The sequence below is a fragment of the Gossypium hirsutum genome, chromosome D09 (assembly GCF_007990345.1).
Source record: "Gossypium hirsutum isolate 1008001.06 chromosome D09, Gossypium_hirsutum_v2.1, whole genome shotgun sequence".
NCBI lineage: Eukaryota > Viridiplantae > Streptophyta > Magnoliopsida > Malvales > Malvaceae > Gossypium > Gossypium hirsutum.
Genome location: NC_053445.1, coordinates 27,403,649 through 27,475,737, shown reverse-complemented (window position 1 = coordinate 27,475,737; position 72,089 = coordinate 27,403,649). Strand labels below are relative to the sequence as shown.

At 32.3% G+C, this 72,089-nt stretch overlaps 1 protein-coding gene and 3 long non-coding RNA genes across 6 annotated transcripts; all 4 read left to right on the top strand.

Annotated features, from left to right (window-relative positions):
* Positions 1 to 38,150: 38,150 nt before the first annotated feature.
* LOC107890441 (uncharacterized) lies at positions 38,151 to 42,466 on the top strand. 2 transcript variants are annotated; one of them, XM_016814858.2, is made up of 6 exons: positions 38,151 to 38,303; positions 38,521 to 38,626; positions 39,749 to 39,790; positions 39,901 to 40,009; positions 41,023 to 41,278; positions 41,965 to 42,466. In XM_016814858.2, the coding sequence occupies exons 1-6, from the start codon at positions 38,256 to 38,258 to the stop codon at positions 42,178 to 42,180; spliced, it is 777 nt and encodes a 258-aa protein (XP_016670347.1). In that variant the 5' UTR covers positions 38,151 to 38,255; the 3' UTR covers positions 42,181 to 42,466. The 2 variants fall into 2 exon arrangements, with proteins under 2 accessions (XP_016670347.1, XP_016670346.1); XM_016814857.2 differs by having other exon boundaries at positions 39,749 to 39,793.
* An 11,181-nt stretch (positions 42,467 to 53,647) lies between these two features.
* LOC107892809 (uncharacterized) lies at positions 53,648 to 55,753 on the top strand. The gene is made up of 4 exons (XR_001682627.2): positions 53,648 to 54,049; positions 54,164 to 54,229; positions 54,387 to 54,623; positions 55,169 to 55,753. It is a non-coding gene; the product is annotated as an uncharacterized lncRNA (long non-coding RNA).
* Positions 55,754 to 64,026: 8,273 nt separating this feature from the next.
* On the top strand, positions 64,027 to 66,589 carry LOC107890442 (uncharacterized). 2 transcript variants are annotated; one of them, XR_001681956.2, is made up of 6 exons: positions 64,027 to 64,186; positions 64,324 to 64,396; positions 64,899 to 64,955; positions 65,565 to 65,623; positions 65,800 to 65,856; positions 66,203 to 66,589. It is a non-coding gene; the product is annotated as an uncharacterized lncRNA (long non-coding RNA). The 2 variants fall into 2 exon arrangements; XR_001681957.2 differs by having other exon boundaries at positions 64,028 to 64,186; positions 64,345 to 64,396.
* Positions 66,590 to 68,907: 2,318 nt separating this feature from the next.
* On the top strand, positions 68,908 to 70,122 carry LOC107890443 (uncharacterized). The gene is made up of 2 exons (XR_001681959.2): positions 68,908 to 69,381; positions 69,648 to 70,122. It is a non-coding gene; the product is annotated as an uncharacterized lncRNA (long non-coding RNA).
* The last annotated feature ends 1,967 nt before the right edge of the window (positions 70,123 to 72,089 follow it).

Here is a 72,089-nt window from a genome sequence, read left to right as displayed (position 1 = left end):
TCACCAATATAAATGGCATAATTACCTTATAGATCTACCAACTTACATTTCCAAGGCCATTCAATCCATTTAATTAGTAGAATTTAACTTTTGCACCTTTTTTAATTTAGTCTTTTTTACCTAATTAACCATTTAAACTTTAAAATTTCTTAACGAAAATTTAATACGACTCTAATTTAACCTTATAAACAATAAATAAACATTAAAATGTTTACTCAGTTGTCAGAATTATGGTCCAAAAACCATTTTTTTACAGCACTGAAAAGTGGATGTTACAATAAACATATCGAATTATTAGTAAGTTCAAAGGAATTTAAACAACAACTTACCTCAAATTACATCTTAATTCAGTAAAATACTAGTTTTACTGGTTTGCTTAAACATGGCAATCACATATATCACATCTTATAATAAAACAAGCATACAACATTCTCAATCACTTATAACCAACATCTATTCAATTCACTATTTCATATCATTCTCTATTTGTTATCAATAATACATCCGATTTCAATATAATTTTATTCACTATTTCAATTCATTATTCGAATTCTGAATCGAATTCATTGATTTTTCACATTTCCATATTGGTCCTCTGGGCTCGTATAATCAGTTCATATAATCTTTCACATGCTATCGATATATGTATATCAAAATGTGTATATAAATCATCAACTCATTATATCAATTCAAATTGAATATCATTTATCCAATTTGCATTTTATATCCCTATTAATTGACTCCCTATAAATGTGTTATCGTTTATAGAAAAAATATCACACCAAAAATATATAAAATTAAATTGGCGGTGTCTGTGAGTATACAAGTCAAATTGTAATATATTACATGTATACAACGGAACACGAGAAGTATTACGAGGATTGTGCCCAAGGAAGGATGAAATAAATCTATAGAAAATCTTTTTACAATAATAAGTCTAAATAGTAGTAATTAAATCCTATATTACGACAGATCATAAAATAGATGAATAATGGAAATTAAATAACTAAAATAAATAAACAAGAAATTGGACAAACGACTAAATTGATAAAACCAATCAGGAAGATTAACTCATTTTAGAGTTTGTAATTAACTTAATTTGTATTAGGGTTTTAGGGTGGATTAGCTATCAATTAACCAATTATTACCTCCTAGCCTCTAATTAATTAATCGATTGGGTGATACTCATTTATCTCCCAACCTCACTTTCTCAACCAAGATAAATTACGATTTACTTAGCGAAACTTATCTCCAGATCTCATTTAACCTATGATTACTTCTTAGGGTTGTCAAGCCTATGGTTTAGGAACGCATAATCTATACCAACAATCCTCTCGGGAAACCCTAAATCCTCTATTAATCACGTCCCCATCTACTCGTTAATCTCCCCTAAGGGATTTAGCCACTCGTGCTATTCATAATCTTAATCTCAATAGAATAAGACATGTAAAGAACAAAATTGAAATGAAAGAGAAAATAGATTAGAATAATCCTGATTCGATGTCGAGTAGAGCACCAAATAACGGATCTCTTAATTGGAATAATCAAATATCTTCGCTTGCAAAAGAGAAATAATTGAAATACTTCGATATTATAAACAAAATCTTTGATTGAAACTGATTCCAAGTAAGAAGAACAAAGGTTTACGAAAAATGAATGAAAACTAAGTTTAATCTTACTCCTAAACTATGATAATTTTTGAAGGCATCTAAGATCACTTAGTTACATCAAACCCCTAAGGTCTTATTTATAAGAGTGTTGGAAGCCTGAATTAGGTCTTTGGCATGTCCTAAGTCTTCGTATAAAGTTGATTGTGCGGAAAACTAGCCTTGGCATACTTAGGCATCACATCAACCTATGTCGCATCATACAAGGTCTATGGTGTGACACGACAATGGTTTTGTAGCTTCCTTATTTCGTTTTATGCTTTAGCGGTTCGAAAAGCTTATAAGTCACTCGTCCCTTACTCCTACATCCTATAAATCATCATCTTATACACTCAATTACACCAATTAGAAATACCTAAGGCCCATGTGACCTAATAGGTCACAACACTCACAAGATGTGTTTAAAACACTTATTTTTATTAACTTTTAATACTAACTACTAAATACTGAAAATGCAATAATAAATACTAAATTGGCTAGAAAATAAGCTCTTTGAGTGCAAAAATAGACTAAAATTACAACTACATTTGATGTCAAGTCAAATACCCCCACACTTAAGTTTTTGTTTGTCCTCAAGCAAACTAAAAATAAAAAAATAAAAACCGAAAATAAACTAAAATGAAAACAGGAAATAAACATACAAGAAAATAAAATGTACTTGAGTTAGCTTGATATGAGAAATTTGATAGAAATATATTAACAAGATAACGTAAATAAACATATAATTCTAGCATGATATACTATTGACTCAATTTCTAAAGTCAGAAGAGTTAGTTCAATAAATTACAAAGCAAACAAATAAAAGAATATTAAGTCTAGATTTCCATCAAAGCAAATATAAAAATATACAATTATGTTCAAATGAATATAAGTGGTAAAAATGTCAAAATTTGGCACAATGTCACCCATATAGAGTACTACCTAAGTCATATAGGACTTTTTGGCTTGTAACATTCTCCGACTTAGGTTGGTTTGGAATTCAAAGAACCAGCTCAACAAAATGGTTAAGCACATAAGTAGTTTAGGACATTGTATTGTCCTCTATACTGCCCCGAGTATACATATAGCTCACCACCTTATATTTACTTCTCTCACCTTCCTTATTTCTCCATTTACTAAGGCATACTATAGTATTCATGAGTACAGTTATTCGAAATCGTATTTATTTATCCAAAAAAATGTGAACGTACTTTTTTCCAACTCACTTTGCTTTTATATTTTTTTCATCGAGATTTTCTCGATTAACATTTTGCCTTTTTTTTTCTCTACAAACTCAAGAATCTTGTACTCACTATACCATACAATTCCTTAGCTTACTCTTTTTTTTAAACCACTGAGATGTATCTACCTAATCCCTCAATATCAATGGTCGGACGTCTAAATCTTTGTAAGGACCAAGAAATAAAGAATAAAATAGAATATATAATAGGTTTAGGGCTTCAATTACAGTTCATCAAGAAAATGGATTAAGGCTTCAAAATAGGTACCGAAGAAAATATTTATGGGATAGCTTTTTGGCTTTGAAATTGTCTACCAAACAATTCCTTAGGTCTTCCCTAGGTAATTCTATACATGGATTAAATCTACCAAGTCTATCAATTTCTACAACCTATAATTCAATTAAACATGCATGCTATTTATGCATCTATTTATCAAGTGGTATACTTAACATCTTAAATCTATTTACAGTGTAATAGATTGAATTAAGTAGTCTAAAATTAGAAATTTAAAATCAATTATTATCAAACTAAATTTATAGTTTATTCACAAGAACCTATTAACATGCTTATAATAGCCTGATTTTTTGCGGTACCAAAAATGATAGTTTCGAAACTCTATTTTTTGATGATCGAGTCAATAAATATTATTTATTAATATTATCGAGGTTATTACAGTATTATATTGAATTTTGGTCTAATAATTTTAGTTATGTGGAAAGTTAGTCAAATTACAAGCTTATCAGTTCAAAAGTTAATGGTTTTGGAAAATAAGGTATCGGGACATTGTTTCTGTAAATTGAGCCCAATTATTAGTCGATTGAATGGTTAATTAAGATACAAAGACTAAATCATAAAAATAGAAAAATTTAATCGCTAAGAACATTTACTTGTTAAAGGGTTCATTTAGTAAATTACTAAGGTTTTAAATGAAAAATAACCATTTTTAAATATATTAGACGGTTGGTAGAATGTTTCTTTTCCATTATATTAAAAAATTATTTTAATTAAATAATTCATATATGTTTAAAATATAAAACAAAAGTCACCTTTATCATTTTTCTTTCTTCTCCAACCTTCCACCCGTTCAACATAGAAGAAAAACAAGCTTTGAGGGTTTCAAGTTTCGGCAATTATTTGATAAGCCAAATTTAACCTGTTTCTTGTAATTTTTGTGTTTTTGAGACCATTGTAACTTGTTTTAGCTAGCCCAAGGATTAAATTGTAAAAGTGTTAAAGTTTTAAAATGTTTTTATTGATGGTTTTTTATGTTTTTTTTGTTAATTGGTTGGATTTGAAGCTTAGAAATGAAATAGAACTAATTTGTAAAGTGAAATTTGCTAATTTTAAGTTTAGGGATTAAAATATGAATATGCCAAAATTGATATGAAATTTCTGTAATTATTGATGGTAGAGCACTGTAGAATGATGAATTTGAAATGGGTTTAAAAATTGAAGCTCAAATATGAAATTTATGTTAGTGTCGATTTTAGGGGGCTAAATTGGCAAAATTTTAAGGCACATTTGAAAATTAAATTGAATTAATTTACAATCACAATAGGCTATTTTGAGATATTTGAAATTGATTAATTGAATTAAATCATACTATAGATCGAGATTTGAAACAATCGAAAGATAAACGTGGAAATAAGCAAAAATTGCCTAAAAGTTCTTGGTGTTGTATTCGTTACCGATTTTGATTAGGTAAATTTCGTACGAGACTTAATTTGTTAATAAGTTATTATTATGTTATTTAATCACTTGATAGTTTAATTGTTGTAATATAATAATTATTGGCATTAAAAGAACTATAGTGCAAACTACGATATATGTGGATAATATGAATGGTTATATGATATGGAACATTTATGAAATATTAATTAGTTTAAATTACAAGTATATGGTTATTTGATATGTGAATGAAAATGATTAAGTATATGGTTATTTGATATGTGTATGAAAATGTTCAAAATGATTGAATACATAATACAGGGCCCATGTGAACTCAGTGAATAGCTAGGATACCAATGACATGTCATTAGGGTGTTTTATAGCAGGTACTTTGTACCAGTGTTGAATTTATGCCTTACATATACAACATGTACTATGTACCGGTGGTGGATACCTTACCGATGACTAAGATTTTGCATATATTACAGATTTTTCACAGCTTGTGTGAGCAACACCGTATAATGTTTAATGTCTTGATTTACCGGATACCTTACCAATGGCTAAGATTCTGCATGTGTTGCAGATACCTTACTAATGGCTAAGATTTAGTCACAACTCGTGTGAGCATTATTATCCTATGTATCTGAGGTATATTCGCTATAGCTCTCCGGGTGATGAAAATAAATGTGATGTGAAATGAAATTGTTTAAATAATGTGAATATTGAATCTGAAATGGATACATGAAAATGGAATGACATAAATGTTGCACTTGCTGAATGTTTTTTTATATAGATTAAATGGTATCTTTGGAAATGTCATTTGATTCATATTTAATAATCTCACATGTTGTTGTTAATTGTGATAATAGGGAACTGTATAGTAGCTAGTCCATTTAATTAAATGTGAACTAAGGTGAGTTATATCATTTTAAGTTGTGAATGATAAATAATCAAAATTATTTGAGTTATAATTGGTTAAATATGTTTTAGATAGTATCAAAGATAAACAGTTATATTATAAGCATGTGTAATATAATCTATTAACCTCTGGAAGTGTTAAGTGATGTACTTGTAGATGTAACAAGATGCTAAATGATATTCATACTTGTTACATTAGGTTTTATAATTTAATTGTAAATTTATTGAGGTAGGTTAAATGAATTTCATACGAGCTTACTAAGTATTCGTAATGCTTATCTTGTTTGATTTTTTGTCTCTGAATAGGTTATTTTGCAAAATGCGTCAGTCGGATCAACTCGGAGCTCACACTATCCAATCATTGATTCAGTAAATTTTTATTTATTCCAGATTCGATTATGTGGCATGTATATAGGGTTGTATTTGAGTTTAAGTTATCTTGGATATTCATGATCTTGGTCTAATGATGTTGTGGTATATTTGGATGTTTGGTGTGGTAACTTGCCTTGTAGGGTACCATTTAGGTACATATTGTCTGACACTTGGTTGTGTGCCATACACTTGAATATGGCATGACCGTGTGGTCTGTATGTTTTGGGTAACAAATGATGCACATAGTCACAGTCTCTCACACGGCCCAACGACACGAACGTGTGAATATTCAAAAAATTTTACAATTAGGTCCAACACGACCAAAGTTAGTTACACGGCCTCTCGACACAACTGTGTGACTCTGCATACATGGTCTTGGTTCCCATACACTATTGGGCTACACAGCTATATGTTTTAACCTCACACGACCTCAGCCTGTCACATGGCCTGGGCACGCAGCCATGTGATCTTTGTTTTTTCTTTTTACCTATGTTTTCATAAAAGTTTCAAATTAGTCCTAACTTGTTTCCGAGTTGGTTTAAGAGCTTCGTAAGCTCATTTGGGACTTGAATATGTTTATAAATCATATTTTTCTTGGATTATATCATGTTTATTATTTAATGGAATGTTTAAAGCCGAATTTATTTATGATATGCTTGGTTAATTGTGGTAGCATCCTATAGCTCGGGTTCGGCGATAATACCAGGTGAGGGGTGTTACATTTAGTGGTATTAAAGCTATAGTTTAGTCAATTTTAGGACTGAATGTAGCGTGTGTTCAGATTACTGTCTACCTAGAAAATTTAAGTAATAGAGGAAATTTTGAGGACTAAATTTTTTTTAAAGGTGGGGCAATTGTAACACCTAGTTATCCTTATTGGCCTGAAATTAAGGAAAGCTATGATTAAATTGAAATGATTACTGAATTGTCATGCCGAAAAATTGGGTTAGTAAAATCGAGTCTTTAAACCGGGGGTTGTGTCAAGTATCAAAAATTAGGGTCGTAAGTGAGTAATTAAAGATTTAAAATTACATATTTGGGTTTTTATTTTATTAACTAGCTTAAAATGAAATTCAATTTTGGAGTCTAATTTGTAAAAACTGGGTTTTAATTTATCTAGGACCTTATTAGGAAAGGGATGAATTAGGAGTGACCTAAAGGGCAAAATGCCCAAAATTTGAAATTAGCCCCTATAGGAGAACACCCACCTTCTTCTCCTTTCTCTCTTAAACCCAAACTATTCAAAAGTTTTCCAAAACCTAAAATTAGAGAGTTCTTTCAAAATCAATTCATTCTTTTAGATGTAATAACCTTTCAAACACCAAAACAACCCCCAATTTCTAACGAAAAACGTGTTTTCTTCCCCAAATCCGTCATTGTTCTTCTTGAGTTCAAATCCCAAATTAGAGTTTTAAAATTTTGTTTTCATTCTATCAAGATAATATTTTGACTTTCTATGATTAGATAGGTAGTGTTGTTAACTCAAATCAAGTTTTAAACGAGTATATTTGGATTTGATGTTTTTAAAGTATGTTTGGATTAAAAAATGGTATATCTCAAAATAGAGAAAACTTGTGTTTTCAAAGTTATTTTTGATTCATTTTAACTTAATTAGAAGGTATTTCACTTCAATTTGATAGTTCATAACCGAATTTTTAAGAATAAAGAGTTTTCCCCTTTTTCATATTCTTGAAAGCTTTAATTTTTTTTAAAAAATTTAGGACCATAGATTTAGGTGTAATTAATGGTTTAGTTATGAAATTAAATGTTATTTAGGATGTTTGAACTCGAAATGGATGATTAGAAACAAAGTTAGAGTGTCAAAAATTCAATTTCGGCAAAACTAGCTAGTTTTTGGTAGTGAAAAAAGGAGAGGCTTGAATTGTGTATTTTTTGATGTTTGGTTGTGTTCAAGGTTGTTTTTGATGAGTTTGAAATGTTTTTTTTATGTGTGTAAAGGGTCGGATCAATCGAGAGCCACCACGAGCAAGTCTAAAGGCAAGGAAAAGCTTGTTTGAGCTTTTGGCTTGTAAGCGGAAGCGTGATTGGTGAGTGTTCGGAGTCGTTGCTGGTATGCTCAATTCATAATGTTAAGCAGGAGCTTAGGAATAGTCTAAACCCCTACCCTATGTTTCGAGTGTAAGCATTCTTTATACTTTTTTGTCTGGTTGAGAAATTATGTTTAATGTATGTTGAGTTGTGGAAGGAGAGGCTGATATAACAGGTAATATGTGTGAATACTTGTTTGTGATAAACTAACTTTAATGCACACGTATGTGGTCTGATATATGATGGCTCGATTAGTATCATTGTGGCATTTATAGTACAATTAAATGTGAAACCGATAAGCAAGCTTGTGTATGAGGTTGTGTTATGTATTGATGTGTATAAACATAGGATATGTGTAATTAAATATGTGTAATTATGGATATTTTGTCCTTGTGATCTCTTGAAACCATTGCATATAGTTGGCATGCCATAAGATTGCGAGTACTCACCTTTTTGTTATGTGATTTGGGCGTTGAGGCCCTAGGACAAGTTGGGGAGTTAAGGGAATGTTGAGCTAAGCTCCATTCATTGGGACATGTTGGTCTGTTGGAGAGTGTTTATATTTATGCTACACTTATGGGATATGCTGGACTCTTTGAGTCATTGGTGTGATTGAGATCCGTGTATCCATTGTGTGGTGATAAACCCCACTTTTATGGTTCATATTGTGTGTAATTGTATGTGAGAGTATATGCTATTTTTATGAATTAATAGAGCATAAATACGTTATTTTGACTTGATGAAAGTATGATTGTGAATGTGTCTTAGTATGCTCTTGCTTAACTTATGATGTTGTGTATGTTTTGTGGTAATTCCAAGCATTCACTGAGCTTATTTAAGCTCACACTCCACAATAATATCTTATAGATAAGTAGCTTTTTCAGTGTGAGTGGAGCTGCCAAGGAAGTGATCTTAGCAAGACAATAGTTTAAGAGTAGATGGTTTTTATTCTTTGAACATTATGAGTAAAGGCAATGTAGGTTATAGTTACATTATTATTATTTTGGGATTAGGATTTTGAATTATTCAACTTGTTTTTGGATTTTGGATGAGGTTAATTTTTATACTTGATATTGACATTGGTATTGCATTCTTTAGTTTCTTGAAAAATGCATGTTAATATGGCATATGGAATGGTTTGATAATGATAGTACGCTTGGTTGAAGTGGACATTGTTTGCATGTTGAGTAAGAATGTTGTTTGAGCATGAAAAACATTTTAACTTGTGAAATTTCAGCATTCTGGAGTAAATTATCTATACTCAAGACATGAATATCAATACCTCGAATTTGGGACATTTTTAAATTTGATAGAATCCAACTTTGGTATAGATACCCTTACACGAGTACCGATACCCGTGACAAAAATATCAATACCTCTGCTAAGGTATCGATAAAACATTTAAAATTCAAAAATTGACAGAAAGCTAAAATTTATCATTTTTTACATTGGTATCGATACCTAACTCATTAAATATCGATACATTCTATTTAGTATCAGATTAATCCATTTTTATTTTTGTTTGAATGTTTAATTTAGTCACGAACCTTTCTCTAAATGTTAATTTTAGTAACAGTAGTTCTCATTTGAAGCTATGTATGCATATGTATAAGTTTCGTTTGTTGTTGTAGCATCTTGTCACTTGGGTCTAGTAACCAGACTAGATGAGAGGTATTACATGAATTGTCGGGCTCTACTAGGAAATTCAAACAAAATTTTTAATGGCTGAATTGTGATTTGTTAGATCTCAATTCTCGTATGGTTAGGATGGAACAGACTAGTTCCATTGTGGGGGACAAAATGATTAGGAATGAATGGTCGTTTCAGTCTATTGAGACAGTGCTTTGAGAGTATATATAGGTGTATAAGGAAACAAAATTCTTTTCAATTCTGTTTACCAAAATTTTCTCCCTATATAGCATCGTCTTCTTCAACCACTTCGAAGAAGAAGAGGATGTAGTTGAGGGAAGCTCTGCATGTTACGACCGACATGTGATTTGAAGTCTGGAAGTAGAGCAATTTGGGAATTGGTTAGTTTCCTTACCTCTCTATTCTTGTGGATTGAAGAAAGAAGTAAAGTATTAACACTTTTAGTTTAACCGATAAATGGTTGTCATGCTTAGTTGCTAGGACAAAGGAGGCTCTGGCGTTTGGACAAGCTAAACTGTCAAGGTTAAGGAAGTAATGTAAGTTTCTGTACTCTACCCTTTGGGTGGTTTATGGTTTTGTGTTTCTAGACCGAAATACCTTCTTGTCTGTTACACATTGTGCTTAAAAAATTTATTATGAATGGAAAGTAATGAATGAGTATGCTATAAGTGCATCAACTAGTAAAAGCATGAAAATGTTGTAATATTGATTAATGTCTGTTTGGTATTTACGTCTTGATGTTCGTATAATTGGCGTATTGTGTGTGTGGGTATATAGTGCCCTGGTCTGTGTATGGAATGCATGTATTTCATGTTTTTAAAGCTGGAGTATGGAAAGGAAATTATTGACATGAGATGTTAGATGAAGTTAGGAATTTGGGAAGTAGAATTTTGGTATATTGCCATTCAGTGTTGCTGGCCACAAACTGTGACATATGAAGCTACGAGCCTTGTAGAAGGGACACTACAATGTTCGAGCATCAAGGCTAGAAATGGTGAAATGGAGGAATGAGTGAATGGATAGGGAAATAAGATTTCCATTAGATAACGCCACCCGGTGTTGTTGGGTGCAAGTCATGATGTGCGAAGCTCTGGGCCTTGCAGAGGGGACACTGCAGTGTTCAAGCATCAAGGTAAGAACTGGAATGAAATGTTATCGATTGGCTTGCTAGAGTGACTTTATTATGATGATTTTTAGGTTCCATAGAGCAACACCACAATGGTGATCAGCAGGCTTTATGGGGCGACACCGCGATGACGATCAGGTCTTTCGGGGCGACATCTTATAAAGGTTTAAGGTGTAAGACCATAGTTAAAGTATGGAAACAATAGAGTGCACCAAGACAGTAACATGGGAAATAATGTGTAAGACCATATCTTGACCATAGCAACATAAAAAGTCTATCAAGACATTAAACACGGGGTAGTCTGTCGGGACAATAAACGCGGGAAAGTTTGTCAGGACGTAAAACATGGGGTTACACTTGGGAAGTTTGTAGATCAGTATACCAGGAGACACACCAATGTATAAAGTAGAGTCATGATGTGGCTAATGCTATAAGTCACAAGACCGAATGAACTTGGAGTGATTGGGGAACACAGACTATCGGGATAATGAAGAATTCGCCAAAGTCCATGATGATTGGAACCAAAGAAATGTCTCAATCCAACCAAATTTAATTCAACCTAGGTACATGCCATACTTGAAACCAAAACAAAACTTATACTAACTTTCTTGAGTCGGGGATTGCTTCTGGGATGCTGGATCAACTACTCAAACTACCGAGAATCCACTATACTTGCACATGGAGAAAACAAACTACATACTGAGCTAATACGCTCAAAGGTATTTCTATGATTCAAACCAAAACAATACAAATTTAAAGCATATGAATGCTTTCAATGCAATTGAAATTCATAGAACATTATTTTATAAGTTCATATCAACAACTTATAATACATTATAGGCATGCAAGTCATCATTTCAACATATCAACTTACAAAATACCATTCCTTTCACATGATACCTAATTAATTCATAATTTCATTTTTTGTACTATACTTATTCATTCTCTAGCATCAAAATTTGATATATATATATATATTCAATTTTCATATAATCATTTCAACTATTTCCAAGCCTATTGGCTTTTTCTTATCCATTCATCCCTTAGGGCTCGTTTTCAATTTATTTCGCATATTGTCACATATTAAATTTCAATATCATTTATAAATTTAGATATAATTTATCAATTCTCATGTTTATAACCCTATTAACCAAACATGGACTTGAAATAGATACATGAATCTGTCACCCCAGGTTGTCTGGCAACGATGATGCTATATATGAACATTTTACCACTCCAGATTGGCCAGCAACGATGGTTTTCTCAATCTGATTATTCTATCACCCCAAGTTGCCCAGAAATGATGACTCACTGTACACAATCTACCACCCCAGGTTTCTCGGCAACGATGGCTCTTAATCGATATCCTAACCCTATGGCATGCTAACTATATCCAACTCAGTCCGAATAGCTAATAGGGTAACCAAATTTCTGATTCATTGTATAAAGTTCAAATCATATTTAATCATAGCCAAACAAACTATCATTTCATTAAATCATCATATAAACAACATATTTCAACTCAATTTCATACCAATTATCACATATCAATCAATTCATATAACTCTCTATTCTATTCAATTTAGTCCTTGTCTCGATATTCAATCTAAACCATAGCAATTCAATTAAATAATCCAATAAAAACTCACCTTAACACAATATAATGCAAAATGACATGCACATGTAGAAAATAAGTGGTTCAAGAATCATAGAAATACAAACTGAATTTCTGAACTACTTGTCGACGACTTTCAATTTTCCTTTCCCTCTCGACAATTCCATGTCAACATTAGCTATGTAAAATCATAAAAAATATAATATTATCAAATTTCATTCAAATCGGAACCAAGCACAATATCAAACATATTTTACAATTTATTTAATTGATTTAATTTATTTAATTTAGTCCCTAAACCCAAGACAAACATAAATTTCAATCTAGGCCTTTAGATTAGAATTCGATTTCATATATATTCATTAGGGACCTTCTACTTTCTATTCCCATTGAAATTTCATAAAAAAAAATTTCATTTTATTCAATTTGTTCCTTAATGTACAAATCTATCAATTAAACTTTACAAGTTAGTTCTTTTATTAAACTAAGCTTAATTCCTACCAATTTAACACCTAAATCATTTGATTCTCAACAATGGAATCTAATCAAAACTTCACTAATTGATCAAATTGATCCTCGAGTTAGCTTAATGAAGCTTACATCATAAAAAATCTATAAAAATCAAAGAAAAATGGCTAGAGACTTACTTCAATTAAGGATCGAAAGCTTTCAAACCCTAAAAATGGTGTCAAGCTCTTCTTCTTTTCTTATAAGGTTAAACATAAAATTAGTACCTAAACTTGTCCACTTCTCCTAGATTGGTACTTATTGTTTTTTGTCCCAGATTGGTACTCAAACTTTTTTTCCGCCCACTCGTTTGGTACCTGAGCCTAATGCGGTTTAAATTTTGCTGATGTGGCAGCACTAGCCACTCGCGCTGGCCACGTGTCAAAATCCTAGGATGCCCTTTGACCCATGTTTTTTTATTGATCTGACCCCTTGGAATTAAAAAAATTAAACCCAACATTAATTAAAATAAGAAAGAATTAAATGTTTAGCATCGGTTAGTGAATTGTTTAAGGAAAACTTTTTCTATTAAGAAAATTATTGGGTTTTTTTGTTGAAGATCAAAAGCCAAATAAAACATTTTAACAATCTTCTATTTAACATTGATTTAAGTCATCTAAGAAACCTTTTCGATTCAATTTAACCCTGAATTCATTTGAAACCTTGCACCATCTAAGAAACCTTTCGATTACCCACCCATCTAAGAAATTCTTCACCATCTCTTGGGAAAAAAACCTTGTTTCATCACCAATTATTCATCTTTTTTTGATTACCCGGCTATTTTTTTGTAGTATTCGAATCAATTTTTTTTATATTTTCATCATTGATTACAAGTATTTCACTCTATTTTTGTGGGTTTTTTCATCACTGAATTAAGATTGTCATATTTTTATCATACAATCCTTTTTCATCTTCGATGGGCGTTTTGTTGTTTGTTTTTTTTTTAAATAAAACCTTTTTGTTTTGACTCATTCTCACAAATTGATAATTTCTTTGGGAACATTCAATTTGTCTAGTTTAGAGTTTGGGGATTTTTTTTTATTTTGATGTTGACAAACTTTTTTTTGTTCATATTATATTTGACTTTAAATTTTTTATTCGTATTATATCTGACTTCTAATTTTTGTTTTTGTTGCCATTCGTGAGTGACGGAGATTTTTTTCGAGGGTTGAAGAGATTGAGGGTGAAAGGTATGTCTGTTATGTATGTTTCTTTAGAAAAGTATGTTATGTGTATTACTGTTATGTATGTTATTATTATGTCTGCTATGTATGTCTGTTACGTATGTTATGAATATGTATGCCTGTTATGTATGTCTATTATGTATGTATGTTGTGAATATGTATGTTTGTGATGTATCTCTATTATGTATATATGTTGTGAATATTACTACATGTATGTCTAAAAAAAGGTATATTACTGTGAAGTATATTACTGTTTATGTATACTATTGTTATGTATGTATGTTATGTGGTATATTATTGTTTATTATTGTATATCATGTATGTTATGTATATTACTATTATATATGTTTGTTATATGGAATATTACTATTTATTATTTTATATTATGTATGCTATGTATATTACTATTATGTATGTTTGTTATGTGTATATTATTGTTATTTATGTATGCTATGTTGAACACTATTTAAGATATGTATGTATATCATGTATGTATATTACAATTTATATTAAGGAGTGCAGTGTGCTATAATGTCTTGGGATAAATGTGTGGTACATATGAATTTGGGTGGAACTTTTGTTACAAACCCATGTACATCCTATGTTGGAGGGGAAATGCTGCAATGGGGTTTCAACCTAAATTTTTTGTGTTATTACACTTTGTGTGAGATGGTAGTGGAAGTTGGGTATAGAGTTGTGAGACACTTTGCATACTGTAACGGTGAGGTAGATTTTAGTAAGGGACTGAGTGTTTTTTATGATAATTCATCATTGATAGCAATGATTAACCATATTAGAAAAAGACGGTTCATACATGTATATGTTGAACACGAGATAGACACACTTGATGTTGTTAATGATACCATGTTGTTGCCTGTCAGTAGGGAAAAGGATGTAAATATTGGTGTTAGGGAACCAAATTGTAATGAAGAATTAAATTGTAATGAAAGAGTTAATGGTGGGGCTGGGGAAACATTTATAGAGTTAGGTGGGGAATCTAATGTGGGACCAGACTTCAGTAGGAGTAGTGATGCATGTGTTAAGAGTGGGGAAAAATCTGAAAGTAGTAGAGCCAGTGATATAGACAACTCATTGGGTAGTGATGGGACTAAAGGGGCAGAATCTGAGGATGAAGAGGTGAGAAATATCAAGGCTTGGTTTAAACAATATAAAGGAAAAAAATAGGGGGAATGAGCAAAGGTAGGTGAAAGTAGTGAAAGGGGAAAGAAAAATGGTGAAGTTTTAGATCCATTGGGTGGGGAACTGATTACGTTGATTCATCAAATCTAGGGTCTTATGGAAGTGATTCAGATGGTGAGGTAGTTTGTAGACTAGTAGACATATATCTTCTGATCCTAATAACCCAATCCAACATTTGGAGCTTGGTATGGTGTTTAAGGGACCAGATGAATTTAAGACTGCATTAGCAAAATATGTAGTAAAAAAAAGGTTTGATATTGTCTATATTAGAAATGAAAAGAGAAGGACTAGGGCCAAGTGTAGGGAAAATCGGTGTCCATTTAGAATAAATGTTGTTGTAGATAATAGTGATGGGTTTTACAAGATAAAAACCTCATAGAAATCCACAAGTATTCTATAACTTTTAACAACAAAAGGGCATCTTTCAAGTTTGTTAGGGAGTACTTCTTAAGTAAAATCAGAGTGGTTCCAAAGTTGAAGTTAATTGAGATGCTGAAACTCACCAAGGAAGAGTTGAAAGTTGATCTGAGTAGGGGTACATGCAGTAGGGCTAGGAAATGGGTACTGGAGGAAATAAATGGAATGGTAAGTTTTAAGTTTAACAGACTATGAGACTATGCAAATGCACTTAGAAAGGCATATTTGTATGGCAATACAGAGGTGATGGTAAAAAGACCAACCCTTACCGAAGTTCCCAAGTTTAGGAGATTTTATGTTGGGTTTAGTGCTTTGAGAAAAGGGTTTCTAGAGTGTTGTAGACCTTTTATTTGTCTGGATGGATGCTTTCTAAAGGGAAGATTCAAGGGTGAACTTCTGTGTGTTGTGGGGAGAGATGGTAATGACTAAATATACCCTATTTCATGGGCAGTTGTGAAGAATGAAAGTAAAGAAACATGGAGATGGTGTCTTAATAATTTTATTTCAGATTTAGTAATTGGTGATGGTTTTGGATTCACTTTTATGACTGACAAATAGAAGGTATGTTAGAGATATTATACTTACTTTATTAAACCATCCATCTAATATTATTGTTTTTGTTTGCATTTAGAGATAGATGGAGGAGATTTCTGAGTTGTTGCCAAGGGTTGAGCACAAAGTCCATGCAATGCATCTATATGCAAACTGGAGGAAAGAAAATCCTAGAGGAGAGCTGCAACAAGCATTTTGGGGAGCCTGCAAATCACACAAAAATTTTGACTTTGAAGAGAACATAAAAAAGATTGATCGTATCAAACATAGTGCCAAGTTAAGTCTACTTAGGACTAATCCTAAGCATTTGTCAAAGGCTTTTTTTTCTAGTAGGTCCATATGTGATGCAACTGACAACAATTTTTTCGAGTCCTTTAATGTAACAATTTTAGGAGCTAGGTCAATTTTTATAAGTTTCATGTTAGAAGAAATTGGACAGTATGTTATAGGGGAGATTGTAAACAATTAGGCCAAATGTAAAAATTGGAATAATCAATTCTATCCTTAGTCATGTGAGAAGTTACACAAGAGTGTCCAAATGAGTTCATACTGTCATGATAAATGAAATGGAGCAGAAGGGTTTGAAGTGGCAAATTGTGGTGATGTTGTAGTTTTTGACTTATTTCAGTGGTCATGTACTTGTAGGAGATGGGATCTCACTAGCATCCCATGTCCACATGTTGTTGCATCCATTCTATAGAAAAAAGCTGATATTTTTTATTTTGTATATAAGGGGTTTAAAAAATATGTGTTTGAAAAATTGTATGGCTTTGTATTGCCTACTGTCCCAAGTGAGAAATTTTGGTTGAAAACTGATATGGGACCAGCTGACCCTGTCATTCCAAGGAAAATGACCGGGAGATAAAAAAAACAGAGTCAAAGAAGAGGGAGAGAGAAGTGGGAGTATGTAACAACTTGTTTTTCAGTGGTATTGGAGAAAAAAATCTGCACATTAAATTTAATTATGGCACCTAATTAAGTTGTCTTAGACTGAGACATATTGAATGGCCTTACACTCATTAATACAAAAATTATTCAGACACACTAAATAGCTTTAAAACACATTTAGCACTTAACTAAATTAATTAAATACTTTAAACTAATTTATTCCAGCAAATAAAATTAATGAGCTAAAAAGAAATTAAACTGAGCTCAAACGAGCTGAATTAAGCTCATGTGAACTGAATTAAACTCATGTGAGTTGAACCGAGCTAAATGGAGTTTGAGGAGCTAAATTCAAGCTGGGAAAACTAAGATTGAGCTTGTTGAGCTGATGTTCAACTTCATCTTGCACTTGGGGCCCTCGTGTTTAGGCCAATCTCGATAACAATGAGTGGTGCCATAACATGATGCGATTGGGATCACATCATACCCTCCCTCTTGAAGAAGATTTGTCCTCAAATCGGGCCACTTGCTCAAGAAAAATTTTACAGCTTCACCAGCACCTTGGTTAGTGACTTTGACAAAATTGCTCCCACGAATCTGACAATTAAACATGACTCAAAAAGAAAGTAATTGATTTGTATGCCCTCCCTCTTTACGAGGCAACCATTTCAAGGCGTCATCTACAAAAGAATAAAACCAATTAGTAACACGATGAAGGTCAAACACAAAGGAACCTTTTGAGAGTTTATTCACAACTTGAACAAGTAAACCAATGCCAGGATCAAAAATAGCAATCGACCGTACCTTAACATAATGAATCAAAGACTTCACCAATAGTAACAAGCCAAAATCAGAAAGCATTCGAAGGTTATAATATAGGAAAATGAAATTCTCGCAAACAACGAATTGATTTTGACTATGTACACCAGCTAAGTTCACATGTGTTGTTTTCAAAACAAATGATAAAAAATGGAACAAATAGAAGGGGTCAGAATGTTTAGACAAAAGAAGACTACGATGCTCACCTTCTCTTACCAACAACTTAGATAAATATGCTCCAGGGTTAAACACATGATTTGGGTCATTTAAGTTCAAAAACAATGCAAAGTCATAGTCCATAAACAATACAGTCATGCTTAACAAATGAAATTGAGACTTTGCTATGTGTGAGTAGTTGAGACTTTCAAAACTCCATTTTACAAAAAGCAGTGTTTGTAAAGCTTTTTGACATAAAATTAAAGAAATCTCACGGCATGCGAAACCGAATAAATTGAAGTTTTCTTGTGTCAATTGTAAATCACATACGGCAGTCATATTTGAAACAAATTCACCAACAAGGTTCACGTTACCTTGCACTTTAACACATATCGAAACATGAAGGAAATTCTCCAAATCATTGTCCAAATCAAATTTGACAACTTCAATCAATGTATAACAACTAAACAAGTCTTTGTAGAGAATTTTTTTAAAGTCAACAATACGAACAGGTTTGTTAATGAAATTCAAAGGATCCCAATGTGGTTGAATCACAAAAGATGCCTTACCTTGCTTACCTTGAAAGATTGGAAGAATGATATCTTGCAATTGAATGTGATGTGAATCAATAGGAAACAAATGACGATTAGAGCATTGCAAGACTCTTTTCAAAGGAAAATCAACATTTTGATTCAAGGTTAAACAACAAAACAAACGTTTGAATGGACTTTCTCTAAGACCAACAAAATGGCTGAATTGGTCAATAGAAATCAAACCACAATCAGATTGAAGACCAAAAGGATTCTTACCTGACTTACCTTCGAAAGTTTGAAAATTATTCACAACATCCAACTGAACTTTTTCAATCAATTAAAATCCTCGTTCATGGGGGCCGGTAATGAAGTTAGAACTTGTCTTGGGTTGGAAATTTACAAACCTGTAACAAAGTAGAATCAGAAAGCAAACTCAAACGGTGGTTAGCAAAAATATTCCTCACTTTTCCTGGATTGCTTTCTTTACACGTTTCTTTTGTAAATTTCTTTCTTTTTCACTCGATTTCTTTTCAGGCTCTCTTTCTTTTCCCACTCTTTCTTTTTCTTCTCTTTCAATTTCTTTTTCAATCTCTTTCTCCTTTTCACTCACTTTTTCAATTTCCTTTTCTTTTGCAATTTCTTTTTCTTTTTCAATGTCTTTTTCTTTCATTTCTCCAAACTCACCTTCTTTTTCAATTTTCTTTTCGTTTTCACACTCATCTTCTTTTTCTTTCATTTTTTTTTCGTCCCTTGATTTCATTCCATATTCGCTCATTTTCTCGCATCAAAATTTCTTGTCTTCCTTTTCTTCTATTTTCTTTTTGGCTTGTTCTTTCATTACAAGTCACGATCATCTCTTTGTGAATAACCCTCCGTGGGCAAATATCTTGATGCATAAGAAACTCGTTCATCTCTTCGTATTTCATCCTTCGTGGACGAGTACCTTGGTGCATACAAAGACTGACTTGTGATTTCTTGTTCGTCGCATTGAAAAACTTCATTCTCAAAACTTGCTTTGTGTTGTCTTGAATTTTTCATTGAATAGGAATCATGATATAAATCTCTTCTTGAGTAATCATTAGATGCATGCTTTCGTGATGATCTTGTCTTCGTCTCTTGGCTCGGTGAAATTTGCTTTCATTGGGCTCTTTTCTCTACTCAGTCCAATCGTCTTTGTAATGGACTTAGTTTTTCCTTCAACATTCGACCCATCTCGTTCACCAAGTATTGAAATTCGTCGGTAGAGAATTCTTCTCGAGACATAATTTTTTTTTGAAATGAATAAATGTTAAAATAAAATAATAATAATAATAACAGAAAATTAGTTATCACACCACAAAATCTCGCAAGTCACTCAGAAGGAAAATTTCACTCCACTCGTGTTTTCACTTGTTTTGGCTTTTCCTACACTCTAATGCTCTCTCAACATTCGTGCCTTTTACCACTCAATTCACCCCTCGAACTTCGTAGAAAACTCGTTTTGACTTGTAATCAAGCTTAGGGATCGGCTTCAAAAGGCTTGTAAGTGTATTGATGATTAAAGGGTATAAGGTGGGCTAAAAAGAAAATATGTGGTGCTAAGTGTGGCGATGGGTTTGTTTTTGGTCAAAAGTACTTTGAAGATCAGGAAAACTATGAACACTTTCAAATAACTTCCTTTTTTTAAAAAAAAATTTCGTAACTTCTTTTTTTTTTCAATACAAAATGTTGATTACAATAGAGAAATTTGAATACAAAATAAACTTTTTTTTTGAATTTTTTTACAATGACTTGCTCTGACAACTTCACAAACGTCCGTACTCCTCGATTTTGACTAGCTCTGATACCAAATGATGCGATTTGGCTCGGTGATGAGTCGAGTCATTGATGTGCCCGACCGTTAAAATGTAGAAGTATCGCTCGATCTTGAAATATGATGGAAATTAGGCTAAGTTTAGATGATGGTAACAAGGATAGACTCGAAATAGTGAATATTCAGGAATTATATGTTCGGCTAATCAAGAAGATAAATAAAGAAAATGGTTGGTGAAAGATAGAAGTGAATGGGCTTAAAGATCAAGAGTGAAACAACACTATAGTTTAGTGTCGACCCGAAACTTATAAGACTTTAAGGTGGTTTACGGAATGGATAGGATAGAACCTTGACCCGTTACTTAGTAAAGTAAGAACCAAAGGTATAATTGGGGTGAACGCCACACTCGAGGTTGAGTGATAAGTTCAAGGAAACAAGGTAGACGCCACTAGTTATGCTAGATAAGTCAGCTTGAGTCTAAAACGAAATAAGAGAGTTGAAAACTCACAAAATGTTATAAACATTAATCAAAGGTTCAAAAGCCCTTTTACAATGAAAATAAACAACTATTTATAGCCTAGGCACTAGCTAGCCGAATGGTCACAAATAAGTCTTAAGAACTAATTAAAATTAAGATAGAATAAGCTGAAAAATTTCAAAATAAAAACCATTAAAAATCCTTAGCAAGATTCGGCTGAATGGAGTCCAAAAAACAGCTTCTAGAATAGGCAAATAAACCTAGAAATGTCAATGGTGCATGGCAGCAGCTAGGTTTAGCCAATTGAGCTTAAATGAGCTCATTAAAATGCAATTCTTGGCTGAAAAGATACCAGCATTAAAGGAGAACGTGAACAGCCTTGAAGGTATGAAAAGTCAGCTTCTAGATTGAGCAACAAACTGGGAAAGATGAATACTTGAAGGAGGCTAATGGCCATGTCCATATTCAGCCACTTGGGACAACAATGGGCAGCTTAATGATGAAGAAAAATTCAGCTGGATGAATTTGGCTGTAGGGAGGTGAATGGCTTTGTCTAAATTCGGCCAAGGCTTGAAGGGCACCTCCAATAGATGCCTCTTGGTCGAATGGTCACCTAGGAGATTCAAAGGATCAGCAAAATTCATGTATCTAGACATGCATGCATTCTTGCATTCATTGTAACTTGTTGTTCATGCATCTAGCTCCTTCATGAATGTGTTTTAATTTGGTAGCCATTCCTTTTTTTAATGTCGTCCATGCATGTGCTGCACAAATCAAATGAACAAAATTAATTACCTTAAGACACATTAAATTCGGCAGCAAACAAAAAAAAACCTGCACATTAAATTTAATTATGGCACCTAATTAAGTTGTCTTAGACTGAGACATATTGAATGGCTTTAGGAATTAAGACAAATTAAATGGCCTTAAACTCATTAATACCAAAATTATTCAGACACACTAAATAGCTTAAAAACACATTTAACACTTAACTAAATTAATTAAATAATTTAAACTAATTTATTCCAACAAATAAAATTAATGAGCTGAAAAGAAATTAAACTAAGCTCAAACAAGCTGAATTAAGCTCATGCGAGCTAAATTAAACTCATGTGAGCTGAACCGAGCTAAATGGAGCTTGAGGAGCTAAATTCAAGCTGGGAAAACTAAGATTGAGCTCGTTGAGTTGATGTTGAGCTTCATCTTGCACTTGGGGCCCTCGTGTTTAGGCCAATCTTGATGGCAACGAGTGGTGCCATAACATGATGCGATTGGGATCGCATCATAAAGGTTCGGTTCATAAATTTTAATGTTTGGTTAGTTAATTAAGGAAAAATGAGTAAATTATAAAAGATGTAAAACTTAATCGCTATTAAATTTTATTGACTAAATGGCTTAATTAATGGAAGTGGGAGGTTTTATGTTGCAAATAGACCATGATAATGTTAATGGACGGTAAACCATAATTTATAGCACATTTTATATGTTTTTATATTTTAATTTAATTATTAATGTAATAATATTAATAAAACAAAAGTAAAAGAAAGTATCATCTTCTTCATTTTTCATTTTCCACAACCGAACCTCCATTTTTACACCTTGGGAAGATTTGGCCAAGCTCAGATAATTGCATGTAAGTGATTTTCTCATTTGTTTCTTGAAATTTTTATATTTTTGAGATCGTTACAACTGGGTCCAACTAACACGTACCTCCGTTTTTGAAACTGTTAAAGATTTTATATTTTTCCATTAATCAATCTTGGTTATTCTTGATGTTAAATGATGAATTTGAAATATTAGTTGTTGATTAAGACTATTTTGTAAGGTGATTTTTGATAATTTTAGTTAAAGGACTAAATTAATGAAATATTAAAATTGGCATGAAGTTTTTGTGAATTTTTAAGAAATATGGATTGTTCTAGTATAGTAAGATATTCAGCTAGCATAAGTGTTTAATAAATTTTGTTAAATTTGGAATTTTGAGTTTAGGGACTAAATTGTAAGAAATGTAAAAGTTTAAGGAAATGTATAAATAATGAAAAATTAAGGGTTGTATGCATAAAATTGAGTTAGCATGTGTAATTGAAGTTGATGAGATTGAATTTAATTATTATAGATCAAGATTTGCTTCGTACGGAGGATAATAGAGAAAAAAGAAAAATTACGAAATAGTCCCTATGAGTCAACCGTTGGTATGTAATAGGTAAGTTCATAGTGTAAGTATGTGTATATGAATATTTCTTTATATTTGTGTTAATGTTTGTTCGATAATTTTATTTAATGTGAAATTTCATTATTTACTTATAAATTATTAAATGTTGCAATTAAGTACAAATAGAATATCTACTAATGGGAAATCTTGTGATTTCACAATGTTGAAAGGAATGTATCAGATTTATAATATTTGTTCAAAAATTACGAAGTGCTTCTGGATGTAAATACATGAATTAAGTTATAATGCGCGATTAAACATAATAAACAGTTAGGATACGATTGGCATATCAATAGGGTTAGTACATGCGCTTGTATGGGATTGCACTTCGATGCCTCTGTTTGCACTTCGGTGCCTCTGATTGCACATTTGTGCCTCTGCCTGCACTTCGATGCCTCTGTTATGCAACTTTGATGCCTTTGGTGTGGTGTAGTTACCCGAGTATCCGAGTCATGTTGCTATAGTTCACCAGGCTATGAAAATATGTGTTTGATGTTGAAATATTGATGTATACCATTGGAATATTGTATCAAGTATGATTTTGTAATATGTTTCCTATTGATGATTATTTGATTAAAGGTAGATACTTATACACATATATGAATTAGTTTGGATTGAATTATTATAGAACATGAAGCATATGATGAATAATTTTCAGTACTAATCCCATACGTGTCTCGTAAACGATTGACAGGTATGATTATCTAATTATTTATTTTTCACATTGTTTAATTGAAATAAGTGATTTGGGAATGATATGTTTATATGCACTATTGAAACGAAATTTGATATATGAAATTATTATGAGTTAAATGTGTAAATGAAATGGTAAGATGAAATATTTAGATGAAATGGTTATATGAAATGCTTATATGGAAACATATATATGAAAAGGTTTTATGATGTGTTTATATAAAATATTTATAAGATTATAAATATGGGAAAAGAGATATTTGAAATGATTACTTGAAATAAAGATGTTAAATGTTATATGAATATGTGATGGTTGGTTATGTATCAAATGTATTTTTCAAGTATATGTTTGATAATATGATAAAATTATATGTTTCAAATATGAACTCAATAACTTTATGATACTTGTGTTGTGTTTGGGTAATTAAAGAACTCATGAGTATGATATTGGGTTATCTTGAAAAAATTGTTTTAAAAAATAGCATTATAGTAAGTTTAAGTTTATTTCAAACTTGCTAAGCTTTACGTTAACTCGTTTTGGTTTTTCTTCCTCGTAGATTGTCGGATGTAAGTTGTTGATTGGATTGGCTTTTGAGATCAGACTATCCGTCAACTTGATCAGTAACTACTTGTTCACTTTGTTCCGGTTATAAGTGGCATGTAAAAAGGATTTTATATATATAGGTCATAAACATCATGGTTATGTTTTGTGTCAATTAAAGTATGAGATGAGTCATATATGTAAAGCTTAATTAGTATTTTGGTAAAATTTTAGGTATGTTTATGTTTGGCCAATTTGATTGATGTTTTGAGCATGAGTAGATTATTAATTCCATGTTTTTTCTTAACTAGAATAGTTGAATGAATGATCTTTTAATGTGATGCCTTTGAATGGCATATTGATTAAACATGAAATGAATGAAATTTGACATGTATTTGGTGGTTAGAATGTGTTTTTGAACCATAGAAATGATCTAGGTATGGCATGTCTTATTGTGCAAGGAATGATGCATGAATTTGCTTGTTTTAGGGGTTAAAAATGATGCACATGGCCTGGGACAAGGGCTGTCATATAGCCGTATGCCACATACGGTCACCCCACACGGTCGTGTGACCTTATGTTACATGGGCACAGTTAGTTACATGGTTTGGCCACAAGGCCATGTTTTTGAGCCACACGACCACGTTTCTGAGCCACACGGCCATGTTTCTGAGCCACACGATCTAGGCTCTGTCACCCAGCCTAGTCACACGACCGTGTAACCCCTGTTTTGCAAATTTTTAAGTTTTTATAAAACTTTCTGATTTGTTTCGATTTAACCCAGGATTTTCCTCAAACTATTTTTAGCGCCTCAGAATCTAGATTTTAGTTCCATAAGTGTAACTATGATATGAATTGGTTTGTTTGTAATTTTATTGGTTTAATTATTTTAGAATGAAGTCAAGTGTCAGGTTTTGCTCAGTAACACTTTGTGACCCTAATTCACTAACCAAGACAGGTTATGGGTGTTGCAGAGTAAACTGTCTAGAAGAGGGAGGGAGATAAAATGCCACAAGTGTTTTATGATGATGCACAACTCCAGAAACTGTCAAAATTCTTCTATTGTAAGTGTAACTCTATCATAAGAATTTTAATGCAAAACATGTTAAATTTGAGAACTACTAACATGTTTAATTTGTAGAGTACACCTCCACTAGCTAGAGTAGCTCTAGTAGCTCCTGCTCCACCAGCCCTAGCAACTCCTGGTTCACCAGCTCCTTCTCAAACTATTGCATTTGAAGTATTTTCATCATCACCACCAGTTCCTTCAACACAACCAACTCCTCTCACCAGGCCACCCTCTTCAACACTGCAAATACTTACAAGAATTCGTAGCAGGGGAAAAGAAGCTGAGCAAGGGATTGGGTTATGCACCAATGAGAGTATAAGGATGCAAATTTTGAATGTAAGCTGCCAATTGTTAAACTGTTTATTGTATTTTGATGACATGTTTTTTAATTATGTATTTTATGCATTGTAGCCTGCTATAAAAGGGGAAACCATGGTGACTATCCCAACCAAGTGCACCAATAAAAGGAAGGGAAATAACAACAAGGAAACTATTGGTGGGACTCAGGAAAGTAGGAACACAAAAAAGGCTAAGTTCAAAGACCCACCCAAGCACAATCGTAAGCCATGGAGATAGTTGATGTCAATCCATGTTTAATTTGATGGTTTTATTTTATTAACATACGATTGATGGTTTTATTTTTTTGGATCATTTTGATGGATGATTTAATTTTTTCGAATCATTATGATGGTTGTATTTTGATGGAAAATTTATTGATAGTTGTATTTTGATAGACAATTTATTAATGGTTGTAATGGATGGTTCAATTTTATTGATGTCGATTTCGGTATCTGCATATACTTTTACAACAACATTATACAAAAAAAAATATTTTCTATTCTATTCAATTCATTCATTTTTAAAAACTAATGCAAATACATTGACAAAATTTCACCATCCACAAGCAAGATAACCAAAAAACATTATCCATGATACAATTAACAACAACTTATAAGCCACTACTAATTTGTTGTTCCTAGACATTTTATCCTTGTACAATTTTATCTTCTCTTCCAAACAAGTTACCCTCAATCGCATTCTTTGCATTTCGTCAATATTGAGCTCATCGTTCTCAAGTCTTAATATCCTATTCTTTGTCAACAACATCTTATTTTCTAGCATTATTTCATCGATTTTGCATGCTTCTTCTTTTACAGTTGAGTCTGTACCCACGCTGTTACCTTCAGCCCACCAAAAAAATCACATCTCTCGATCTTCATTTATCACATTCAACAAAAAAAATAGAATATTAACAAACTTAGATTACATATTAAACCCAAATTGCAACAAAATGTTAGATCAAAAACATAAACCCTAATTTACCTCTTTGAAGTTCAAACACCCAAAGAATTTTCTCCTTTTGTTCTTTGAGGTATTCATGTAGCAAACAGGTGACCTTAACCTACATTGGCAATACATAACACTTCTTCGCGCACTTGATTTTATGTTCATAGATGAAGACATGGTGGAGACATGAAGGAGATAGAAAATGAAGAAAACGAAAGAAAACACAACAATGAAAGAGGGAAAATTTTAAGAGAAAACGAAATATGGAAAACTGAAAGAGATGTAGACAAAACGGAAGAAAAATGGATGATGCAAGATTTTGAAAAATGAAAGAAAAAGAAATGGCAAAGAAGACGATGCAGAGAAAACGAAAGAGAAATATGTAGAAAAATGTTGAAGATGATCGTCAAAAAATAACTTTAAAGGCAAAAAAAATTAAAATAAAAAATATCCAAAAGGGTCAGGTCAATCCAAAAAAACATGAGTCAATGGGGTCTTGAGATTGCGACATGTGGCAACGCGCGAGTGGCCAACGCTGCCACATCAGCAAAATTTAAACGACGTCAGGCTCAGGTACCAAATCAATTGACGGAGAAAAAGTTCGGGTACCAATTTGGGACAAAAAAACCATAGGTACCAATCTAGGAGAAATGGACAAATTTAGGTACTAATTTTATATTTAACCCTTTCTCATAATAGATTGGAAAAGATGAGTTTATCTCTCCTTCCACTGAAACTTCACTTATATATGAAGATTAATTGGCTAATTAACTTAATTAACTATGTTTTAATTAAATAAACCCAATTTAATTAAGTTAATGGCCATATAATCATACCATCCCATAACACTCACTTTAGCATGGTCTAATTTTTGTTTTGGACCCTTGGTTAATTTTAATTTAAGTCTCCAAGTTATTTACTAATTAAAAATTTATAGCGATTGAACTTTACAATTTAATCTTTGAGTCCTAATTAACCACAATTTTGGCTAAATTGATTATCCAAGTTTTAATTCATCTATATAATAACCCCTTAAATATCTTTATTTTATATTTAAAGATTCGTTTTATGGAAATGAGGTCCAAAAATTGTATTTTCTAATACTACTAGAAACCGAGTCGTTGTCGCTAGAGCCATTTGTGGAGCTTCTTGAACATCATTCTTCAAAGGGTTTCATAGGACATCGACTTTTCATCACCATTGATTATATTTATTGAAGATTTGTTCTTCAAGAGGGACAACTTTTCAACATCCATATTATTTTCGTTTTCTTCCATTCAATTTTTTTTTCCATCTCACCCTAATTTTCTTTTTAGTTTATGCTTTGTTTTTCTCTTTATTTCCATTATTTCTAATCCATTTTGTTTCTTCTCTAAGGTCAGATTCGAATATTTTTTGAGTCAAACAAATTGAATATGATCTTGGCCCGCTGCCTCTATCATTTGGTAATAGATTTTGGTTTTTTTTGAGTTGTTTCCTTGAGCTAAAAGAACTGTTTTTAGCGCTTTTTCTTAAACAACCTCTAAAAAAACCTTTTTTTACCTTGAAAATTTTTGGGAAAACATTGATTTTAGTAGGCAAACGAATTCAAATCAATCTGAAAATTTTTTATATTATTTTTTTGAACTTTGGTACATTGAAAAAAAATATTTTCCACAAAAAAAAGCCAAAATTGAAAAATCAAGAAACAACGAAAAAGAGAAAATATTAAAAAATTATATTTTGTGGGTTGAATTTCGTGCCCAAAATTTCATGCACATTAGGAACACCTTGAATGAAAATTTTAAGTTGTTTTTCATTGTTTTAGGTTTTTTATTGGGTAGTTTATTTTCTTTGATTCTAGCCTTAGGTTTTCTTTTGTTTTTAGTTTTTCTTATTCTATTACGCATTCTAACACATTTTTGCTTCTTGTGTTAATAGGTACGAAAAGAGTTGTCTCTCCTTTCTCCGCGCAACTTACTTCCTTTGGAGTTTAGTTTTTCTTTGGCTTCTTAGAGCCATTGGTCAGCTTTACTAGAGAGTGATCCCACAACTTTTTCAAATATTATTAAGCTTGATTACTCTTTAAAAGTTACTAGTGGGAAACTCTTAACTTCTTTTCTTTATCTATTAGAGCTGTCTATTTTTATTGTGAATGCATAGCAGTGAGGCTTTATTTTACTTATTCAATTTTCTATTTGAGTGTTTTTTACTTTCAAATTCGTAAAATGGTGTGCAGACATAATATGGAAAAGGAGAATGATAAACCTCGGGCAAAACATAGATGCCATATTTGTAAAAAGCCCACACGGACATGTTGTTTCCAATGTCGTTCAACCTTCTATTGTTCATGGATTTGTTAGGAAAAATATTGGTACAAACATAACAAGTTTTACGAGCTTAAATAACTTATGGTAGAGCAAAGAGAATGAGCTAGCAAGTGCATGTGGTGTGTTGCGAAGGATCACAAGGACTCTGAATGTCCAACAAATTCATTGTTCTCTATATTTGATTCGATGATTCGAGTCATACAATCCTTGCAAGTCGAGGTACGTAAGCATGACACAGAGCTTATTGAGGAGTCTTTTTCTACTACTATCATTGAAGATGATGATATGTGGCAACAAGAAACTTCTTTCGATGCCATTTGTGAAGAAATTATATGTGGTAATATGCCTATTGATGAGATTTCCACTAATGACAAAGAAAGTTAAATTCAATGTTCAAAATTTTTGTGAGGGTTTAAAGGGAAGTGGGTATGATTCATGTAAAAAGACTAAGAGAAAAAAGACCTTGAGTAATAAAACTCAATTTGATGGTCCAAATTTGGTGAGTGAAAATTCCTACGAGGAAAAATTAGAGAGTTAAATTCAAATTGAAAAAAAAAAGAATGCAAAGAAAGAGAGAACATATCTGAAAGAGAGGAATGATTATGTTTTCACTAACCTTAACTTGAATTTGTCTAGTGGACTTGTTTCATTCCTTTAGGAATTTGTTGATCCATTGAGAGGAGCTCAATTAAAACACTCCACCTATGATAAAGATTCTTTCTTGTTTGATCAAATACAAGATATGAGGATGAATCTTTTTGAGGAAAGGGAGAATGATACATGCACGGATGGGTGAAGTTTATTAAATTCAATTCAACCAAGCTGTCAATTTTCAAGTTTGGAAGATCAATCGACTTTCGATGAATTTTTAGATGGGATCTAGGCATTTTTGGGATAAGATGTTTGCATAGCATTTGAAGATTTATCTCTTAGCTTTGAAAAACACTTTGAATCACTCAATTTTGAGCCTAGAAGCTCAAGTTATGATTATTTTATTGAAGGTTGGGCGAACATAATTTATGGACGGGATTATGACGGGAAATTACGAGTTTCAGAATTTAATTTGAGTTTAAATAATTTTGGGTTCGATTTTTAGGCTTAATTTTGATTATATATGAGCCAAATATTGTAGCTATTAGGTTTTATATTATTATAATTTATTCTTAATTTTAGGATATTTTTAAATATTTTAAGTTGTTTAGGAGTTTTTGTTTCTTAGTCAACAAGAAAGTTTAGTTCCACTAGAACTACTTTTTGTTTAGATTAATTAGTATTTCATTAAACTTAAGGGTTTTATTTTGATGCAATTAGCTAGCCTATATAATGGCCTCTTCATTATTCATTACTGACATACATTGGTTCATAAATTTTAACTTTTTAAATTATTTCTCTTTGTGAGAGTTCCCTTTTGTTTATTTTAGAAGTAGATTTTCTTCTTGGTTTTCTCTTGAAGCCGTGGGACAACTCTTCACCCTCTAATTTACTAGGGTTTGACCTTAGGGAGTTGGTTAGACTCATTTGTGGAGCTTTTTGAAAGTCATTCTTCAAAGGGTTTCATAGGACATCGACTTTTCATCACCATTGATTGTTTTTATTGAAGCTTTGTTCTTTAAGGGGGACAATCTTTCCAACATCCATCTTATTTTCGTTTTCTTCCATTCAATTTTTTCCATCTCACCCCATTACTTATTTTTTTATGATTTGTTTTTCTCTTTATTTCTATTATTTCTAATCCATTTTGTTTCTTCTTTCAAGTCAGATCCGAATCTTTTTTTTAGTCAAACAACTTGAATACGATCTTGCTCCACTGCCCCCTATCAAGAGGTATCAATAAAAGACCTAGATAGCTTTCACCCCTTGGCCACAAGTTCATCATCTTCTTGATTGCCTAATGGTGACCTTTTGCCCCTTGTCCTCCTCCCTCAATAGAGCATAACTAGATTTGACATCGCTTCTAGCCATGATATACAAAGAAAACAGTGAAAATTGTGGGCCTTAAACCAAGCCTATAGGGACTTAAAAATAGTTTGGGAACAATTAGGGACTAATTTGAAATGAAACAAAAAATTTTAGAAAAATTTGAAAATTTTGAAAACAAGGGTCACACGGTTGTGTGACTCAGAAACATGGTTGTGTGGCCAACCATGTACAATTTGAAATATGGGACATATGGCCATGTCCCAGCTTATGTGAGTATTCAAAATAACATCACACGGTCGTGTCGCAGACCGTGTTTATATTCCAAATAAGGTCACACGGCTATGTTGCCAGGCCGTATAACTCTCTGTCTTAAAAACAATAAGATACATGGACGTATGGTGTGACAGTGTATGGCACGTGTCCGTTTGACATCTCGTGTCCTAGGCCATGTACTTCCAAAATGACCCTAATGCAAGCCAATTCAACAACCCTTTCTCACACACCAAGACAAACCATTTCCAAACAGTTTTACACATTAAAACACAATCAAACACACCTAAAACATGTCAAAATCAATCAACATATGTGCCTAACCAATATGCCATCACTTGGCACCACAATTCATACACCAAATCACTTCAATTACAATACTTCAAGTTCACATCTTCAACATATAATAACCCTCCAAATAACCATTCATACACATTCCATTATACCATAAACCATCTACTTTCAAGAGGCACAATTAAATGGTCAACACCACATATTTCATAAATATTTACAAGCCAAAAGTCAATGGCATATATATACAAGTAAGCTGGACATAAACTCAAACCATACCATGTTGACAAAATAGCATAAAACTTCTATTACATGTCATTTATAACCATAAAAAAAATAATAAAACATCTACCAAAGTGATGGATGAATAGTGCGATTATGCTTCGACTAGATTCCAACTGATCAAACCTTCCGATGATCTACAAGAAAGGAAAAACAACCACGTAAGGAAATAATGCTTGGTAAGCTCATATAATCTTAAACGTAACTTACCTACTAGGCTCAATTTATATAATTCATGTATACTACCATTAGCATGCTCAGTAGTTAACCATTTCCTATATACATCACCAAGCTCACAAGTTGGTGAATTCATACATGAAACATCAAATTTATCCATATTGTGCACATAAACTAAAAACATAGTAATAAACATTACATTTATCGCCTTTCCATCTTGTATCATTCATTCCTTTTCAATCAATTGCACAAATACTTTCCATTTCATAATTTAACATGTGACACACCATATATTTATGTTCTCTTGAGTTAAGCCTTTAATACCTGTTGAACTAAATGAAATCACGTTGGATACACAGAAACCATGCTCACACAAAGTGTGCCAGTATCTGAAATGTAACCATATATGAAATGCTCAGACGAGCTATGAAGTGGGCCTGCTCACACGAGCTATGGGTCAAGATGTAAGCTACACGATGCTGCCTAAACAAGTTGTGGCGGATCTGCAATCGTCTGAGCATTTCATATATGGTTACATTTCAAAAACCATGCTTACACAAAGTGTGCCAGTATCTGAAATGTAACCATATATGAAATGCTCAGACGAGCTGTGACGTGGGCCTACTTACACGAGCTATGGGTCAAGATGTAAGCTACACGATGCTGCTTAAACAAGCTGTGGCGGATCCACAACAAATACAGGACCTCAACCATCGGTAGGACATCCAAGACCAACACTCAAAATCGTATAACCACTAATGACATGTTATTTGTATCCTAGGTATTCACAAGGTTCAAACAGGACACTTTTTATACCTTTATTCTTGAACTTCATTTCCATTATAGTATTTCATACTTACATTCATGTAATCCACATTATCAACAATTTCATCAATTGACTATTATGAAAATGTAATTCAATTTAGCATATAGTGCACATTAAACATTTAAGTTACCTAAATTAATTATTCATTAACATTTAACAATTCCACAAGAATTAAATTAACTATTATACGAACTTACCTCAACGAAAACAGTTGTAAAAACAAAGCCAATGACCAATCTGATACTTTAGTTTTTTCACGATTTAAATCTGATTGGCTCATTTCTTGATCTAAATAATAATTTTCATTCAATTAAATAATTCAAATAGCTTACATAATTAATTCAAGCCTATAACCCTTATCAATGTGAATTTACAAACTTACCCCTGACATTTTAACCTTTATGCAAATTAGTCCTAAATCCTGAAATTTACGAATTATCCAAATTTAATCAAAATACCAACTAGCCAAATTTCATAGGGTTCATAAACAACCCATTTTTATCATCATTTCACAATATTTACATGAAGTTTTACTATTTAAATAATTTAATCACTAAACATTAAAATTACTAACAATTACTTAACAAAATACTTCTATTTAGCTATTATACTCAAGAATCTAATCAATTAAGTTCACAAACACACCTAAATAATTTATGGTAGGTCCCTAAACTTTTAACAGCTTTATAAATTGACCCCCGGGTTAGCTAGATTAAGCTAAAACGATCACAAAAACATAAAAAAATTATTAGAAAATGAACCTCAAATACATACACATGCAAAGGAGAGAGCTTGACCGAACCTCCTTGGCCTAAAAAATGATGGTATTCGGTTATGGGGAAGAAGAACATAAAAATATTTGACATGCATGCTTTTATTTATTATATTTTAACTTAACCATGTTTAATTTATTAATTATAACATATAAATTAGCTAAATTAAAGCACTAACCATGTATACCATTTGATTATGGTATAATTTCCACATAAAACCTTATGACTTTATTAATTTAACAATTTAGCACCTTTATCTAATAGAATTTAAATTTTGTAGCTTTTACGATTTAGTCCTTTTTTATTTAATTAACTATTTAAACGTTAAAATTACTTAACCACAATTTAGTATGACTTTAATAAATACTTGAAAATATTAAATTAATAATATTTACTTACTCGCTTGTTAGAATTCTGGTCTCGAAACCACTATTTCTGACACCACTAAAAATAGGTTATTACATACCTTCTCTAACTTAGGGCACATGGAAGCATAACAAGTTGCCTAAGAGGCACCCTTCCATTCTTTATCGACCGTTAGTCCTTAAAATACCAGTAACTTGGAAGGTTTGGTTCTACTTAACCTCTCATTTTCCTTGGGGGGATCGACTATTCTTGCAAGCTAGCCACTCGTTTCTATCAGAATGTTCTCATCCACTAGCTAGCCACCCATTTTTTTCAAAAGGTTATCGTCCACCCATTCTTCAAGACACCTATTCTTCTATTAAGAACGTGATTCTTTAGGCCACCAACTCTGCACCACAACTTAAAAGGAATGACAAAATGTAATGACCCAATTTCTAATGGTGTCAAAAATTGCGGTTTCGAAACTTTGTTTCTGTAAACCAAGTTCGTAAATAGTAAATAGGGATATTTACAGAATTTAGTTAATTAATTTAAGAAAAAATGTGGTTAATTAAGTCCCAAAGACTAGATTATAAAACTCCAATCTTTATAGATTTTTAATTAGAAAAAGGCTTGAGAACTTAGATAGCAATTGTCCAAAGGACTAAAATGGTTGATAAACCAATAGTAAATAGTGGATAGTGGAAGATGATGATGGCTAATTAATTTGTATAATTATGATTAAAGAAAATAATATAGATTAATTAGTGTAATTAGCCTTAATTAGCAAAATTAATTAAGATTAAACATTAGTATGTATGTAGCCAATTTATTGGAAAGAAAGATGAAAATGAATTCATCTTTTTCCACCATTGAGAAAAAAGAAAAGAAAAAACCTCCATTGTTGAAAGCTCCCTTCGGCCAAAAATTCAAGTAAGTCCCTAAGCCATTTTTCTTTGATTTTTATGGAAACTGAATCATGAGAGCTTGGTTTAGCTAGCTAGCTCATGTATCAATTTGATTAATTGTTGAAACTTTGACAAGTTCCCATTTTTGAGAAATTGAATAATTATGATTGAAATTGATAGAAATTAAGCATAGATTATGAAAAGGACTGAATTGTAAAGCTTAATTGTTAACTTTGTACATTAGGGGCCAAATTGAATAAAATGCAAATCTGTTATAAAGTTGTGGTAGGAATAGAAAGTATAAGGTCCCTAATGAATAAATGTGAAATTAGATTTTAATATGAAGTTTTAAATTGAAAGTTATGCTTGTCTTAGGTTTAGGGACTAAACTGAATAAATTAAAAAATATGCATGATTTTTTTATTTGGTTTTGAATTGGTTAAAAATTGATAGTTTTATATGTTTTGTGATTGTACATAACTAATGTTGACGTGGAATCATTAAGTGGGAAAGGAAAAGCGAAAGTTATCGATGAGTGACTCAGGAATCTTGGTTTGTGCTTTTATGATTCAAGATAGATTTAATTGCTTGCATATACATGTTGATTGCTTGATTGATCATTGAGGTAAGTATATAGCGATAATATAAATTGTTTTAATTGAGTTTGATGTGGGGTATTGAAATAAAAGACTAAAATGAATAAAATGAAAAATGGCAAGAAATATTTGAATTATGTTATGTGATATGGTAAATGGATAGAAAAATGTTGTATAACATGTAATACATGTTTCTTGATGATGGATTGAAATATGATTCTGAAATTGGATGTGAAATTATATATATTTATATATGATTGGGATTGAATTGAAATGATATGTGATAAATGATTACTATGCAATAGAATAGTGTACAGGGTACGAAAAGGCATATGTGACCGAACACAGGGTATGAATATACAAATAAGAATGATTACAGGTATGGTAATGCATATATGTAAAATTGATGCCTATGTAAACTTAGTAAAAGGTTAGGATATAATTGGCATGCCAAAAGGGTCATATGTGCGCTTGTATGGGATATGTGATTGTACAGAGATCATTACAGATTATATCAAGATCCAGCATTTGATGACTATAGGCTATGCACTCTGGTTCCCTGGTGTGGTGTAGTTTACCCATGTATCCAAGTCCATTTTGCTAGGGTTCCATCGTGTGTAACATTATAATTGGAATTGAAAAACTTGAAAATGTAATGAAATAGATCGATAATAGAATGGTATTGAAATAAATTATGTGAACTTCTATGTGAATTAATTTAAACAAGCCATGGGGGTTGAAACAATTTCGAATGAGTTGGTAGACTCTAGAAAGAGAATTGAATTATCCATAAATGGTTTATTAATGTGAGGTGGATATGGGATTATATGCCATAATGTTAAGAATATAAATATTTGATTTATGATTAGTATTGAATATTAAAAAGGCTTTAAGATAGGTGTTTTGCATGTAATTAGAATTGATCATTTCTATTGCAATGTTAAATGTATTGGTTTGCCAATTGGTATATGTATACTCTCATATGTTTATAATTATGAGTTGGCTGGCATTATAGGATATGTATTAGTTAGACATTGAGTTTGTTTGCATCATGTCAACATGTTAATGTTATATCATATTGTCTTGAATCATGAAAGGACCATTAAGCTTTATTGCTCAAGGTACGGTTTGTTTATTCCGTGCACAGGTATAAGTATTTCTCAAAACCCCGAGAGGTAACCTCGGCATCCAGATCGCAGTTTTTGACTTAAATAAGTTTGTATAGCTTTTTCCATTTTGTTAATGACATGTACCTAAGTTACCTTGTTTCAAATTGTAAATGGTCAAAAATGATTGTATATAAGTTGTGGATATGTGGAATTGGTTTTGGTCACGCTTAGAAATGGTTTTAATAGTTTGACAATTGTGTTTTGAACATGTTTTAATTGTGTTGAATTGTTGATTGAGGCCTTAGGGCCAAATATGATTGAATTGAGTTAGGTTGAAGCATATGAAACGTAGTAGTTAGTGGATTATCATGAAAGTCGCACGACTTCACACCCTGAATATCGCGACATTATGTTATCTCGTTGTAATGTCCCTTGTTTGAGGTCACGATGTTGACTCTATTTTATTTTGAAATCTTTACAAATTGGTCCTCAGGTTGGGAAGCTTGGCTACTGTATTCAAAGTCACCACACCAAGCCTTGGAAGTCGCGACATCCACCTGAAATGTTTTGAAAACTTTTCATTTTAGTCCTCATTTGGCCTCAAGATGGTATGAGCTTTCGTAAGCTCATATATGGCCCAAGAATGACTATATATCGTGTTTTATGTATATAAACCATGTAGCTTATTGATTAATGGTGAAAATTGTATATAATCTATCGTAGTTGCTCCAGCAACGAATGTGACTTTCCGTAGCTCAGACCCGACAATCAAGTCATGTATGTAGTGTTACACAAAATGTGTCCCATCACAGACATCCTTCCCATACATCCCACAATGATGGTCTGATAGCAAGATCACTACGTTACCACTACCAAACATGGGACCTCCCCTATAAATACTCTACAACACAATGAAGAAAGGGTCGATCCTTAAGTGTTCTAGCCACCTTATTGTCCTCAGTATACTCTTTTGTACTCCCAAGCTATTTGCTCACTTTACTCCTCTAGCTCTCCATCCTACCAGGGTGAACCGACCTTCATCATCACCACCACATCCTCTTCCATGTCTCCTTCGTTGTTGATAAACCACATAAAAAGAATAAATCTTTCATGAAAAACATAGATATATGATTTTGAAGCAATTGATGTTTAAGGGAGAGACGAAGAGGTGAAAAAGATAATGGATGAGAAAGTTGTTCAAACATCTCTTACATGTAAAATTAAATAATTTCAGCTAAATTCAATTCCAAATGGCTTTCTAATTAGTAAATTTACCATGGAGGCTCGTATATTAGGAGTTAGATTGCATTATACTCTCTCTACTCAAAAATGGGTAAATTAGTCACCATACATTAGATCAAAGAAAAAATTGGTCATTTTGTTAAAAATTTCATCCATTTTGTACTGTTAAAAATTGGCCCCTTTATGTCAATGAGGTATAAATGGCACGTTGCATGTCATTGTCTGATTAGTTGAAATTTTTAACCAAAAAAAAATCAATTTTCTCTTTAATCCAATGTACAATGATTAGTTGATATCTTTTGAGTAAAAATAAAAAAATATAATTTGACTCCTAGTTTAGAAGCTTACATGATACTTTAATCTAATTTAAAATGGAATTAAATTTTCACAAAAAAAATGGAATTAACAAAATTGATGGATCACTCCTCGAAGATTCCAAGACCAAACCAATAAACAAAACTGGGCCACAGCCCAAGAACATGAACAAGCTCCCTTTTCGTACAGTTTCAGGACAAATCTGTCGGCCCTCATCGGTCATCATCATTATCATCACCCAACTCAAAAGAAAAAAAAAACAGCAGCTGAATTTGGAGGAAAATGGGTGACGCTTTGTTTGAGCTTGAGCAGAATCTACGATCCCGAAAGGTACTCTTCATTTCGTTTTAATTTCATTTCCCCTCATTCTTTTTCCCTCCATATTTGGGTCCCTAAATCGTCGATTATAACCTATAAAGTTGTTTCAGAACTGTTAATTTGTGTATAAGTTGTCTTGTGATACTAACAATTGCTTGTCGCAAAGATATCGATGTTTGCATGATGTAAGTCCTTAAAATTGCTTAAAAGTGTGGGTTCTTTTTCTTAGGAACAATTGACCCGACAAGAAGAAAACATTTTTCAAAGGTGTAAGTCCTCGGCGCTTAATCATTTCACGGCTGGTGTAATTGCTGGTGGTGGTCTTGTTTGGGCAGGTATCTATGTTTTGCGCATTGTTTTTGGTTCTTTGTTTTGAAATCACATCATATGGGTTTTAATATACCAAGCATAAGCCCAAGCATGATTGTGTTTAATTATGTTTCTTGGACTTGAGTGGGAGTATTGAATATAGGTTTGTGACTGACATGGATATAATCAATTGTTTCTGTCTTTCCGTTTTTGGAGATCCTTGTAGGGTCACACCAACAAACCCATGTTTGAAAATGTGCTGGATACATGTATCAGATGTTTTTTTGATACAATGCTTAGAAGCACCCATATCCCCTCCCAACCCTTAAATAGGAGGATCAACGCGCTTCAGCAAGCTTGAATCCATGTCCTCTTGTGTTGACAAAAATGCCGATGCCAACCGAGCTAGGACTTAGTCGGCTGATACACGTATCATATATGAGTACTTAAAAGTATATTAAGAGTAGGAGCAACATAGATTAAAAGACCATGTCTTTTGCAATGAATGATGTTTTGTTTAGTATTATTGTTATTGATCTTTGTTTTTTTGAACTTCAATTTTAGATAAAACTCGAAATGTTGTTGCATGTATGAACTAGGTTCATAACATTGGGGTCTTTGAATCCTGAAGTTTCTCTTACTGTGGTTCAACCTTCGAGACTATGAATAACTGAACATTATTAAAAAAGATATGTCAGGCACAATCGACATTCGTAAAATTCCTTCTTCTTTTAAAAAAAAAAATTCAAACTAATTTTTCTTTGTAAGCACTATTAGGGGAAATATGCATTTGTCATCGTCCTTTATGGTTAGCTACAACTTTAAATAGATAGCTTGTTTGGCTAAGGATTTTAATTTGATAATAGTTCTATTTTGACAATACAATTGCTTTCTCAAGAATGATTTCATGTCCAAGCTTTAAAGAGAAGTTTGGTCAGTAAGTAATTGTCTACAAGTTGGTCTTTTCCAGAATGTTGTCTAGTGATCCTTTGTATTCTTTAATGGATCTTCAATTGGATAGTAAGTTACTTATGAAGGTAACTTCTTTGTTGACTCCATACACTCGCAGTGTCTTTTCCCTTTCTATTCTACTTTGAATATTCTATTTTCACGATTTTCTGATAATTTTTTTTTATTCTTTCTGGCAGCAACATGGAAGCTGAATAGGCTACTTCGGGTAAACCTCTCTGGTGGTAATTCTCTCTCTGGCTGATCATGCTCACCACTGACATGTATGAACATGCCAATGCACTCATTACAACTATTATTTTAATGACAATAGATTCTTTACTTTGTGCAGGAGCTGCCGTAATACTTGGATTTTGGAAATTTGGGAATTCACTAGATTCGAGTGTTGACCATATTCTTGCGTTAGACGGAACTCGGATGCAAAGTGAATTAGCAAATATGTATGTAATTATGAATTATTTGCTCTTTCGTTTTGAAATTTTCTAGTTAAAGTAATATGAAAAATAATCATCTTTTAATGGATTCATAGACATATCAGAAATATGGTGACTAGAAATACATGCTCTCTTGGATGCTCTACTAAGTTAACAGGCTCAACTTTCCTCAGATTTATTGATCATATGTTGCATTTACAGTTGAATATGTCTGTAATTTGCATTCTGAAATGCTGGAGACTTATAAGGTTTGGATTAAAGTATAAATTCTACAAGCATTAAATCAACAAGTAAACTAAATGTCATTTTCTTGGACTAATCATTTTAATGCTTCATAGATTTGGGTGTATATTTCTTTAGGTGAACAAAGAGTTGATTTGAGTAGTTCATTTTCATTGGGTGAAGATGATTTTCTCTTTTGTACTTCTTTTTCGTTTTGAATATGTAATATGGGTGCTGATGTTCTGGGAGTATCTGCTTATGGTTAATTCACATTTAGTCATTTTAAAAATTTTCTTTTCTTTAGGGGATGAAGGTTTTAAACAAAAATTTTGATACTATCATGTTACTTGGACTAGGGTGTTAGTTTTGGGTACAGGTATGTATTTGGCACGGTTATATTCATTTTTAAAAAAAATGTTTTTCATGTATTTGGAGGGGTCTTGGATGGTCTAATCTCTACATCTATGTCTGGATATGCTTCAGACACGGGTGTTAGATATGGGTACTTCAAGACAATTGAAGAGTTGGAACAATATAGGCTACGAAATTGCATCAGATGGTGACTCAAGTCTTTGCTCTTCATGTTGTTTCATACTTTCTTCAAGTTGCACACACACTGTCGGATTAAACAAATGCTGATTCAAGTTATGCATCTTTTACTGTACTTTAAAACAGTCAATGATTCCTTCTCTATGTTCTTGACACTCACTTATATGTCCTATTTGCGCATGTTAATATATTTGTTTACAGTTACTTTTACTAAAGTTTTTTATTCATAAGCTGGATGCCGAATACAGAATAGTGAAGAAATATCGGCATGATACTTGGAAGATGAGACTTATCTCTAAACATTTCTATTTAGAGGAAGTATTTGATGATTCAACGTCAGGGCCAAATTTAAGGTGGCGTTATCGAAATTTCTTTGGTGATAATGTTGATCAGGATCAAGGCACTCATGGCGATTTTCAGGATGTCTCCCATAAGGGCAGCCCCAGTGATATCCACAATAACTTTGACAGAAAAAAGACAGATTTGAAGTCTGAGCAAGTTCCTGTTAGTGCTCTAAACTTCCTTGGCATTGTGGCATCATTATAACCTTATAATGAAGTTGTACAAGAAGGTGCATTTAGATACATAGAACAGAGACTTTTAAATAGGGTTGTGATCGAACCGAGCAAAGCTCTAGCTGTTAGAACAGCGGGAGCTTGATTTGAGATAAAAGGTTGAACCGTTAGAGCTCGGTTGATTAGGCTTGTTTACCAAGTAAATAACATGAGCTTGATTCTCATGCTTGACTTCAAATTTGATTATTTATGTTTGAGCTCGAGTTTAAATTAAAATTTTCAGTTTAATTAAAACTAAAATTATATATATTAAAAATAAAAGTTCAATTAGGCTCATAAGCTACACAAGTCAAGCGTTTAGATGCTCGAATTCAGCTCTCTTGATAGCTTGACTTGACAATGATCTAGCCGAATTTGAGTTTTCTTCAAGTCGTACTTGAGTAGCTGGCTAGCACAAATGTGTCATTTAAGCCCTTAACCTATTTTTATTGTTATTGAGCATGTATAATGAACTCGGTTCTTTTCATTTGTTTTGCTTGCTTGTTATGACGTTCAGAACCCAATGTTTGGTGATTATGCTGTATGTATATGCTGTTAATGTAATGTAGCAATTTTGTCAGATTAACATTTATTATTTTGACTCAACAAATTTCTCTAACTGCCCTGTTATTCCAGGTGAAGTCTGGTTTTGATCTAATGGCAGACCCACTAGATTGTGTTTTTGGTTATACGGCTACATCGGAGGAGATTCATCACTCTACTCCCTCAAGTATGTCAAGCAGAGCACAGAGTCGTGCACACAGGAGAGCTAATCGAAGGCGTCGATTGCATCATCAGGAGGCGTCATCGAGCTCGCATGATAATAAGTATTCTAAGTTTGATGTAATGTGACATTTAAGTTAATTTTTAGTACACACACAAGAAAAAAAAAAGAGTTAAGGAGGAGTTAACCTGAAGGGTGGATTTGGTGCTAAACATTTGAGGCACCGAGTGAATTAGGATTAAATCTTTCAAATTGGTCGGTTGAAGATTAAATAGTTTCTGAGACTACTCAAATAAGGACTTTGATGGGCAATTGCACCAAACGTGCCGACCTTATTTGTGGGTTACAAAAAATATGTAGGTTAACTCTTTCACTTTTCTGAAATAAGTCCCCTAATTTTGTTTTTGTTTCTCAGTAATTCTTTTTAATAGCACCCAAATAATCCCTTATTTCAAATAAGATGTTGGTTTTTATTTAATAAACTATAATTAATAGGTTTTCTTTTATATGAAATAATTATAATTTTACTTTAAATTTTAGAGAATATGTTGGTATAGAGAACTAATTTAATAAAGAATATAATTTAAAACTATGAATGTTGTATAAGTGAAAAACTATATTAGAGAGTCAAAATAAAACATAAATAAAACTATTATAGACGTTGTAAAGAGGGTTGGCCCTCCTAAACTTCATCAAATATAAATTTGAATGCAATTTCCTATTTTTGTCATTGAGTTGATAATTACTTAACCTAAACTTCATTTTGTCATTGAGTTGAAAATTACTTAAAAATTATGTTTGTATAAATTCTTAATTTATATTATAAATTTTATCACACACGTTACGTACTTAAAATACAAGTGCTAGTTTAAAAATAACATATACTAAATAATGAAACATTTGATTTAAAACTAATTAATAATAACATATGAAATATAAACAATATTAAAATAAAAAAAAATAAAAATGTGAGAAATGAAATTTAATCACGTAAATACATCACGTTAAGAATATTAAATGTACTATAATCGTTTACCATAATGTTATTATGAATCTTGAGTTAGTGTCGAGTTAGCTTATGGCACCAACTCAATCAACAATATTATCAATATATTCAATTTATAGAGTTATGTATAATACAATTAAAATGTAAATATTATAACAAAATAAAGTTTTGGTTTAATGGTAAAATTAATATATTATTGATCTTGATCACACGAGATCAAATCTAATCACATGCAACTTTTTTATTGATTTTTTTAAAAAAACTAAAATATCATTGAATAATATAACTTATTTTAATTACAGAAAGACATCAAAGTAATTTCCTAACCGAGTTGGTGTTCAATTGACTCGTGACATCAACTTAACTAAGGGCTTAAATAATAGTAAAGATAATAAATATATTTGTGTAATATCTAAAACTAACTTAACTACTTTGAAGAAAAGGGTTACTATAACTTTTAATCCCTAAACTTGACAATTAGGTTCACTTTGGCATTTATTTTTTTTTTTGTCCACTTTGATACATGAACTTGACAATTAGGTTCATTTTAAAATTTGAACTTATATACTATTAAAATTTGATGATGTGACACTCTGAGATAATGCCACATTATCAAACATTTACATTTACCAAGTTTAGAGAAAAAAATAAATTTAATTATTAAATTCAAATATCAAAATAAATTAAAAACTACAAATACAAAATTAAACCTAGTTGTAAAATTTTAAAACTAAAAGTTATATTAAGGTGCCTTTATTTTGTTTTCCTTTTCATCCCTATAATAAATGTGACGGAAATTTTTTTTTTCTTTTTCTTTATAATAACGGAAGAACAGCAAAAAACTACAATGCAACCGGTCTTGGTAATGCTAAGCGAACAGCATCCTCATTTAGCACATTCATAACAGCATCCAAAGGTTGAGCTCAACAATAAAAAACCCAAAGGAAAGTCTGCAACATGTTGGTTAAACAATCACCAAGTCGTTTCATGTTGGCGATCAACCCGATTAAGTAACGAACAAATAAGAAATAGCGGAAGAATTTGAGAAATTGAACACACAAATTTAACATGAAAAAACCTCTCCAAAGAGGATAAAAAATCACGGGCAAATATAATTTTACTATGATGGCAAAAGAACGAAGAGTGCAAAGATGGAGATAAAAACTAAACCCCGAAACCCGAAAAAACAAAGAACCCTCAAAACGTAAACACAAAATTCTCCAAAAGTGTTATGAGTTCTAATATCTAATGGGTGTCTTTTCTAAGGTTGTAAAAGAGCATATTTATAGACTAAATTTATAAGTCAAATAATAATAAAATAATCTAAACTAATCAGAGTTTGATTGAAATAAATAAACATAGTTTAACTAGAAGATTATTTCTCAAATTTGTCTGAAATAGGAGTTATACTCAACAAATCTCCACCTTGACTCGTATTTCCACAACGCATCTTTGCCAAAGCCCGCCACGGGCCTATCTTGAATTATGCAGGGAATTAATTGAGTCGAACCTATACTTAGAAACTGGAAGACTTCTAACTTTCGACTTGTACACTACTAAATCAAAACTAACCCGGGTCTAATTTTCATGAACATAATGCCCTAACTTTTCAAAACCTACATCCAAAGGAGAAATTCTCTTCAATGAAATGATCATACATTTTTTCCCTCCGCTCCAAACGATTTGACTTTGACTTCGTAACGGACGAAGGACGTCCGATTTCACCGGTCACTGTAGAACCTTACAAAATATAAATATTGTCGGATCTTTTACCTTTTAACAAAATGAGAGCCCTACGAGACAAATGCCGCTCAACTCGATGTTGATTCTACAACCTTTCGAGTCTAAAATACTTAAGGAGACAAGATTCTTTCGTACATCAGGTACATACCTGACATTTGAGAGTGTCTTAATCGTCCTATCATGCATCCTAATTTTAACAGTACCGATACCAATTACTTTACTAGATGAATTGTTTCTCATGTGCACAACTCCACCTTCAATAGAATTATATGTGGAGAACCATTTTCTATTGGGACACATGTGGAAAGAACATCCCGAATCTAGGATCCATTCGGACGTAAGCTCGGAGCTTTTGCTCGTTGACATTAACAAGAAGTCATCACTACTTTCGTCGGTCAAATTAGCACCAGTTACATTCGTCGGTCAAATTAGCACCAGTTATATTTTCCTCGTTACTCTCAGCAGCCCTTTTATTTCACAGCTTATAACAATCTGCTTTGACGTGACCTAACTTCTTACAATAGTGACACATTTTTATCTCGCTTCTTTAATGCTACCAAAATGGAAATTTGCCTATCTTACTTGCTATCCGAACCAAACTCATTGTCGAGTTTGTCTTTACTCAACAAATGACTCTACACATCCTCGAAAGAGAGTTTGTCTCTACCATAAATCAGGGTCTCCTTGAAAGACTTGTATGAATGGGGTAAACAACACAATAATAGCGTAGTCTGATCTTCATCGTCAATCTAAACCTCAACGTTATTTAAATCATTTAAAAGGGTAATGAATTGACTGATGTGATATCTAATAAACTCACATTCGTTCATGCGAAACATAAATAGGCGTTCTTTCAACACTAAACGGTTAGCTAGAAACTTAGTCGCATAAAGAGTTTCTAACATTTTCCACAAGGCGAATGGGGTCTTCTCTATCAATACCTCCTGCAATACCTTATTCGCAAGGCACAACTAGGTTGCAGACAAGGCCTTTTCATCAAGCTATTCCCATTCTGACTGGTCTAGATTCTCGAGATTTTTCCCGGTAATGACCTTTGTTAGGCCGGTCTAAACTAAAATTGCCATCATCCGAACTTGTCACAGATTGAAATTTGTGACACCATCAAACTTCTCAATGTCAAACCTTCTTGTTGCCATCTTTGAACGGGTTGATCTATGAAAATTGAACTAGATATGATACCTGATTAAACAACGAACAAGTAAAAAATAGCGGAAGAAATTGAGAAATTGAAAGCACAAATTAAACGTAGAAAAAACTCTCCAAAGAAGATAAAAAAAACCACGGGCAAATGTAATTTTACTATAATATCAAAAGAACGAAGAGTACAAAGATCAAGATAAAAACTAAACCCCGAAACCCAAAAAAACAAAGAACCCTCAAAACGTAAACACAAAATTCTCCAAAAGTGTTATGAGTTCTAATCTCTAATGGGTCTCTTTTCTAAGGTTGTAAAAGAGCCTATTTATAGGCTAAATTCATAGGTCAAATAATAATAAAATAATCTAGACTAATCAGAGTTTGATTGAAAAAAATAAACAAAGTTTAACTAGAAAATTATTTCTCAAATTTGACTAAAATATGAGTCATACTCAACAATTCCCTTCTCGATACACAATATTAACCTGTAACATCCCGTTTTTCAGTAGTGTCGGAAACATTAATTTGATAATTTATGTTATTTGAACGAATAATTAGGTTCAAGTGGTAAATCTTTAAAGTCAAGTGATTTTAGAAAATGAGGTAACGAGACCTCGTTTCTGTAAACCGAGTCTGTAAATATTTTATTAAATATTTACGGTGTATTATTAGGGTCATACTAAAAATTGGTTAAAAAATTTTAATGTTTAGATAGTTAATTAATTGAAAAGGACTAAATTATAAAAATTACAAAAGTAAGTTATTATTGTTAAAAGTTAAAATTGTTAAGTAGGATGACTTTAATGGCAAATCTACCATAAAATTTCCATAGTGGACGGCATTAGGTAGATTGGAAATGAAATTGTTTTATTTATTTACAATAATGATTAAATAAAAGGAAATAAAATGTAAAAACATAAAATAAAATAAAAAGTAAACGTAGCATCTTCTTCTTTTTTACCCTATTTCCACCGAACCATCATTCACAAGCTTGGGATTTTGTTTGCATGTAGGTCCATTTCTCAATTATTTTTCATGATTTTTATGTTCTTGAGACAGTTGGTAGCTTTATTTAGTAAGCCCTTGAGATTTGTATTTTCTACCTAATATCTTGTTGATTGTGAGTTAAGATGAATATTCAGTTGAAGATATACCTTGAATATTCGAAATATTGAAAGTGAAAAGCTAGAAAATTTTCATGTTGAAATGTTGTCCAAATGCTGAAAACTCAGCATGCATATTCTCTTATTTTAAATGTTTTGAGCTGATGTTGTAAATGAAGGAAAGTGTGATTGTGGATTATTAAATTTGATTGTTGATTGGAAGTGTTTAATGTTGTCCAAATGCTGAAAATTCAGCATATAAATTCCTTGATTTAAATGTCATAAACTGCTGTTTTAAATGAAGGGAAGTTTGGTTGACTTTTTTTTCTTCTCTCTTTTTTTTTTTTTTACAATTTGGCTGCTGTTTATAAGGGTTATATGTTGACCAGATGCTGGGAAATTAGCATACAGACTCCCTTGTTTAAAAAGCCTTGAGCTGCTGTTTATTGATTTTAATGCTATGTATTGTTACTGTTTGTTGTTGTCTAAATTGAAGAGAAATTTATGTTTTAAATGCTATAAGCCGCTGCTGTTTCTGCTGTTGAATGTGGGATTTCAGTGTCGTAAGAATGCTAGATTTTCAGCATTTTATCCTCAGGATTAATGTTTAATGTGCCTTAATCTCTTACATTATTAATGCATTTAAGTTGTTCAAAGTTGGACTGATTAATAATGGCTCTTGCCGGATTAACTACCAGCTTTATGGATACATTTAAGTTTTTCAAAGACACATATTAATTTGCTCTCCTAGGCAAAACTCATTGCTTCCTTTCATGAAAAAAAAAGCTTGTCTAAACAACAGTCACCGACGACATTTCTTTTTTTCCCGAAAACTGAATTAATTTATGCACTAACGGAGCGGTGAAAGTCGTGATTGGAACTGCAGTAACCGGGGGAGTCCTAAGATCAAGAAACGAATCAACTAGACTAAAATCGAGGAAAAGCTAAAATTTTGAATTAGTCGTCGGCTTCGTTTTTACAATTATATTTGTCAAGATAAGTTCGTAACTTGGTTAATTCAATTAATTGATGTTTCAATAAATTTATTATCTATTTGTGTATATATGTGAATTAAAAGTATTTGCTTGAATGAAACGAATAAGATCATAGTTGAAAGACACTATAGCTCTATACCGAAATTGAATAATACCATAGTTGAAAGAAACTATGGCATCATACCGGAAATGAGTAAGACCATAGCTAAAAGACGTTATGGCATCACGATTCTAACAAGTAAGGCTATAGCTGAAAGACGATATGACATCATGAATCAGACGAATAAGACCATGGTTGAAAGACACTATGGCATCCTTCAACCATTTGTTACTCAGCTAACATGTTTTGGGTGAGGTATCTATCATAAAATTGAATGTGAGATGAATGTTTTGTCTAGTATAGTTGTAATGAATATTTATGCCTTGTGAGATTACATCCTACATATGTATATAAATATGTTAACTAATGATGTTTGTGATGTTTAGGGAATTAAATGGATATACAAAAAAAATTTCGAGTAGTCAATGTTATTCTATTTGGTTGAACGAGAAAATAAAGTTTTAATAAATATATGAATATATGAAACGAACCATGGTTTGGATTAATGATATGGACTACAAAGGTATGCGAAATTCTAAGGAAAAGATGATTCATTATATATATATATGAGCAATGAATCATGTAATATAAATAATTGATATGATAAATGTCATGTTTTGATTTGAATTACATGTGAATTGTACACTTATTAACCTTGTAAGGTTATGTGTATAAGGAAGGAAATCCGGTGTTTGTTATATTAAAAGTATGTTTGGTTGTTTAACTTAAAATGTTTGGTAAGTTTAAGTTCCTTTATATGAGCTTACTAAACACTAGTTGCTTATATAGTTTTTTTTTTGTGTTTTGTAGATAATCGGAAAGCTCAAACGGTTGGAATCAATGTCAGAGCACGATCACACTATCTCTATCCATCGATCCATTTTGGTAGTTTTTAAATATATGGAAATGGTTATAAATGGCATGTATAGGGTTGTATGTTATTTTGGTAACTTGGGATATTTTGAAATTGTGCTAAGCTTTTATTGTGTTTTAATATCCTATGATGATAATTGGTACATGATTATATAAATATGTGTTTTGGTTTTTAGTGAATGTCTTGTGATTTGGTAACTTTTTGGTATATTGAAGTGTTAGGGATCGACCCGATTAAGCAACAACTAAGAAAAATAGCGGAATAAATTGAGAAATTGAACACACAAATTTAACGTGGAAAAACCCCTCCAAAGAGGATAAAAAACCACGAGCAAAGATAATTTTACTATAATGGCAAAAGAACGAATAGTACAAAAGATGGAGATAAAACTAAACCCCAAACCCCCAAAAAAAAAGAACCCTCAAAACGTAAACACAAAATTCTCTAGATGTGTTATGAGTTCTAATCTCTAAATGGGGTGTATTTACTAAGGTTGTAAAAGAGCCTATTTATAGGCTAAATTCAAATGTCAAATAATAATAAAATAATCTAAACTAATCAGTGTTTGATTGAAACAAATAAACAGAGTTTAACTAAAAGATTATTTCTCAAATTTGACTGAAAATAGGAGTCATACTTAACATGAAGTGTGAATGAAATGGTTGAATGGTAGGTACGTGATGTATGTTTGGAATATGAAACCATGACGTTGAGGTTGAATTGTTTAGATGTTTAATTGTGGTACCAATAAGGGTACATTGTATAAGTTTTTGAATTGTATGATTTATGTGTGATTTTGGCATGTTTTGGTCTTATTTAGGTGTGTTTTGAGTAAGTAAATTGGTTGGTAAATGGTAGGTTTGCGTCTCAAGTAAGGATATTTGGTAAACTTGGTTTTCAAGGTACGTTTTTGTGCATACGACTTGAGACACGAGCTGCCACATGGCCTGGCACACGGTTTGCGACACGGCCGTGTGTATCAAGTCAGAGAGTTACACGGCCTACGACATGGCCGTGTGATCTAAGTCAGTGAGTTACACGATTTAAGACACGGGCTGGGACATGGCCGTAAGTCTTATTGTTCAAACATTACACGGTCTGGGCTATGTCACATGGCCGTGCACCCCTGTTTTCTAAATTTTTAACTTTTCCTCAGGTTTTTTGAATTATTTCAAATTAGTCTCATTTAGGGCTTCGAAAGTTTAATTTAAGGCCCAAATGTGTATGTTTGTTGGATTTGTATGAGATTTGAATAATTAATATTAAATTACATTATTAATCTAATTTGAAGTTATTTGTTTCGGTTTATATGGTAACGCTCCATAACTTTAGTCCGGTGATCAAAAAGGGTTAAGGGTATTACATGACCTCTACTAATCATTCCCTCTGAAGCAACTTTTTGATAGCTTTAAGCAATGGGGTGCCATTCATAAAACTGGCACCATGCAAATCAATCTAATTCAAGGATTTTGTGTCGGCCTCCACGCTTCCAAGCCTGATCAAAGATCCCAACAACTCCGCCTCATATGCATTACTGACCCCAATGTTACGACCAAAGCCCCATAGCCACTTACCATTCAAATCTCTTACCATTCAAATCTCTTATAACACCAGCAGATGCCAGAAACCGACCAGGTTTATAGATGCCATCAACATGCACTTTCCAGACAGATAAAGGAGGTGGGGACCACGAAATATACTTCACCCTTGCACAACACTGCTGTTCAAAGCTAGACGATTAAGCTCAAGGTTATGAACCACTTCATTCTTATAACAAATGCAATAATCCAAGAGAGTATCATTAGAAGCAGCATCGATCAGGATTAAAAATTCTAGTATTCCGTCTTTTCCACAGGCTCCAACAACCAACAGAAAAGAGAACATCCCAATCACCCAAGGAACGAGTGAAGTAGTCAGGCTTGGAAAGATTCACAAGTAACCAATCTTTAATGTTTAGGCCAAAAACTTCTGCTCGTTTTTCATCTTTTAAAGGTTCCACCACAATGAAATAGCTGGAAAACATTTCCTAAAAACATGATCAAACTAGTCGTATTTTTTCTTGGTCAAAGAGAATAACGACGTAATTTAGACAAATACAAAGATTGTCCAAAAGAAATACTACATTGTTTTTATAGATAACATTTTTACAAAAATTAAAGACTATTCAGACCAAATTAAAACAAATTTAGATAACAAATAAACCCTAAGTTCAAGGATTTAGGTCGATATCAGCTTGCAATATCCAAAACCTTTGGTTTATTCTTCCATCTCAACATCTTAATGGATAACTTGGGTATAAGGTTATGTACTCTCCTAGACTACTATAATACTTCTAAGTAATTACTTTCCTGGTTTTGGGATTCTTCATGTATTCCAAACGGGTCTTGTAATAGTTGAGCGCGTTCATGTATAAAGCGAACGCTTTGCTGTAATCTTCTTGTATCTCTTGCATCACATACTCTATAGCTTGTTCTTGGAATTTGCTATACAAATTTTTATCCTTTTCCTGGATTTTTTTAATAGAATTGCATGGGATCCATGGACGATTTATTTTTTCCCCTTTACCAAACTGGTTTTGAAGCTTTTGAGATTTTGAAAAACATATGTCAAATAATGAGGAGAATCAATTTTTAATAATCAAAACAGACCTCGAAGAGGCATGTTGGATATTAATTAGTTTACAAATACTTTAATTTTTATAATTTTTAAATCTTCTTAGAATTAGGACCAAATTGAGATAATGTCTAAATAGTGAGAGCTAAAATTTTTAAAATCGAGATCAAATTGACATGATATATAAATGTTGAAGGGATAAATTTGTTATTATGACAATTTATAAAAAGCTACATCACCTTCATGGTACGGACTTAACAGAAATAGATTAAAAAGACAAAATCGAAAACATGAGTGACTATTTTATCACTTTTTATAATTGGGTGACCCTAAAAGAATTAGCATAGTTAGTAACTTGCAATGTAATTTATCTTTTTTTATTAATTATTACAATATTAGGGAGGGGAATGATAGGGTCTAAACCCATGTCATGAAGATAATGAAAGCTTTAATCACTGCTCCAAGTAAGTCTTGATGACTTGAGAGTTATTACTATTATTTAAAGTATTCATGTTCAACATTCATATTTGACATATATTCAACTATTTTAGCCACTAATGTTTTCAACATTTGGTATTTTTGTCACTTTCTATTAAATCATTAATGAAATACTGATTTGGCCCTTTTTTTTATTAGCATAATAACAAATTTAGTCCTCCAACATTCATAAATTCTATCAATTTAATTCTAATTTTTTTTTAAAATCAACAAATTTTGGTCTACGTTTTGTTACTTTTGTTATCAATAAAATATCTACTTTAGTGATTGGAGAGTTTTAGTTCTATGGTTGAGGTCTAGTGTTTGAATCTCTACGTCAACGAAAAAAAAGAAGAAAACAGGGGGTTTGTTTAATTTCAAATAGTTAGTCTCACCAATAAGATACGAAGACTTACTTCACATTTGGAATTGCACAAAAAAAAAGACTATTTATCTCAGAGAGGTCTACGTAAAATTTTAGGAAAACGTCAACGACTGCTATCTTATTTATCAAAAACAAATAAAATACGTTATAAAGAATTAATTGGTGAGTTGGATATTCGGGAATCAAAAAATCGTTAATTTGCAAATTTTGAATTAGTTGATTTATTAGATTTTCATTTTGATGTGCTTGTTTTCATTTTCAACAATTCTATCTATTTTTTCTTATTATTCTTTAGCTATTTTTAGCTATTCTTCTCGCCTCATTATGTGAGTTAGAAGAACCTTTTATTATGTTATTTGATCAGGGTAATGATCCATCAATCTGCTAGTTCTTTTTATGAGGCACAAACAGGAGAATTTATCTTGGAAGCGGAAGAACTACTGAAACTTCGCGAAAGCCTCACAAGGGTTTATGTACAAGGAACGGGCAAGCCCTTATGGGTTGTATCCGAAGACATGGAAAGAGATGTTTTTATGTCAGCAACAAAAGCCCAAGCTCCCGGAATTGTGGATCTTGTAGCGGTTAAATAAGTTAAATAACAAATAGCAATAGCCACGACTTAACACCAATCCACAATTTAATTAAGATTGATTTAATCCCTCTTCTTCCTTTCCTTCTTAACTTAAGCCTAAGGGGTTAATATTTTATTAATCTATTAAATAGAAAAAGAAGTAATTCAGAATCATCTGGTTAGGATCGATCTAAACTAGTCTATTATGTATATGATTCAGTATGTAAACTATTAAACAACTTATTAGAAATGCAAGATAGCCAATTAGAAATGTCATGAAATCCCCTGCTCTTGGGGGATGTCCTCAGTGCCGAGGAACATGTATGTGCGGCTTGTTCAGATCATGGGCTGAGAGAAAAGAAACGACTTTTTTAGTATCAACGATATGTACCAGTGAATAGAATGGGGTTCGTCCATTCACTATCTAAAAAAGATAGATCTACCATATCCTTTTATTGTGTATGAAATCTATGGTTTCCATTGGCGCAAATCCAATCTTTGAATTTAAGATGAGAAAAAATTCTCCATTGGTAGCAAATGCTTATCTATTAAGCGGGAAAAATCCTATTTAAAAAGCAAAAAGATTATGCTTTGACTCTTGCAAAGAACGGACTAACAGGGTCAGCTGCCCAATTAATCCTCATCCTTACATACCGTTACTGTATAAGATAGATATTGAGATATGTTTGAATATCTTAGGATAATAATAGAAAAAAAAGACCATTATCTTATTTGGTTTTATTTAATTTTTTCATTGATTCTCTCAAAGTCTGCTCCCACGTTTTGTTTCAAGTTGGTTACCCTTCATTCCCTATTTGTTTTACACACCGCTTGTTCTTTTCTTTTTTGTCGAAATCTGCCTTCTTCTTGATTTGATTTTTCCCTTCTATTTTGTCTTTCTTTTATTCTTCAATTTTTGCTACTGCTAATTCTTGAAGCGTTAATCCTTGTTTTGTGAGCTACGCACTAAAGGTAAGCCATGATCATTCCTTAATTTTTGTTCGTTATTCGTTTCTCTTGTTAGTGATGGTTATGTTTAGGTGTGTTTGGGTGTTTTGTCATTGTTAATCGATGGGTTTGTTTTAGGTAAAGTTCAAGAGACGTTTAATCCACCGGCGAATTAGGATTTGGAGAAGTGTTGTTCGTCCAAGGGTAAGTGGTTATGTTAATTTGGAACTGTTATGGATGTTTGAGGGTTTGTCTTATTTTTATCTTTGAATTTTTTTGTATTTAGAATGGAATTGAGGGCTTTAGCCTCTTAATGGTTGCATTATTGGTGACTGATTCTCTAAGTGTTTGGTATTTTTAGGTGATGGAATACTCAATTTTTGGGTTTACGTCGGAATTTGATCATGCGTGTAACGAGAAACCTAGAAAATAGCAAACAGCGAAAGCCAAAATTGGATTTTGGGCATTGTCGATGCCACATGGGTGTGTGGGCAATTTGGGCCATATGGGACACACAGGTGTGTGGGCCCAAAATTCAGAACTTTTTCCTAGGGTTGTACATGTCTCCCCGATCAGCTATAGGCCTTCCGTGGGGTCGGTATGTAGTTATATAAGCTATAAAACATGAATTTTATTTATATGTTAGTATGAAACTTGTCGTAAATAACGTTTAATATGTATAATATTCATGTATTGTGATGCGATATGTATGATATGTTATGTATAAAGCATGTTCTACATCTGTTATGCGAGCATGTATGATATGCAAATTCGAGCATATGTTATTTCTGTTTATATCTAATTATGGGGTGGGACATATATCATGTGAAGGAAGTGTTCTATTTGAGGCGATATCTCGCCATTATACTGGCAGCACTGCTGCGATTATTCTGGAAAGTGCCGTATGACACTAAGTGATGTGTAGGGCTGGATGGGTCTCTAAGACCCTACATGGTGTGCGAGGATGGTCGGAGATGGTGTGTAGCGGATACGAGTAGGATTGTAAATTTGCATATGATTCTAATTCTGTATAAGATATATGTCTGTATTTGTTTTGCCATGTAACTAAATCTGAAATTTTGTTTTCTTATGAGTTACACACAAGTTATGAAGACTCACTTTCTGTTTGTCTGTCACTTTCAGGTAACTCTCTGACTTAAGCGGGTCGGTGCGACAGGAGCTCGGTTATGTCCACATTTTCGTAAACTCTATTTACTTAAATTTGATTTATTTAAAATTCTGATTTGAGAGTTTTGTAAATTTCGGTATCTCTGGACATTTGGGATTGTTTTTTTTTTTTGGATTTTTGGCATGACACTTGATAGAACGGCTTTATGAAAACGACTATTTTTCTGCAATTAACTATTTTCAAGAAAATAAACTCGACTTTCCAAAATATAATGTTCTAAGAATTTCCGCTACAAAATATTCGATTTATTTAGAAAATGTAAACAAACAACGGTTTTAATTAAATAAGTATGGCAAACATGTTTTCAAATAAAGCGGGTTTTTTTTTGGTGAAATGAAAAACATCAATTACATATAGCAACCATTCGTTTTATCAACTTGTAATAAATCCAAAATATCCTTAGGAGCCTCATCCATAACTTGTAAACTTGATTTCCAACTTAAACTGAGTTTAGCAAGACGATCTGAATAAAGCGGGTTTTTTAAGTAACAAATGTTCACTCTTTTTTTATAAATGGAAGCTAGATTTCAATCCATTTTACATAATCACTTTAGATACAACTATAATGTTTAGGCTAGATTTGGAGCGTTACAGTGTATCAATCTAATCTTAATTCTTAAAAATTTAAAAACTTTGAAAAAATAAAAAAAATTATTCAAAATTTTAGTTTTCAATAAAAATAAATAAAAAATATAAAAATGATAAAATACATATAAAAAGATATAAAAGTATTTATAAATAAATGAATACCTATTTTGTGATTACAAAAAAATAAATCAACCATAGCAGCAGCAGCAGCCAGAGTGGGCGCAGCTCCACCGTCGCTGCCTTCCTGCTTGCTTCTCAATGCTCTCTTTGCTATTTCTAACCTCCAGGTTCAAATCAAACATGAAGGTGAACCCGAAACCCTCGACTACAGAGGCTTCTTCGTAGATACAACGGTATCCCCTTTTCTCTAAATCTGTGAAATTGAATTTGTGGAGCATTTTGATGTAATTGAGATTAAATGTTGGCTTAGATTCCTCCTTGGCATGATGTACCCTTGCTCTTGAGAGACGGTGTTTCTAACTTTACGGTTGAGATACTCAAAGAGTCAAGTGCGAAAATGGAGGTTGCTACTGATGAGCCACACTCCCATTAAGCAGGATAAAAAGAAGGGCAAGCTTCGAAATTATCATAAAAATATTTGTAATTTTTTGTAATTTTCTATAACTATAAAATAAATATTCATTTATTTATAAATATTTTTATAAAAATCATATGTATTTTTATCGAAAACCAAACTTTTAAATATATATATTTTATTTTTTAAAAAGTTTTTAAATTTTTAATAAGGTTAAAATATGCCTATAGTCCATGTACTTTTCAAAAATTAAGAGTTTAGTCTTTATACTTGTATTTTCAAGAATTTAGTTCATCTACTTTTATAAGTACAAAATTCAGATCCAATTGTTAATATTGTTATTTTTTTTTCAAATTCAGGGTAATTACAACATCTTTGTTTTAATTACATGACTACCAAGCAAGTAATTTTTTTATTATTTTAAAATATCACGGCAACAAATTTAACAAAAAAACAGTGTTAACAGTTGGACTTGAATTTTAAAATGTAAAACTTAGATAGATTAAATTAATAATTTTTGAAAAGTACAAGGACTATAGGCATATTTTAACCTTTTAATGATTAAGGCTAAATTGACAAAATGTGTAAAGTTTAGGGCTAAATTTGTTGAACTTTTTAAAATTAAAACCAAATTGATAAAATCTGTAAATATTGGAAGGTTAAAATTTTTATTACGCTTATAAAAAAGGGTCATGTCAGCATTTCGTTAATATCAAATGTCGATAATGTTAGTGACTAAAATAAAATTTTTGATCTTAAGTGACCAAAAAAAAGCAATAATTGAGTAACTGCTAGTGTAGTTATCCAAAAGGAACCATACTATTACATTCCTAATAACCTGACATTATCCTCGATTGACACCTTCTTTGTAAATATATTTGGTTAAATTTTGCCATTAAGTCTCTATACTTTAAAAAAATTATGGATTTAATCTCTGTACTTTAATTTGGTCATTTTAGTCATTGTATTTTTCAAATTTTAAAATTTCAATCCTCACGAAACAATAACTGTTAAATTAATTATGTTAAGCTATGCTATTTCCAAAATCTGATGTGACAAACATAATATCATATGTGTAATGCCATGTCAGCTTGTTATTTCCACTTATTACTCACTAAAAATCCAATTAATGAGTTAATGACTACAATCTTCAACCTACTCCACTGCTGCTCAGGGAGATAGGATTGGTGGTTTAAATTTGCTTCCCTACTACCTTGGGAAGATAAGATTCACTGTATTTGATCTGCTTCACTACTGCTTAGGGAGACGAAATCTACAATCTTCAACCTACTCCACTGCTGCTCAGGGAGACAGGACTGGTGGCTTAAACCTGCTTCCCTACTACCTTGGGAAGATAAGATTCACCGTCTTTGATCTGCTCCACTACTGCTTAGGGAGACAGGATCCACAATCTTCAACCTACTCCACTGCTGCTCAGGGAGGCAGGACTAGTGGCTTAAATCTGTTTCCCTACTACCTTGGGAAGATAAGATTCGCCGTCTTCGATTTGCTCCACTACTACTTAGGGAGACAGGATCTACAATCTTCAACCTACTCCACTACTGCTCAGGAAGATAGGACTGGTGGATTAAATCTGCCCCCTACTACCTTGGGAAGATAAGATTTGCCATCTTCGATTTGCTTCACTGTCAGTACAGGAAGGCAAGATCTACTATCTTCAGTCTGCTCCACCGCAAACCTAGGGAGACAAGACTAGTGTCTTCGATCTAATTCGCTGTCAGTACAGGAAGGCAAGATTTACTATCTCCAGTCTGCTCCGCTGCAAACCTAGGGAGGCAAGGCCGGTGTCTTCAATCTGCTTCGCTGTCAGTACAGGAAGGCAAGATTTGCTATCTTTAGTCTGCTCCGATGTAAACTCAAGGAGGCAAGGCTAATGTCTTCGATCTGCTTCGCTGCCAATACTGGAAGGCAAGATCTGCTATCTTAATTCTGCTTCGCTGTAAAATTAGAGAGGCAAGGCTAATGTCTTCGATCTGCTTCGCTGCCAGTATAGGAAGGCAAGATCTGCTATTTTTGATCTACTTCGATGCCAATACAGGAAGACAAGATCTGCTATCTTCGATCTACTTTGCTGCCAGTACAGGAAGACAAGATCTGCCATCTTCGATCTACTTTGCTACCAGTACAGGAAGACAAGATCTACTATCTTCGATCTACTTCGCTGTCAATACAGGAAGACAAGATCTGCTATCTTCGATCTACTTCATTGCCAGTACTAGAAGACAATATCTGTTATCTTCGATCTACTTCGCTGCCAATACAGGAAGACAAGATCTGCTATCTTCGATCTACTTCGCTGCCAGTACAAGAAGATAAGATCTACTATTATCGATCTACTTTGCTGCCAGTACAGGAAGACAAGATCTACTATATTCAATCTACTTCACTGCCACTACAGGAAGACAAGATCTGCTATCTTCGATCTATTTTGCTGCCAGTACAGAAAGATAAGATTTGCTATTTTCAACTTACTCTACTGCTGCTCAAGGAGATAAGGCTGGTATCTTCGATTTACTTCGCTGCCAATACAGGAAGACAAGATCTGCTATTTTCAACCAACTCCACTGCTGCTTAAGGAGATAAGGCTTTGTGGTTTCACCGATCTGTTCTCTGGGGAACATGACCTATATAATTTATTTTATGAACCGAATTATGCCTAGTGATTAGAATGTAATGATCAGAATAAATCAAATGCTACTAACTAAACGTGTATGAATGAATGCAAAATTTTATTTTTCAAGAATGATGCCGCTTAGATTGCCATTACTCAAAGTTTATTAAGGTTTTATCACTGACGTGCTATAACGCCTTCTTGCTCGGCTGGCTTTTCTAAAGAAACACTTGGTCAGATTGCCCCCACTGTAAACCTCCAAGTTCAATCCACTGGGATGTAAAGTTTGTACAATCTTTCTCTCGCTGTAACCCAAGAGTAGAAAAATCTGGCCTTTTCTCAATCCTCTCCTATCGCAATTTAAGAATACAGAATGCAAAGCTCTTTAGTCCTTTCCACCAATCCAGGGAGTCCTACCAAGTGCTCAAATGAAGAATTCTCTTCTCCAAGAATAGATTCTTCTTATTATTTGGTGATCATTATTTGTTTTTCCATTAAAGCTTTGTCACCAACACAACATCTTGTCATTCAATCAATACTTTGACAACAAAATCTGAAGGGATAGTCTCAATTTAGACTTTTTCTTCTTAGATATTTCAACCTTTAAACTTGATGCGTTCTAAACAATAGTCATGTTTCAAGTTCTCGTATTATTTAGAAACTTCTAAAGTAATATGCAAAACTACCCTTGTGAAAGTTTTATTAGTCCATTAATCGTTATTCTAATGCAACATGCTTGCAAAAAGAACAAAACGATGAATAAAATAGAATTGATTTGAGAGCATAGCTTGAAATGTATAAATTATCAAGAATATTAAGAGTAAAAGATGAATTGACTTATATCTTGAAAAAGAATGTAGTATTCCAAGAATAAGTAAATATAAATTGTATAAAGACTAGGTGCTCCAGATATCGCAGCTTGAACTTCTCTGTACAAACTTTGTAAAGACCATTCTGAGTTTGACATGTGTTTAGGAGATCTACATTACTCTGTCGATGCCTCAAGATGTCGAGTACCCTTTTCTACTGATTTAGGCATAGCAAGATCACCGCATGCCCATTTTGATCAACATTTGAATAACTCTAATCACCCCATGCCCTATTCTGATCAAAATTTGAGTCGCCCTTTTTGGGTTTTCAACTCAAACCCCCTTTGGTCTAAGGCGCCCTTTGCGGGTTTTTACCTTAGCCTCTCCATTTTTACTTTTTCTTTTTTCTTTTTATTTTCTTGGACTCAAAGTGCCCTTTGCGGGTTTTCACCTTGGTCCTTTTTTTTAGGACTCAAAGCGCCCTTTGCAGGTTTTCACCTTGGTCCCTTCTTCTTCTGCACGTGCAGAATTTTTTGACTGAATCTGAGTTTACAAGATTTAGTAGATTTTTGCCATTCATTTCACTTAAAAGCAATGCTCCTCCGGAAAAGGCATTCTTTACGACATAAGGACCTTCCCAATTTGGCATCCATTTTCCTCTAAAAACCTTTTATATTGGAAGAATCAATTTCAACACTAGGTCTCCCTCGTGGAATTCTCTTGGACGAACCTTTTTGTTGTAGGCCCGTATCATTTGCTTTTGATACATCTGAACATGCTGAATAACTTTTAACATTTTCACTTCTATTAAGTTCAATTGATCATATCGAGATTGAACCCATTTTACTTCGTCTAACTTTAGCTCAACTAATACCCAGATAGAAGAAATTTCTACTTCAATGGGTAAAACTACCTTTATTTCGTAAACCAAAGAGAAATGTGTTGCCCTGGTGAACGTCTTGATGGATGTTCGACAAGCAAGGAGGGTAAATGGTAATTTCTCATGTCGGCCCTTGTAAGTCTCAATCATTTTCTCGCGATCTTTTAAATATTCATTCCTGGGTGATACAGTGATGAATCGTGGTGTCTGATTTTAAATTGATTACAAACCTCAGCTATCGTGCTATCCTTCAAGTTCAACATATTTTCCAATACCATCTTCTTTGGAATTCTATATCAGCATATGATGATATTGTAGTGTGAAGCAGCCTCTATCCGTTTGATGAAGTAATTAATGATCTCAAAAAATGAAGCAATGCCCATTAGAAGCCTTCGATGATGATGACGTCCAGACCCTATTTTGCTCAAAATTTGAGTCGCCCTTTTCGGGTTTTCAACTCAAATCCACCTTTGGTCACAAAGCGCCCTTTACGGGTTTTCGCCTTGGCTTCTCCTTTTTCTTTTCTTTTTCTTTTTCCTTTCCTTTTCTTTTTCCATCATTTCCATTTTCATTTTCATTTTTTTTAAATTTTTTTGAAACTCATAGGATTAGGCAAGTCCTTGTTATCCCTTTCGATCAGAACCAATGCTTTTCCAAATAAAATCTTTCATACAAGATCCTTCCTATCCACTTTCATTTTGTATGCGAATGATCTTATTCAGTATCAGGCTTCTTTCATAGAGCTTTCTAGGCGAGATTTGTTTTTGGTGCATTTGACTATGACGGAAAACTTTGGATCTTCCTCTTCAATTAGGGTAAAATCCAACAAAGAATGCGGAGAGATGGCAACTCGACTTCAATGGGCAAAGTTATGATAAGTCAAAGAGAAAGGCATTGCCTCGGCAAAGAATTTTCACTGCATTGTTCATGATGTTAATCTTGAACATACTGCAAACTTTTGATATCGTGCTGTTGTTCAGATTACAATATCAGTGTTTAACTCGGGCATATCCTATTATGACCATGCAAAGATATCCTTGAACTCTTGAAGTAACTTAACAAGGTCTTGCTTTGCTTCTTCGGTTATGCACGTTCCCTTAACGTCACAATCTTCATTGTCTCCTCAAAAGGTAAAATTTCCTTCCTGCTCTACCATCCTCAACAAGTCCGAAGATAGGCTACAATCTATGTCATTTTCAAAGTCATAAGATCTCTCAAACACATGCCTCGCTCAAAAGGAAATTCTGAGTCTGTAGTAGCGTCACTCATGTCATTGATATTTGGGGACCTATAGTAAGTACCAAAAAATATACAAAAGAATGTATGAATTTATGAATAATTATTTGTACAATATGATTATGAATGAATAAAAGAATGATGTGGAAGAAAATCCAAAAGAATGAAAGAATAATTATTCGAAAAGAATGAAAGAATATTGACTCAAAAATAAATGCAAAGATGTATTTTATTAGAATAACTAGGTTAACTGGTTTATCATATTTCTTTGAAACTCTATCATCTAGTCTTTCATATCCTGTTGAAATTTGGTCAATTGCTTTAGCATTTGTATTTGCATCTGCTCTAATATCTCCAACCTTTGGTCCATTCTGTTAGTCTTTACTTGGGTACCGTAAGGGTGTTGGCTTTCTAGATTAACTGAAATAACTTTAATCAATTAGACTCTTTTAGTGGATTTTAATGCATATGATGTAATGCAAATGGATGAAATGAATGCCTAAAGAGATGTTGATTCTAATTCAATTCCATTTAAAAAAATTCACTAGAAAACAAACTTATTTACATAAAACGGTTGTATGTACGGCCTCGCCCTTATCCTCCAAGAAACATCGATCTCTTTCTTTTTTCGTATGTTTAAGATAAATCTTGTAAATTTTCAATAGATGCCACTGCTAGCTCCTTTTTCTTGATCCTAGTCACGATCCAGCATTTGCCCATCCACGTAATACTCATCAGCTTCTTTAAAGAAGCTGGAATGCCAGCGGTTCTTGAATAATCCGCTTGAATCCTCGGGCCACGAAGTAATGTTATGTACTCCTTCATCACCCTTCTTTTGTTGTGTTTCTTGAAATATATTCGGGCAGCCATATTATTTTCCACTTTATCAAGAAATTTATTTTCTATGACAAGCTCTCTAATTTAGTAATCAAACTTGAATCAACACCCTTTTTCTATGATGAAAATGCAATGCAATCAAAATGCCATGCAAACACAACAAAACACAACAAGTCAGTATCAGGTAAAAAACAAACAGAACATAATCAAGTACCTACTCGGGTAGCTACTAAGGGTTTAGTGTAGTTCTACCTAAGGCAAGTTCCTAAGGTTCACTATATGAGGTTCGGCTTCTAGGGCAAAGGTACCCGAACTAGCAGATTCCTCGATCCTTATCCATTATAGGCTTATATAGACCAAGTTCAATTTAGGGGAATACATTTCCCTATGGCTGTACGGAGATAAAAATCTCACGAAGGCATAGATACGAATGCATTCCGAAAGCGATCTACTATCCTGCACGGAGGTGAAAACCTCACGAAGGACTAGTTTCTCACTCCCACTTAGAGGGGTAAAATTGACCAACCAATGCAATGCAAAATGCAGATACACATTGACAGATTTGGACGACACTATGATTAAAACAATGAAAATAACAAATAAAATGCAAAAGAAGAAACCGTGAATTTAAAACAAATTTTGATTTTTGACAAAAAGATAAAAATTAATCAATTTGCAGCTTGAATCTCAACCAGTCCCCAGTGGAGTCGCCAAGTTGTCAAAACCACTTTTTGAAAACAAAAGATTTAGTTATCCACCAAAAAACAAAAATTAGAGTTGCCATCGATCTTTTATTGAGGTGTGATCGGATCACCTTGAAAACGATTTTGGTCTACGAGTTTCAGAAAAAATGAGTTCGAGATTCAGTTACGTACGAGGAAGGGTTAGCACCCTCGTAACGGCCAAAATTGGTACCTAATTGATTATTTAATGTCTTAAGGTCGAATAAAAAAGATTAAAAACAAAACAATTCTCCCCTTTTTTTAAAAAAAAATCTTTATTGAAATTTATTATTTCGAAAAACTAAAAAAATTGGTCATCTTGCTTCAATGAGAAAATCAGAACCCCGTAAGTTAGGGTACGATTCTTTGAAGTTTTGATGACACCAAGTGAGTTTGCCTTTATTAAAAAAAACCTCGTCTCAAGGCAACAAGTTGTCATATCCAATAAGTTAGGACACGATGTTTTGAATCCTCGAGATAAGTTTTGATTCAGAACTTTTATGTTTTAATCGAAAAAGAGATACCCAGTTGCCTCAATCCAATGAGAAAAATTGAAGCCCAGTGAGTTAGGCCCAATCTTTTCAAGAATCTTGGATACCAACAACACGTTTGGTTGGGGGAATAAGCATTCCCCACACTGAGCGCCGATTAGGGATTCCTTACCGTTTCTTATTTTCTATTCCATTTTCTGCCCTCATCGATTTCTACTTCTTCTTCCATCGATATTGCACAGGTAATTTCTGCTTCTTCTTCCATCGATTTCTGCTTCTTCTTCTTCTAACAACGAAAAATGCTTGCACTCTTTCCCTGTTTTTCTTTTCTTTTCTTTTCTGTAAAATCGATTTCGTTTTTCTTTTCTCCATTTTCTAGCTCTTCAGTTTTGAGTGACAGGTCGTTACCATCATTATTTTAGCAGGTCGCTAGTTCCCTGTTTATTTTACAGGTTAGTTTTGCTTTTGCTCAAATCTAGAATATTTGTTTTTTGTTCTCCTAATTTTAATTCCTTTCTTATGATTTTCATTCGGCTTTTCTTTGACTGATTCTATTGCATGTTCGATCAAACATATGAAATTTTTTTCAAAGTGGTTCTATTACTTGTTGCGTATAGCTTTGTATATTTCTGTTCCATGAAAAATAATTCTTGAGGTGAAGTATGATTCTGTGATGTATCTGAGAAAGTTTATTCTGTGAAGCATCATAGTTTTTGATTGCAAGTCTTTGAAAGTTTATTCTGTGAAGCCTAATAGTTTCTGATTGCAAGTCTTTGTTCTTTAAGGTAGCTTAGGAATTTCTTTTATGAACCAAAGAGCTATCGGATATAGCTGAAACATTTTAATTGGCTATCTACTAGATTCATATTGTTACAAATTCTTTTTAAAAATTAAATTTATGGTTGAACCCTAGCCTAGAGGTAAATGTTTTTCTGAAACTGTTGATTGTCTTAGCCGGATGCAGGTTTAGCTGCAGCTATACTGATGCAGAACCTCAACAGGATATCTATGGTATTCTCTTGTTAATTTTCTCAGGCTTTGCATGTTATTGTATGTGTGAGTTTGTTTATATTGTGACCTCTAGTTTTGAAATGGGGTTATGAATATCGCTATAAACAGTTTTATTTGCTAAATTGCACTTGATCACCTCTATTGGAAGGGTAAACTGACAAATTGCTATTAATTATCTTTTCATTTTTAGTCAAATGTATGCTAGATACATATGCATTACTTTTCTTCTGTTTGTCCTACTCCTGCCATAATTTGAATATACAAGTACTCAGAGCTACTTGAATAACTGCCCCCTCTACTTATTATAAGAAATCAAGACATAAGAATAATCGTAAAAGTGGTTAGGTCACTCTTTGGTTCCTTTTTAGAACTTAAAAAAGTCTACTGAAATAATGAGAAGAAAAAGGAACGGAAGAATTTTAAGGTGATTCTTGATTGGATGTAGTTTTCTTTAAGGGTTTGTATTGTTTTTATTTCCTTCTTCACGTAGCATTTATAACCATTTCTCAAAATATTCATCATAAACTCTTTTGTACAACCTGTATATACGTTTCTGCACTGTTTTTCACCATCTTTTTCTTTACAATTCAGAATTTCTGTAATTTGTAGCTAAGGGAGATGAATATCACAAATTTAGATAGAGGGCCATGAGATCTTATTTTCAGAAGGTATGGCGTTTATAGCAATATGTATATTTTTTATTTCTATAAACCAAATACATACATGCATACATACATACATATATGAACATCATGAATACAAGTTGCATTGCTCCATGTGAATTTTTTGTAATTGATACGAGTACAGTTGACTATTTGATGGTAGAATGAATGTTCTTCTACAGGCTGCTACTGCATATTCAAAGGGAGAGTTGGAGTATGCGGCTTATCTTTCTGATCAGGTGTGTTTTCTACTTGGTTATTACTGGCTGTGGAACACATGGTATGGGGAAGTCAAAACTGAAATAGTCGGTATGGATCTAAAGTATCCTGATCCAGCTAGTTGTCCTTTTTGTAGTAAATTAATTAAAAAAAAGTCAGATTCTTTTGTGGTGGTTGATTTATCCAGAAATGATTAATGTGGATGTTTTGGTAGATTATATGTGGTTGAAATGTTTTATTGATTATATTGAACTTTGATTCATTTTCTACATTGCGAACATTTTACTTTATGCTTTTGTCTTAGGAGGACAGTGTAGTTTATCTTCTTGTTGTCTAATGTTTTATGTCACTGGCTGATGCATACAGGTCACTAAGCTTCTTGAAAAGGAAGGTATTCAATGGCGTGAAGAAAACCGTGGAACTATACTAATCAAGCTTGATGGATACAGAGAGTTTAGCTTTTTAGAATCCAATAGTGACACAGAGTAAATTAATTATCTAATACCAGGTTTGCATCATTTACCATCTGTTTGTACAAGACCAGGATGTAATGTAACAAGGTTAATGTAGTGGTTCAAAAACAGGGATCAGATGTTTATATGTACATTACTAGAAATCCTTGTACTCTTTCCTCCTTAGGTAGGTGGAAGCTTCATGAAGATGAAGCTTCCATGTTACTGTATGTTGAGTTTAGCAAAATCATGTATCTGACTCAGTTATTGGTAATGACAAAGACTCATGATAGACTGTAAATTCTTATCAACAAAGATAGAGTTGCTGCGTTCTTTTACTTTCACTAGAAACTCGGTTTGGTATGGAACATCTTTCCTGCTGCAGGTAACCTATTTGTTTGACAAGATGGAAGAATGGTTGGGGATTGTTTTGCTTGAAGTGTTGCAGAATGGCGCGGCAGTGCTAGATTTAAAGAAGTTGGAAAATCTATTTTATTATATTTTTTATACTTAAAGTTGGGGAGTTTCCAGTGACACCCTATTTGTTCTATCTTCGATTTTGTTGCTGACATGAGTTGATTTGTTTAGCATTTTATAGAATAGATGAATTAGTCATATTGTATCTGCTACGTGGATTATGGTTCATGGCTTTATCTTACAATAATCCTTAACCTATTCATCCAACAATAATTTCTTGTTCTGTTGGATTCATCCAACTTTTTTGGACCCTGGAAAATTTTACATGGTCGCCAAAGTAAACAGAACATTTTCTTTGTTGACCAATATGCATGATATCTTTATAATTCCATGCAAATTTTAATTTTATCTCAATTATGCATATACCTACAAAGCATCAACATAATAACATGATCAAAGATTTTAAAGACGAAGAATTTATGCAATTTGCTGTAGACTATTTTCAAAATTTGTTCACCTCACAAGGATAATCTATTTCTACGTAAGGTTTTGGCTAATATTTTTTTATTGTAGAATAATTAAATTATTTGTTTCACTAATAATATTTTAGCACATTAAATATGTATTGCAGTTTAAAAATAATAAAGTAGATTATATATTATTTTCATAGTATTATATAATATGATTTTAGTAAATTCATATAATAATAATTATATTGAATTTTATTAAATTATATATTTTAACTAAATTATATTTAATATTAATTATTTTAAATTATATTTTATAGTATTATATATTATGATTTTAGTAAATTCATATAAGAATATTGATTATTAAGAATTTTATTAAATTATATATTTTAATTAAAATATATTTAATAATTATGTTAAAATATGATTAAATTATTTATTATTGATATTAATAATCTTATTAAAATTTAATAACAATAACAATAATCATTTACCTAAATAAATTTCTGCTAAGGGTATTCTAGTCATTTTAGTTTTTTCCCTTATGCTATTACACCTCCATTCCATTCAACCAAACACAAGAATACTATTACGCCTCTATTCCATTACATTCAACCAAACAATTGAATTGCTATTACGCCTCTATTCCATTACGCTTCTATTCCATTACGCTTCTATTCCATTACGCCTCCATTCCATTACAGCGAACCAAACGTGCTGCAAGTATCTTGAAAATTTATGAGTAAACAATTCTCATATTTTAATCAAAGGTAACCTTTTAAACGAATGTAATGCGAATGAATGGCAACGTACAACGTAAAGGATAATTTGTAAATATCATACTCTAACGAAAAACAAATGGTCAATAGATAAATACAAATAAACCTAACAACTATAATTTCAACCACACATCATGCAAATACCAATATCAACATTAAAATTAAATGAATTACTAATCAATTTTAAAGGATACACCAAATAGCAAGAAGGAAAATCACAATCATATCTATAAAAGTTTTAAAATAAACAATATATATAAGTATGAAATGTGTTCAAAATAGAGTAAAAAATAAACATTATAAAATAATAATATTTAAATGAATTTTGAAGCAAATATTATACAAGAAGAAAATTAAAATATATAAAATAATGTACGTATATTAATTTAGAATGAGTAATTCATAGGGAATGGAAACATATCGTAAACAATAATATATAATAACATACATAAAAATTGAAATAAATCAAATATATTAAAATATTTAGAAGAAGAAAAGCATCTATATACATAGAAATAGGTATGAAAGTGTATAATTTAAAATTAATGGTATATTACACATGATAAGTTATAATACAAATAATATTATATAATAAGAATGCATAATGAGATTAAATATCAACATATCATAATAAAACAAAATTTTAGTAATAATACATAATTTTAAAACAAGTGTATAATAATAAGTCCAAAATGATAATACAATGAATTTATAATACAAATAAAAATACGTAAATAAAACGTTAATATACAATAATAATATAAGACTTAAAATCTTGAAACATAATAAAATAATAAATAAACAAAAGTATAAAGATATAAAAATAATAGGAATAATAATAATAGCAATAATAATATAAAATACATATATTAAAATAATAATAAAGATAATTAAAAAAACAACTAATTTAAAAATAAAATAATAGAAGGACTGATTTGAAATCTATTTGAAATTAAAAGAACTAATGCGGAAATTAAGCGCACAAATCCAGGCAACCAAGTCAGATCATCGAAAACGGTGTCGTTTCGGGCATATGTTTCCTCAACTGATAGAAGAATGAATTTGAAAGTAATGTAAAGTTATGTGACAAAATTTTAAAAAAAATGAAAAGGATTAAAACGAAGCAAAATGAGAAAATAGGAGGACCATGTACAAAAATATTCCACTTTCGCAAAATGCGCGGATCATTTCTAGGTCGGGTCTGTACGCGGGTCGACAGCCAACACGGCGTCGTTTTGATGCCACTGAGAAAGGCCTCAAACGGCTTCGTTTTTCACACTATATATAAATAAAAAAACCCCTAAATCAGCAGCTCTCTGCCATTTTTCGAAATCACAGCCGCAGCCTTCATCCATTCTTCCGTCATTCGAACCCCTTTCAGTTCCGATCTAGACGAAACGAAGAGGTATTTCGACGACGCTTATATGGTAAACTCTTTTCTTCTTCTTTGTTATTTTCTTTACACTCAATAAGTGACAAAAAAAATCAAAAAGAAAGAAAATATGAAGAAAATCCCATCACCTTTCGAAAACTGTTTTTGTATTGCTTTTGATTTTCCTTTTACAGTTTTTTTTCTGATCCCCCCTTTTTACAGATTGAAATCGGCTTTTTTATAGCCGAGATGTATAAAGGAAAATCTATCTATTCTGCTATTTGTCGCGTCTACTCCCGTTTGGATCCGTTTTTTTCGCAGGTACGGAGGTCGTGGAAGAGGCACACATGTACGGAGATGCGACACACGCAGGGAAGGGCTGGTTGCCGCGGTGCTGCTGAGGTTGTTCCAGAAGCTGCTAGGGTTTCAGCCTTGATTTGTGCTGGCCATTGGGCTGGTGTTGGGTTTTGATTTTGGGCCGTTATTTTGTTGTAAATGGACTGAACATTATTTTTATTTTATTAGTATTATAGGCCTGGGGAAAAATTGGGTATTACAATGCCAAATTAAACCTATAACACCTTTGAAGACAATCATACCAATGGCATAAAAACTCATAACCAAAACCTATCCATTTTCAAACCATTCATCAATTTATTTTGCCTAACTACTTCACTTTGCAACCCTTAACTTATCAAGCTTATGCAAGCCTAAATCATCACATTTAATGGCATCAAACATGACTCAAAATCATGCAACAATTAGTTTATTTACCAAACATACCAAACAAGTTCAACCATAGCCATAATTACCACATACAAGGGTAAAGTCAGAACAATTTTTTAGGGGCGAATGAAATTTTAATTTTTTATAGTCTATATCTTTATAATTTTTAAAGGATTAAATTAACTTTTTATAATTTTAAGGGGGCAAAGTATAATTTTATTTTTACTAATTTAAAATTTAAAAAAAATTAAAGGAACTAAATAGCAATTTTTCATTTTAGGGGGGACTGGGGCCCATGCCAACCGCCCTAAATTCGCCTTTAACTACGTAACTATATATTCAAAGGTAACCATTTGCACAACAAGATGTCCTTATATACATGCTACAATATTTGGACTCAAAATGAACATAATTCTATCGTCTTGATGATAGTGTGTGCTTTGCGTTGATCTGACGTGACAAGTTTCACAAGTTGACAATCTATAAGTAGAAGAAATAACTAGAATAAACATATCAATGCTTAGTAAGTTCAAACGAAAATTTCATACTTACCTTGCTCAAAATGTGAGCATACTAGCTATCTTAGTTTTGACAAACTTTTGGCTAGAACATGGCACTCAAAATAACAATAAGGTGAGCATGTTTATTCATACATATCAAACATTGTAAACATAATTCACAACATCACCAATATAAACCAATTTCGCATAAATCATCTCAATGTTAGATTTTGCCATCAACCCATAACTTTATATCGATTACTCATAATTCATCTAAATGTCACATTCTATCCTTCATCCATAATTTATACCATATCAAGTGAATTGCATATCAAGTTGGTTTATCAATTCAATTCATTTTATTTTAAAATTTTCAAATTTAATTATAATGCTTCGCTCGATGGAACCCTAGTAAAATGGACTCAAATACACGAGTGAACTACACCACACCAGATAGCTTGTAAGAGCTTAAACTACACCACACCAAGGCGCCGAAGTGCAAAGCCCTAAGCATCAAACGTATAAACATTTTCAAATACATCCCTCCACTACACCAAAGTCCCTGTAGAGACATATAATACTTGATTATCTGAAACATATTTTGGATCTCGATATAACTTGTACAAGTGCACATAAGACTCTATTGGCATACCAATCGTATCCTAACCTTTTACTAAGTTCACATGGGCATCAATTATACACATATTTATTACCATTCCTTGTAATCGATCATTTTCTCATGTTTACACCTTGTAAATATCCACATTTACAAATCATACCCTGTATCAATCACATTTACATTTCCATACCTTGTAATCATTCAAAGTTTTACATTAATATCCCATACTTATCACATAACAAATCAATTATCTCATTTTATTTCAATTCAATCTTTTTACTATCCTTATATGCCAATTTCATTAATATTTCAAATTATTTTCACACACACATATCAAAATAAACACAAGCATACATATAGCACAGTATAAGATAGTAAGTTCCATATGAACTTACCTATTTAAAGCATAGAACGAGTGGATTCTTCAAGGACTAATCCATAATTTTAGTTTTTTTCTATATTCTTGATCTAAACAAATATTATATATACCAAATTAATGCCAAACATTTTCACACAATTTCATGAGATGCATGATCCTATATAAATAATTTTTTTGATTTCCCCCATATTTTATATTTTTATTCAATTTAGTCCTTAAACTCAGGATAGGCATAACTTTCAATTCCTAGATTCAAATTAAAATTTTATTTCATATATTTTCTTTTGAGACCTTATATTTTCTATTTCTAACCTAATTTCATGACAATTTTTACTTTTATTCAATTTGGTCCCTAATATAACAAAGTTAACAAACAAGCTAAACTAACTTTACAATCTAGTCTTTTTTTGTAATCTAAGCTTACAATCTATTAATTTCAAGCCTAATTCATCAATTAATCAAAAATGACATCTTGATAAAAGTTTAAAAATTCATTAAATTGGAACATAGGTTAGCTAAACCAAGCTCCCATGATCACA

Excerpts from the sequence above, each read along its gene's own strand:
- LOC107890441 (XM_016814857.2), top strand. The coding sequence starts at position 38,256 with ATGGGTGACGCTTTGTTTGAGCTTGAGCAGAATCTACGATCCCGAAAG. Across the intron at positions 39,794-39,900 it reads TCGGGTAAACCTCTCTGGTG|GAGCTGCCGTAATACTTGGA; the intron begins GTAATTCTCTCT and ends TACTTTGTGCAG. Across the intron at positions 41,279-41,964 it reads TGAAGTCTGAGCAAGTTCCT|GTGAAGTCTGGTTTTGATCT; the intron begins GTTAGTGCTCTA and ends CTGTTATTCCAG.